This window comes from Macrobrachium rosenbergii, chromosome 21 (assembly GCF_040412425.1).
Source record: "Macrobrachium rosenbergii isolate ZJJX-2024 chromosome 21, ASM4041242v1, whole genome shotgun sequence".
Classification (NCBI taxonomy): Eukaryota; Metazoa; Arthropoda; class Malacostraca; order Decapoda; family Palaemonidae; genus Macrobrachium; species Macrobrachium rosenbergii.
In genome coordinates, this window is record NC_089761.1 from 13102518 (window position 1) to 13169889 (window position 67372).

Sequence of the window (67372 nt, forward strand, 5' to 3'; positions counted from 1 at the left end):
TTCTTGAGTACTCCCGTAGTATAAATGGTAGCTAGCTCTACTGCTCCATCTCTAACAGCTCTATCTGCGCACCCCAAAACACCCAGCCAGTCCGATGCGAAGTTTTCTTGAAGTGACGCACAGTCTTCTATTTTCTTAGTCAAGGCTCCTATAGTCCAGTCTAAGAAACTAAAAATCTCAAATACTTTAAAAATATCTTTGAGAAGGTGGTCCAATTCAGAGGATGAAAAAAGAATTCTTGCTGAAGCGAAGGCCGACGAGCGAAGCATTGATAATACTGGAGAAGTCTCCTTGAGAGGGGCAGCGCCTCCCAGGACGGAGCTTCTCCCGTTGCATAAGCCAGATACTTCTGTCTTACCAAGCGAGAAGGAGGAGAACAAAAACCGCCTTCTTGGCTTTCCTTTTCTCTGCAAGCCAGGCATCCATACGGCCGAAAGCTTTCTTCGAAGACGAAGACAACACCAGGCGCGGATGTCTGGTGGTACCTGGAGGTTGACGCATGCCGAGGTAAGCTGAACCCGGCGATAAAGGAATGACTGGGGAGAAGGACGACGGGTAGCAGACCAGGAAAAACCTGAGTAGAGCCGAGTAATGAGAGGTGGGTTGTTCCTCTTCTACAGGATCTTCGGCGGACAAAACAGGAGATCCTGGAGGTTCTATGGGGTCCTGTGCGGTGTCCTGTACCGCTGGAGTTGGTTTCTCAGGAAGGCTCAACACTTTGTCAAGCCGGAGTTGAAGCGGCGCCAAAGAAGGGTTTATAGGGACTGAAGGAAATTCTTGCTGAGAGGTCACGACCGCATGAGAAGAGGGGTTGATTGAAGATGCGCCACCCACGACTGGGCGCATGGATGATATGCGTCCACCCGCTGTAGAAGCAAAAGTCCTGTCTGTGGACGCTTGGTTCGCCAATGATGGGCGCTCTGAAGACTGCCGTTCCCGCTCCGAGGGGGCCAACACAGGCTCTTCCGGCTTGGAAGCTGGGCGTTCCCGAACAGGTAGGGTTGGAGCAGTGCGCTCAGGTGATGGGCGCTCCGACGATGGTGTGCGCTCAAATGATGATGGGCGCTCGGATCTTGGACGCTCGGACATTGGGCGCTCGGACTTTGGGTGCTCTGATGGAGAAAGGTCGGATCCTGAACCGTCTGTGAACTGGTGTTTACGAACATTGTCTGGGCGTTTTCTTGCGCGAGAAAGAGAGCGAGAATCTCTTGTCGGCGAAGCCCAGAAACTACAAGATGGGAGAGGGCTATGATCTCTCTCAGCTGCTCGCTTACGAGGCGGGGGAGAATCGGAGTCCATAGAAGCACCTAGCCTTTTCAGTGGTCTAGATACATGAGAGAAATGGTCACTGCATCTCTTAGATGTGGGCGAGTCTGATCCACTTGAAGAAAGAGTGTGCGTATCCATCCTAATACCTTTCCAACGGTATTCATCCGTGGCCTGGGATCGGTGGACAACGGGTTCGGATGAGGCGACGACTGCTCGTGGGCAAACCCCACCGACCTCCCTTGGACTGTCAGTTTGCTTCCTCCCATGTTTGCAAGGGGAGTTTAGCAGGGACCTTGGTCTAGGAGCATCGGTGGGACGAACAGCCGCCCCCTCCACTGACACATCACTTGACACAACACTATTAAATTTGTCCATTAGGACTTTCACAGAATTCCCAATTTGGGACACCGTATTAACTAGTAAATTAAATTTCTGGTCTACCCGTGCTTCTAAGCTGGCAATGGCATTGGGTTCAGCAGAATAAGAATTAGGTACAGGAGTGATGGGAAAAGCTGGAGAGCTGGAAATGGGAGAAAAAGCAGTCACAGGCGTCGAAGGGATAGGTAAAACATCAATATCTTCCCTTGAAGAATGGCCCATACTAGTAGAAGCCTTAGCTTCGGCCCTAGCTGTAGCTTTCCTAATTCTGTCCCTTTTCAATTTGTCTAAATGAGACTGCAAAGTTTTCCATTTACCCTGATCCCAGTCTTTACATTCGTCACAAGTCAAATCAGGGGAACAAATTTGTTCCCTACAAGTACAACAAATTGTATGTTGGTCGTATTTTACCGACATGAGTCTAGTTTTGCAGCCTTTGCTGCAGTACCTAAAGCTGGATAAACTAGAGTCAGACATAATGGTCAAGAATTCCAAATGAATAAATACCACTCAAATTGTCCAAAAAACTAGTAAGCTAATAGCTGCGCTACCAACAAAAGAGTACTTCACCAAAGACGATCTCCGACATTTGGTGAAAACGAAAACAAGAGCTGCTAATAACTGGTGTTAAGTCATTAACCGGCAGAAACGAATTGAGCTCCTTAGCTAAGTTGTACCTATTCTTCCCCGAAAGTGGGCGGGGCAACATACCTACACTCAAAACAAAAGAGCGCTACCGCAAATTTCGAATTTTGAGCTGCCGCATAAGTAGAAACTATAGCTATGTAATTATTTGGTAAGTTACATATATAAAACCAAATTTTATCAAAATCTGAGAAATGAGGGTGTTAATTTTAAGAAATTTTGGTTGATTTAACAGAGAATGCCCCAGATGGTTCATTTCCCCTGATACACAGCCACTGAATATTCCACAAGTATCCAGACATCTCCTAGAAGAAGAGATTACAGCAGTCAGAACAACAGTCTAATCTCTGGAAAACACCTGAAGGTGAGCTCTACCTAAGAGACTAGGGTTCCAAGACAGTGCCTAGGTGCTTCCTCAAGAGCACAGCACTCAAAAATAAGTACAATGATCTTTAAAATGTGCTGCTCCAAATTATCCTAAGGAGGTTCTGAAGGACCAGGACCTTCAACTCCTAATAGATATCTCAAGACATAAGCTGGATCATCCCCAAAGAGAAAGAGGCTGACACACCAGCCTGTCCTGGAAAATGCCTAAAGGGGTCACAATCAGAACAACTGGAAATGATCATGTTGAACCATGAACCAAGGTAGACTCACAAATGAAACAAGCATGCTCTGAATCATGGTAAACATTCCTGCAGAATTTCCTATGATCAGCCAAAGCTGTAGCAGAGGCCTCTGGTGAGCACTTGGGTGCAATCACACATATGCACATCGGGAGTTCTGTGCAAACCAGAAACATTACGAAGGATTGCCCAATCATGCCCATGTGGGTTGTCATGATACCCAGCAGTATTATAAAGAGCCACCTGTTGTATGTGAACCCCATCTGCATATGCACCTATCTATGCAACTCTGCAGGTGAGTTACCACTGTTCCCAACCCTTGAAGAGGGGAGGTGCTCACTTGAAGTCCTGCAGGACTTTTTGTAAGACTTCTATAGTAAGTGCATCCTCTTTGATATTGCTGGCCAAGCTCTTCCCAGAGGAGACCACAGATGTGGCCATCTCTTCACAGTAAGGGATGGCCACATCTGCAGATATTTCACTGACAAACAACACACATGTGCAGTGGTCTCATCTGGGAAGAACTTGGCCAGCACTAGCTAAGAGCATGTGTTGCTCACTTACCTTCATGCACTTACAACTCTCAGGCCAAGACAGCAGAAAATGAGCAGAAGAGGTAAGAAAGTGGGAGGGGCAGTCCAGGAGGAAAAGCCTAGAAGATTCAGCGGTGTCAAGGACAGAGTAACCAACCACCCAAGAAGACACCAATGAATGCTTTTTGCCCTTCCGTTTCTGATCAAACTCTTCCACTGCAAAGGAGGCCAGTTAGCACACACTCCTCGGCAAGTGAACCAGGCTTCAATATCTACATCTGCAGAACATTGTCACTTATGGTCACATTCATGATGTAAATACAAACAATTCACCTTACATACTGAACACCAAGGATAAGTTTCAACTTGGCAATTAGCAGGAGTTTGCAGCAACACATTCTCACCTGACAGTGGCCAAAGAAAACAGGCTGGCATACAGCAGGTGGGCCATGGATTCCCAACCCCCAAAAACAAACCCACTGACCTAATATTTATCACCTAGTTACCAATTTTCAATATATATGTTTCCTGCCTGCACTGAGGAATACTTATATGTACCGTGCTGGTTTGTAGCCACACATGAACAAACTGGTTTTTCCTTCTTTAAAATAACCTACAAATTGAGAAATCACTATCAGGTATAAAGTTTATCAGATGAAACAACATAAAGAAAACATGACAGCCTTGGGGAAGGTATTTTATTTTAAATGTTTATTCTTCTCATTATTATTAAATATACAATGCACTTTGACACAGACACAGGGTTAAAGAGAATGCTGATCAAACATTCAAACTAAAAGAAACTAGCCACTCAAATGAATGCAAGACACTAATCAACACAAGTGACCATACGTCTTTCATGACCCCAAGGAAGATTAGTTGCCTCAACAGTTTAACTAAATGAAAAAATTGGCAATGCAATATTGCAGTGGCCTACCAAACTGATTATTTAGTCTTATTCTTTCTCTCCTCAACCACAGTTGCATTAAGTTTTAGAAGCTTCACAGAAAAAAAAGTAAAAATATGAAGTTGTTTACCGAATAAACACTAACTATAAAACTGCTACTTTCAAACCTACGTATTTCCTCAGCTCAGGCATCCTACAAAATCAACAACGCAAGATTACTTTTCACCTATGAGCATAGCTAGGCTAATGCTTTTCTGATATATTCTTAATCACAGGAATGTTGGATTTTCTATACATTCTTTCATCAAAGTCCAGCTTTTATACAGGATATCAATATTGTGTTCTATTTTGTAGGTATTTTTCTTCAAACCAATTACAGCATCATTTGGTCATTGTCAGGATGACACATTCTTTAATTTTCAAAGGGAAATCTCAAGTTTCAAGATGACAGAGTTCTCTGATGGATCTTCATGATATGTGCTAAATGTCAGCATACTTTTATTTTTTGTTGTAACAACAATTTGCTGTTATCCATTACAAGATCATGGCATGGGTCCACCATCTATAAGAGCTCTAAGGGTAAAAATTGGTGACAAAACAAAAAGTCACGATAACGAATAAAATATGGTTAAACTTTTAAGATATGCATTACAGTTAAGGAGGCAACTACTGTAACATAAGGTCAAGCCATGTGAAGCTGTGTTTTGTGAAATTATTTTAAAGAAATTTACTTTCCCATAACTTTAATAATGTACCTGTTGCTTGGGTAACTAACACCACTTTAGATAAAATGACAACTGTATCATCACAAAAATGCAACAATATTTAGCCTAGGTAAATAATGAACCCTAGTGACATGCTACCTAAGTGACACTTTAGTTAGCTAGGTTATGGCAGCCCCATGACAATTTACCTGCAAAGGGCACAGCGCCTAAGCAATTTTTGTATGGTGCGAGATCTACATAATAGCTTGGCTAATTTAAGACATACCAGTCTCATATCAATTTAAGTTATGCCACACCATTATGGCTTGGGTAGATTAAGGTAACCCTGTGACAATTTAAATGCATCAGCAGGTTCAATGAGCAACAAAATCAGGTTCAAAACATCCAATCACAAACTGGTCTGCACATTTCCCCCAACCAACTTTTGCTGGAGGTATCCATGTAAAAGACGAACATGTGTATTCACAAGAGAACAATACTATTTCTGATAGTTCTGTTGTGATTTAGACACATTTTATATCATTGCTAAATGAAATGTTGGTTAAACAAGCTCCAACTTTCCCTATGACTAACATACATGGAGGACTGCTGTGGCAAAACAATTGATCCAATGGACAACCAATCCTTTTGGGTATTGCAATGAAGAGAACAACAAATCCTCAAAGTATTTAAGCAAATATTATTTCTCTATGATATACAGTGCCCTAGGTCACTGTAAAGTGGGAGCAGGAGGGAATCAAAGTTCCCCTGGTCACATAGGACTAAATGCCTTATACTAGGTTAGGTAGAATTAGGTTAGGCTGTATTACTTTACTTATCAGACTGTGATCTACAGCACCCTAGGTTAGGTTAGGGGGGTGTTCAGCAGGATGAAGCTTACCATCTGGTGATTGTCATACACTAGGCTAAATTAAGATACATCCTGTATTTCACTAATTTGTTTGTTTCCTACACCATAAAACCCTGTTCCCCACTATTCTCCCTTTAGTACTACACATGGGGGGGGAGTGAGTAATGGGCTAACAAAGTGTTTCCATCAATAAAGCCTCCTAAAAACTTATTTCACATTTGTAATGCATTAGAATTTTAAAGGTAACCTTTACTCAGTAGGCTAATCCTAGTTTCATATAGCTTAAACAATACAACTCTCAGCTACTATTGCTGGACTATTAGCCTAGTTGTTAACCACATCCATATGGATGAAGAAGAAAAATCTTCAAAAAACCTTTCATGGTAATAGATCAGTGCAGAATATTTGCACATTATTCCAAGGTTATGGGGGGGGGACTTGCTGTCACCATAGGTTAAGTTACAGGAAAGTTAGGTTAGAATGTATCCCTGTTAAAATACATTTGATCTGTGGTAGTTTTACTTTAAGATATCACTTTCCTATGTTTTAATGCATGCTTTCAATATTTCTTATGTCCATTTCTTTAGCAAACAACCTAACCAACCTTACCATACCTAACCTACTCTAGGGTAAGAGGTCCTTACCCTAGTGTTTGATATTAGTTTGAAAACACAGAGACTTACCTTCTTCTAAATGAGAATTCTCAATGGGATTAATATCCTTGTATTTCACTCATTTTGTGTTTTCCCCCACTTAAAAGCCCTACTTTCACACTATGGTCCCCAAAACTGTAGGATATATGGGTGGGGTTCACTATCTCTAAAAATACTCATTTGCTAATGAAATGTTCAAAGCACACATTAAAACACAGGAAAATTATATTTTCAAGTCCAAATAGCAATAATGGGTTAAATTTCAGTGATACCTGATCTGGTTTTCAGCTGCTCATAATACAGCAAAGGTGAGATAATTTGAGAAATTTACAGAGAAATTACTGAGATAATGAGAGATTTACCACCTTTGGCTTATGTTTCTTTTTTCATTCCTGAGGGGCGGATACTAAACATGGCACAAAACTTCTGCAGCAGAAAACCATGTTTAGTACTAGTCCCTCAATGAAGAGAGCCAAAATATAAACCAAAAGACAGCAAAATTTGTTATAACAGTAAATTTCTGAAATATGGGTAGGCCTACCTCACCTCTACTGCATTATATACACCCATTTCTATATTTTTCAATCAAGGAATTATATTAACAGGCCTAGTCGATATCTTCATGTGGCCATCTTTACATTTGTGTTAATATTGGGATTTCTTCAGTAAGCAACACGTGGAAATAGCATAGCCTGAACAACTCTTCTGCCCCCTTAGCCTTTTCACAAATATGCTTGGCCCTATAGGCCTCAAAAATGGGGAATGGTAAAACATCCTAACCTTGGATACTGGCATAGCATAACATTAACCTGGATTATTCTAACTCCTAATTTACTTACCTTAGGCATTAAATTATGTGGACTAACAGGCCTAGCCTATCCTGAGATCAATGTTTAATATAAGGGACGGCCCACCCGTTTTGAAATGATACATACCTAGTTTATGCCCCTAAGGTTTAGCTTTGGCCTAATCAAGTATTCCATAACAAGTTAAACCTTCGCACGATAATCAGCTTAAAAAGAGCCTTCATTTAAAAGTGATTTCTTGTGGCTTGCTTGTCGCTATGGGGCAGCAGGATGCAGGATGTTCACATCAGCTGAGAGCACCTAATGACACCTATTAGTGTTCTGAAGTGTACAAACCTGGAAATATAACATCTGGTCGCTCACATATTTTTAGAGAGCCATATTTAGCTTTGCAGACAGCTACTTAACCAACTACATCAAATAATGTACAGGACGAAGAAAAATAATACTGTAAATTGGCAGACCCGCCCTCGAATGCTTAACCCATTACAATACAAACGTAAACAAAATAACCAAGGAGTTTTCTTAATCTACCTGTCTAGAGTTGAACCCAGTTTGAACAAGCAATTCTTCCTCCCCCCCCCCAAAACAACATCTCTCTCTCTCTCTCTCTCTCTCTCTCTCTCTCTCTCTCTCTCTCTCTCTCTCTCTCTCTCTCTCAACATAAATCTAAATAATACTTATCCATCCACATCCAGTTTTGATTATTTGAAGTTTCTATATATACAACCATTCGGTAACAAAACCACAACAATCAAAACAAACTACTTATTTAGAAAAACTTTTATCGCAAAATATTACAGTACCTTGTAAATACTCCGCTATACTTAATGATAACTGTAGAGCCTACCTGGAAATTGAGAAAAGGATATTCTGAGAACAGTCTTTTTAAGTGAATCATTCTTGCTCTCCTCCAGTTAATGGCCCTGATGCTGTATTTGATAAGGTGACCTAATCGATATTAAATGTAAAGCAAATTCATGCATTATAAGTCAATGTCCCAGTCGTGACGATTCACGTCTAATCTTTCCACTTACCTATTGCTTAAACTATGATATATATATATATATATATATATATATATATATATATATATATATATATATATATATATATGTGTGTGTGTGTGTGTGTGTGTGTGTGTGTGTGTGTGTGTGTGTGTGTGTGTGTGTGTGAAAGTTGCTATCAGATTTTATTTGACATAACTTCTTGGAAAAATGGGAATATCCAGCAATACTAACAATACTAAACACTACACCACAGCATATGAAACGCGCATTAGTTAAGCAGAAAAATTGGTTGGAACTAATAGCTATGGTACATAAGATATCAACCTAGGATATCCTCAGTACAACCATTATAAAGGCTACTGGTTGGTGTTATATTATCGTGTGGAGACGATTACAAAATAAGCCTAATGAAATACATAAATGATAAGAAGAATGATAAAATTTTATAATCAACAGTCTTCGCAAATTACGTAACTACCATTGGCCCTCCTATCAGAATTTGGGGACATGCCTCTTGACAGTGGGTGGCCCCAGAGAAAATTACAAGAACAGTCACTGCATTCTGCCTTTGAAGGTTATATATCTCCATCTATGTGCACTCAAGCGTATGTCTGAACCAATATATATATATATATATATATATATATATATATATATATATATATATATATATATATATATATATATAGAGAGAGAGAGAGAGAGAGAGAGAGAGAGAGAGAGAGAGAGAGAGAGAGAGAGAGGAGTTCTAGAAAATAGAATTTAAACTTTCTAGTAGCCACACTCGTTTGAATCTTGAATTCTTTGCATGATTATTCAACAAAGTGCTGTGCAAACCTTACATCGGCATAAACCCCTACCGAACCTCTTTTACATATGACTTCTCCTCCCATTGTTTTCATAGCTAGCTGAACCACCTGTTCCAACTTCTTCTTCCTCTGAAGAATCAGTCACAAGGACCGCTGATCTGAATAAGATATGAGGATACGTCGTCGTTGGTTTATGCAAAATGTCTTGAAACCTGCCAGTTCTATTCATGAAATGTTCCCCTTGACCCATTAAGATGACAGTAAGATAAACAGCTTCTCATAAAGTTCATGCAGCTCATTCTGATTTAATTTGCTAATCGAGAAACATGAGAACAATTTGCTATCGTTGTCGCTGCAAAATGATATTATGTTATAGTGTAAGGGAGCAATTTGCTATCGTTGTCACTGCAAATGAGAAATCTCTCTCTGGGATAATGCCGTTTTTTATGTAAAATTTAATTTAAAACAATGACGTTTGTCTCAGTAGGGTACTTTTTCGAGAATTTCATATTCGCTCGCTATAGCACAAACCCTGCGCATCGTGACCTTCCTATACTCTTGAGATGTGCTTATTTTTCTTATTGTTCATTTTATGTACCTAGTTGTTTTTAGTGTTATTCTTTATCAGTTGTATACATACATAATTATTTATTGTTTTATATATATATATATATATATATATATATATATATATATATATATATATATATATATATATATATATATATGATGTGCGTGTTATCCTTTTTCTTGTATGATCTTTCATCCATTTTATTTCATATACGGAATGTAAAATGGACGTATATCATGTAAGACAAGACCTTTCATGTGGGTATTCTATTCTTTGAAAACTTGCTATGCAAATGAATAGCCTTGAGGTTTGTTTCTGGAGAATGTATTTTCATGAACTCTGTGCATTAAGCATGTAGGTAATCTTATAAACTCACTGAAGAAAATACCCAGATAGCCCATTGGTTGGTACTGATTAACCAGCTTTGTGCCGGCACAGGTGAGGTGTTGCAGTGACTCAGAGGACAGGTGTGAACCTCTGAACTCGAATAGCCAATTGAGACAACTCAGATTTAGATGAAAATATAACAAGCAAATGAGGAATAACAATTGTTGTGTTTTTCGTTGACACTTTTAATAAACTTTTCCTAAAGAAGTAATAAGTCATATCAAACAGGTATCTCTTAAAAACCCTTTATTATCAGTTTCATAAGAATTAGTCAACTCTATGAAATATTAAAATATGTAAAACATATATAGTTTACGAATAAACTTCCCCCATTACCAAATACATTTAACTTATAAGTTACAGAAACTCAAATGCGTTATATGCTGTTAGTGATTTATGGGTATTTGCTCCACTGTCATCACATTTATTCTAGTCTTATTTCTTTAAAAAAAAAAAAAAAGTCCTTATAGGAGCCAAAGTCAGCCAGGTGGAATCTCCATGTTTTGAAGAGCAATTCTCCGCGGCACACTATCGCCAAGTAAATAAACAAGAGCAATTTGTTTTCTTGTTTCTAGGTGAAAGATAAAAATGTAAAAGTGAAAAATGGTGAGTTAATCACGTATTCCATCACACCATGCTGTGGCTGAAAAGACTGATAAGTGTAAAAAACGTAGAAATAAAAAAAAAACATATAAAAGGCCGATAAATTTGTCCAAATAGAAATTTTTAAAGACCAGATGTTTCGAATCTCAGTAATGGTGATGGTAATATATAATGACAATAATAAATGCAAGATGAAAAATAAAGATGATGCGTAAAGCATTCTCTTCTAGTAAATACTTCAGGAAAAGATCGTCTAAATAACTTGGTCTTGGAACAACTGAAATTTGTCTTGGAATTTTTCAAAAGCTCTGTAGACTCTCTCGGCGACTTCGTACAGATCGACACTAATCTCCGGGGCGTCTGCTCGGCCTTCAGATGTCACTGTGAATGCGCGGGAATATTTCCCAGTGATCAAGTCGTATATGAAGATCCCCGTGAATATCATGGCTAAGGCAAGTAGCGTGCTTTGGATGGTTTGGCCCACATACAGCAAAATCTGAAATAAAATGTAACATAACGTAAGACATTATACGATAGTTACTATTTGAATGATGACTGTATAATTGCTAGCAAGTACTCAAAGACAAGTTCTGGCATAAGGACATTTTAATCTATAGCAACGAAGTCAAGTGAACGAACGAATGTAATAAAAAAAACTCACAAAAGAGAAATAGGCAAAATAACATGGTCACTGGATTACAATTAGAATAATATCAGTATAAATGTTCATAATCCATTGAACACAAGTGCATGAATGCATTTATAATTACTCAAAAATATGAATACCGACCACTGCTTAGTGAGAGAATGTTATAACTTACTTGCGATCCGATGCCTTCGGGATCACTCAAAACCTCGAAGAATCTGGGTGTCAATTTTGTGCAGGGTTTCTCTGCCTGTGGCTGGCTGTGTTGGCTGTGCAGTCTCTGCTGCTGAGCGTAGTACTGCTGCTCTTTAGTATACTGCTGCTGTTGCTGTCCATTGAGCAAGACCTGATGATTGCTTGGCTGCTGATACGCTTGTTGTTCGTATAGCTGTCGGATCTGCTGCTTTTCTCCGGAGCTTTTTTCACTTTCCTTTGCGTATGGATCTTGGTCTAAGTGTTGATTAAGGGACTGGCCTGGATTTGGAGTAGAGCCGGCTGAGATGGCGTAGATGCCCAGTGCAAGAATAAGGATGGCTGTCTTCATCTGTGAAAAACAAAAGCATTCTAAAATGTGCAGGATAAAGAATCTTAAAAATTAAGGTAGAAGTGGACGATTTATACTAATGCACCTACAGTAGGCTACTCTTTTTTTTTTTTATCTATTATCCTGTGATGATAATAATGTTAATAATAACGCAAACTGCTTTCCTAACATAACATAGCAAATTTGAATGAAAAAAATAATCCCTACACAAAATATTAAAGTAAAACTCATTTCAAGCCCTGAGGTCAACACTATAGGCTTCGTTTTTCATTCCCCTGAACACTTCACTATACTTACCACAAGGGTCCGTGGTGGCTAAGGCATACCTAATCTAAATCAACTAACTACTAACTACGCATGATAAACTTTGGTTGGTGACTGTAAAGAGGCTAATTTTCTGAAGATAGGCTGAAAGATAAAAGAAAAAGAAATGCTCAATAACATCAAAGCGTTATATAACGCTTACTTAGTGAATCTGTTCTGAGTGAGTTTAATTTTTTCTGAAACTAGGAATTGCTGTGTTTGATCAGGATCTTTAAATTTACTTCCTCTTAAATTAAGATTACTTTTTCTTTATCGTTTTCAAACATTTCCACGTGTATCTCTCACGAGACTGGAGGTGTAAAAAGCCTTAAATAAAACTTAAATACCCTAAGTTCTTGGTAGTGACCAGTAATCCCCATTACTCTATAACTCCCAACCCCAACCCTGCACCTTCCAGGACCCAATCCCATCACCAACGGATCTCGATTTTGAGATAATTTTGTATGTCACCTTGTGAACATAACTGTAGACACAGCCTTTAATTTTCACTGTGTTATTTCCACTGCATTCGGGATTCATCCATCAAAAGTACAAAATTAATCCAATTATTGGCGTCAACAAGGTACTAATGTTATGTCCAGGCAGCTCTGAATTAATTACATCAAAATTATCATTGACTGAAAACCTGCACTGACATAATACCATGTTTTATCAGTTTTGCATAAATGTCCAGAATTATGTGACTCGGAGGCCTTGGTTAAACTGCATTATGATAATAAAATATCATAACTGCTAATAGAATATAAATAAGCATGTTTTAACATTATATTTATTTTCTCTACATCATAAACCTCGATTCTTAGCGGTAACAGACAAGAGCGTCTTTCCCTCAGCATCAGATGTAGATTCTATAAGAACTTACAGGAAACTCTCCATACAGATATGGTGAAAAAAAAATTATAGATAGATTTTACGACGAACCCATTCTTGCTTCCGAATTAAATTATTCAAATGGAAACATGAAATTATGCTATATTCCCCAACTAAAAACTGTTGAAATGTATGTCTAACAAGAAGCATTGTTTTGTATTTGCTGTATAAAAAATACAAAAATTTCATCTCGATGAACAGCCAGATGCGGCAGTTGTCTCTAATGAATGAAGACACAAAACAATAGATTTAAAATGCACAAAATATCCAACTCGTTGCCTCTGTAATTCGAACTGGTAATCCTTATGCACCATCAAAGTCTCAAATACTTCAGTAAAAAAAGTTTTACATGTCAACAATGAGTTCATCAATACTTACTTTGCTTGTGTGATTTTTTTCAGTGTGCGCCGATGGTCCTTGTTCGCAAATAAAACAAGTCGCGTTCCTTGTCGTGGCTAAAACCCCAGCCTCCCGCCTCCCGGTCACCTTTGATCAAATTAGCTCCTCCCATTGCCGAGAAGACGACCAATCAGCTGCCAAACCTGGAACGACCTGACCCGGTCAGAAGTTACTCGGCGTCTTTCCTTGGCTAGGGATGTTTGCCTTTTGTTTTGCTCTTAATGGTCCTTTCGTTCCGGTGGACATGAATAACAAAAAGGTGTTTTTGGAACTGGATATTAGTCTGTGATCTCTCTCTCTCTCTCTCTCTCTCTCTCTCTCTCTCTCTCTCTCTCTCTCTCTCTCTCTCTCTCTCTCTCTCTCTCTCGTGAATTGAATTCAAAGTTTTGAAATCATCAGTGTTACGTTTACACAAGACTAACATGAACAATTTTTCACGACGAAGAAATTAAAAGATATAAAAAAAGAAATGTACATTGGAAATGTTTCACAGTAAGGCACAAATCTTGAAAACTTAACCTCTCTCTCTCTCTCAGATTAGCACACTTGTGTAAGGTATTCTAATTTGATTCTAATATATAACTGAAAGTGTTGGGAACCATGTAAAATCAAAGTGAATTATTTGCTCAAAAAAGAGAATCTTAATCGAGTTTACGTCAACGAATTCTCGCTCTTTCAAGCAATCGTAAAACAAAGTCAAATACTTTATTCCATTAAAAATGGTTATTGCATTTATTTCAGTGTTAAATTTATACATAACTGTTCTTTCTAAGGAAATGTAAGACCAGACATATTATTATAAAGATTATCCATAACAATTGGCGATATTCATTTGGAAAGTACTTACATACAGTTGCTTTCGGAGATAAAATCCATCGTACACTTCTCACAATGAAACGTTTTAGTTCTTAAACAGAGTCGTAAACGGATGTGGGTAAATCGAGTGAGAAAAAGGTAAGCGGCACACTACTACCCTCGCTAATTGCGATGGTATCAGATTTTTCCCCCGAGGAACCCCGGAGGAAATCGAGGAACCGGGATTTGACAAACAGGTGATAAATTACTTTCCAATATGGTCATTTGACGTTCCGGGATTAGGTCTATAGGTAAGGCAGGTCACGTAGGCACAGATCCTTTTGATCTCTCTCTCTCTCTCTCTCTCTCTCTCTCTCTCTCTCTACTTTTTTGTCATTCTCATTGATTTTATAATAAAAAAAAAAAAATTGGACGGAGATGGAAGCGGGTTAGACTGGATTTACAACAAAAACTTGACCGAGTTAGAATATGTGGATGTTGCTGTCTCAATCAACAAAACTCCCCAAGACTTACAAATTTTGCTTAATAGAATGCATCATATACCGAGAGAGATGGGACCCAAAACCATCCTAAGAAAACAGAAGTCATAAGGACAGAATATACGGACAGGTATGACATAACATTAGACGGAAAAAGGATTGATGAGGTTGAATTTTTCTAATATTTAGAAACAATGATATTCAGTACGGTTTTCTTGCTTTAGAATTCAGTGAAGCACTAAAAGGGGTGACTCAGACAATGGGCAGACTGGATATGCAAAACTGCGTAAAAATTAGGATTTGACATAAATCTGGTACGATCGGTAGTGTTATGTTGACATGAAACATGGCATGACAATAAAACTAAATTTAAAAGATTTTGGCGATTTATAATTAAGCTTTAAGAAGAATATTAAGAATTAGGTGATAGGATACAGTTAGAATTTACACCATTAAAGGAAATTACGATAAGAAGTTAATGATTATAGGGTGGTGGAATCATACGTGATAATGTCAGCTGGTTCGTGTGGGCTCCACCGAGTTAGCAGACCAAAACTTCGCAAGTGAGAGAGAATTATGAATACACATATATGCTTATCTTATATATTTTAAGCGTGTGTGTGAGTGCGCTCGCGAGAGAGAGAGTGAAACATAATGGCGAATGTCGAAGTATGGGCAAGGGATTTGACGCGTTACTGATAGGCCTGAATCTGTGAAGAGGTACGAGGCGACTCATTGAGGAATTTTTCTCTACGAGGGTTATCCACGGCAGTTAGACCCACGGTCTAGGCATGCGGCTTAAGCTGCTTATCGTCAAACGAATCAAGTCATTCGACTGAAGCCAAAGTGGCTCATTACCATTCACATTAAAAGACTGACGAAGATTTACAATTATCAGTAACCTCTGAGATGCCCCGGAAGTTGGGAACATTCCCTCACTGTATTGCATCCTCTGTTATGGATTCGGCTGAGGAGAAAGATCTAGAATTGAGTTTGGGTGCGTGAACTCAACACCAAGAGACCGTCTGTGTTTAACCAATTGTTTTCTGATCTCCGTAACGCATACAAAATCTGCAGCAATTGTTTTCTGATCTCCGTAACGCATAATCTGCAGTTTCTTCAATAAGGCAACAAAGAAACTTCAAGAAGCTGGTCCATGCGATAAATATGTCTACTAAGAAACTTGGAAAGAAACTGGATACTAACTACCGATGCTGCACTGGATCTGAAACTGCCAAAACTTGGATCTTCTAGGGCGGGGCACTCCAGAACAAGGGCTACAAAAAACTATCATCACTGTGTAGCCTACTCTCGTGACTCATGAAGAAAATGAGTCCCGGCCATATTCATGACTCGACTCAGCTTGACTTTGCCTGACTTGACTTCCCTGGGGTGAGAAGAGGGAAAGTCGACCGAGATTGTTTTCTCTTATCGTCAATTTTATCTTCTAAAAACAAAAACAGATTTTTGGGCGTCTAAAATAGTCTACCATTGTGAAAGAATGTCACTCGGAATTAAAGACAAAGAAACAAAAAATAAATCAAATAGAATAGATACGTTGCAACAGAGTAGATAAAGTAAGTAGAACTTAGAGAAAATCAGTGGAATATAGATGGAACAATTAGAAAATAAATATAACCTAATGAAAACAGATACAACAGATAGAACATACATAAAACAAATATGATTAAATAAAAAAATAGATAAATAAGTAGAAAATAGATAGCTGAAGTAGAAAATAAAAAGGTAAAAGATAATCAAGACAATATAGGAAATACATAAACAAACTGAAAATGTATTAAGAACTTAAACAAGGACTCGAAAATATACATCAAATAAACCGACAGTAAAAAATAAAAGTATGAACTGCATAAGAAATGGATGCAATGCATAATAAATATATAGAGTAGATAGAAAATAAGTAGAAGATAGTTGAAGTCAATAGAAAATAAGAACAGTCCAGTTCTCTCTCTCTCTCTCTCTCTCTCTCTCTCTCTCTCTCTCTCTCTCTCTCTCTCTCATTTTTGCTTGAAAGTAGCAATACACGTGTATACTACTAAATTTCATAATTATGTTAATTCCTGTAGTGACCTATGTTATTTGATGTCATTTATATAGAGGGATTATATGTGCATGGCTTGAGCATTGGTTTCTTTTATGTGCACTAAGTACTTGCCCAACGACACACGCGCACACACACACACACACACACACACACACACACACACATATATATATATATATATATATATATATATATATATATATATATATATATATATATATATAAAATGTTCTTTGTAGTTAGAAGCTGACATTGGCTTAAAAAATTACGTAAATTAAAAAGTCGCTCGACTATTTTTTTAATATTTTCTCTAAAATCCATTTGATCATAAGTGTATTAAAGAATGCTGTAGTATTATATGAGAAATTCAACTACAAGTACAACCTAAGTTACAGAAATGCTTTAGCTTTTCTCAGAATGGAATGCTGTCAAGTTGTTTACGCGGAGGATGATAATCCGAGGTCTGTAAATAAGACTGTGACTATAGTGCCACCCGCAGTGCTTTACACTCGCTGATAACCCTCTCTTTCCAGTGAGCTACAGAGGTACCATCTGTCCCTAGACCTTGATCTGTCGTATAGCCTACCGTCCCCACTAGGTCGCTACCCATACCACTTTGCCTCCACGTCTCGTTTCATTCTCAAACCAAAAATAGCGAAAAGGGTGAAATGAAAGCTCACATTCTTTTCTTTGGTCTCCGAAGGCGGGAGGGAATCGTGAGTCGCGTCTGACCTCGTTAGACCTTTCTCTCTGGAACTCGGTTTGGAGCTGAAGTGCAATTCAGCTGCGTGTGTACGGTTTTGCGAGTGCATATTTGTAGTTATAAGAGGTTCTTAAATTAAAGAAAATAGACGGAAATTATAGGAAAAGGTGACTAAACAACAAACGTTGGTCTATGACGCAGTGATAACAATATTATCATAAGTCGGGCGTGGAATCAGTATTATTTTGAGGCAATATATATATCGTGTAAGTATTCGTGTAGATCTTTCACAATAGCTTTGTTGTGGCAGTTATTTATTTCTGTTATTCAGAGAATATTAGTAAAACGTTTTTTATGATGAATGACATGAGATTTCTTATTTGCAAAGGACGGGACTCTGGAGAGAGAGAGAGAGAGAGAGAGAGAGAGAGAGAGAGAGAGAGAGAGAGAGTATGGTTGTAATTAACAGATAGTACATGAGAAATACTTAGTATGAGAGAGAGAGAGAGAGAGAGAGAGAGAGAGAGAGAGAGAGAGAGAGAGACCTCTAGAAACTTTTGTATGAGACTTTTATATTTACTTTATATATTCAATTTTCTATTTTATGTATTTGTGTGAAAGTACCCTAAAAAAAATCCGCTGCTTGCCTCATTCATCTTACTCCCTTAAAACCAGTGTAAGGAATAAGATTGTTTATTTTTCCTCAGCTTCTACAAGCATGGGCCACTTACAAACTATAACGGTATTTGGGATCCTCATATCGCCAATAATCTTACACAAATGTGGCGGAGAATCTGTTGAGATTGCCCAGATCTGGGAGAGAAATGTTCCTTTACAGGTGGGTTGGCTGTACAAATGTGTTATCATTATCTTTATTATTTCTGTTCTAAATGGGAGATGATTTACGTTATTTTTTAAAGTCTGTACTCGGCAAAAGAACATAAACTTCTTACAGTGAATTAAAGTATATAAGAAGGAAATCACAGTCTCCACGTTTTGAAAGCTCTTCCTCAGTAAAGGTAATTCAAAGATATGTTCATTCTTTAGCAGTCCTCTACTGGGGACCTTCGTCAGAACGCCTTTCACCTGCAGAACGAGCATATGAGAGGACGTCCTCTGTTCTTCTCTCTTCCCCACCAAGATCTGGTTAGTCATCTGTTGGATGCTTCAAGTTATATATATATATATATATATATATATATATATATATATATATATATATATATATATATAATATATATATATAGGTAATTAGAATGCTTTATAATTAGGTTCTTTAGGTTTAGTTCATGCATGCTTTGATTTTCTGTTATGTATACAGATCTATATATACTGTATGTTTTTGTCACTATTGCACGCTTGACTTTTTTTTAATATATACAAACATTAGGCTACAAATAACGTTTAATATCTACTGATAGCCGGGCGGTCAAAGTTATTGTCTATTATTGTTTCTAAACTAAGTAACAGTTCGCATCCTGCCGGGTATGAAGCACTTATCAGTGAAAGTTATTCCCAAGGTTTAGTGAATTCGATATTAAAAGGTACTTGTGGCTTAATATTTATGAATATGAAAAGGTTACACGTGTATAAGTGACAATATTAATATATATATATATATATATATATATATATATATATATATATATATATATATATATATATATATATATATATATATATATATATATATATATATATATATATATATATATATATATATAGTGTGCGCGTGTGTACGCGTTTGAAAGTTGATACTACATTGCTGTTAACAGGAAGAACTAGAAGATTTCATAGAGTTCAACAGGCTTCGTCGAAGCGGGAAAGTTCAAGAGGAGAAGAGCAAGAAATTGTTGACCAGAGGAACGAGAACAATCAGGCTTTAGGCGCAACCAAGAATACAACAAACGTTTACCCAGTTACAAAAATTATTAATGACAGGTTTATAGGCAACGCCACAACTTCAGAACCAGGCCCAAAGGTGAAGAGTCACGTGACCAGTGATGAGACATCTCAGTCTGTGATACAGTTGCCTCAGCATTCATCTCAATACCCTTCACCCCTGCTGACCAAATATCCTTCGCCCGCCGGTGTCTACAGAGAGGATCGGCCGCAAATTTACCCAAAGACGTATTCTTTTACGAGGGATTCAAGCAATCCTGTCTATGGTAATCCCGAGTTATGGCGGCATGCGAGTATGTCTAGCAACGCAAAGTCATTCTTTCCTCTTAGTATACCTGTCACTAAAAATTATTGGGGCAATATCCACCAAAGGACTCCAAGAGAATACTCTACTGCATCCAGCATTGCTTACCAGCAGCAGCTACAACCGAACAGCGTCATTGACAAAGGAATCGACCAGAAAGAACCTTCTAATTCTTCGTTTTCAGTAACCTCAAGTTATCAACACCTACAGCGCAGAGAAGATCCTGTTAAAGCAAAGGTAAAAAAAAAAATGATATGGAAAACTATGTACAATGATAATGTTGAGTATCTTTGAAAGAAGGAATTCTTTTTTCTTATCAAGATTAATAAAGTTATTGATCACTGAAATGCAATGAAAGCCATTGAAATATAACTACAATACACTTAGGTCATTTTAAAATACCCTGAAATAGCACCCAAATGCGCTGCAATAGTACGGTAAACGATTAGTCAAGAGGCGGGATATTGTCCCCCAAGTTAACGTGAGATTAAGATATACGGTATGCTTTGAACTGACGTTACTGGGTAGTGTTTTAGTGCACTGCAGTGCATTTCGACAATATGTCACTCTCTTAATCCAACTCACTTCTCAGCAGGTACAGCATCCTTCATTCATGGAAGTCTTAGGAGGAGGCGCAGCCTCTGTTGTCACGGCATTGCTGGTCAACGCAGGAGCTTCTTTCATTTCGGACCGAACCGGGCTGCCGCTTCGAAGACGAAGAAGCGCAGAGAACAGTTCAGCAGAAACAGACCTCGTGGTGGGTGCGATCTTACAACTATAAGAGTATTTCCTTCATGAAATTGTTAGTTCCTCCCTTCTTGCTGTAGGTTACTATTAAAACACCGACCTAGTAATGAGTCCCTTTGTCAGCACTTTCAATCTTCATAATATGCCCTCTCAGAAAATTCATACCTATAACATTTCATGGCAAAAATTTTTACATTTTCGATACATGAATGAAGGTTTATGAGCCGAATATAGGCTACTGCTCAGCAGGCTGGTATTTTAGATGTAAGATTACATTTACAATTTGGTAGCCAGTGAATGAAATAGTAAGAATATCATAGACTGATCTGTGGCTTTAGTATCTCATTTAATGTTCCGAAACGCTGATTTTTTTTTATTTATAGGATTCACTTCGAATTGCAAGATAGGCTACTGACAGTAGTTTTGTTACTAGGATTTCCAGATATCCTTTTTATCATTTCAGCATGGTATTTTTTCTGTTGATTTTATCTATGACTATTTTACGTAGGTTGAAGATCGGGAGAAAAAACTAGACAATACTTAGATTGAGATTTAAACCTTTCGGTTTCATTATCATCATTTTTGGATGGCCCGCTTGGGCCGTCTTTGATCTGTCCGGGTGGCCCCGTTTCTTCGTCAGTTACTGCTTATAGTTTTTTTTTTTTTTCTTGAGTAACTGTTTCCACTTTTTTTTTTGTTTTGTATTTCTTGATGCAGCTTACCGAATAGTCTGTATGCCGTGTATACACGGTTCCCTACTTCAGTATATTTCTTGTATTTTGGATCCATTAACTACAGCTATTCATGCTCCTAAGTAGATTTCTGTACGTGGTCATTTACGTATTTGGTTAATCATTCTTTACTGTACGTGGAAGGGCTAATTTTACTCGGTATTAACCGGGTATATATCCACCTACGCGCTACCTCCGAGGTGCTAGTGCTAAACATTGCGGAAGTTCGATGATCAAAGTATTATATACACCCATTTTTAGTAAACGATATATTTGATCCCGCGGGGATGGCTCTTAACACGGCGTCCCATTGACCGGTGACGCGTAGGTGGATACATACCGGGTTAACGGCGTTTCATTCCAGTAGTTAGTGAAACATTTTATTACTGGATAAGTATTTCACAGCACAATTTGGAACGACAGATTAAAAATACTTTCGAACCTATATTTTCATATTCTCAGTATCCCGACAGATAAACAACTACTAATGAGTTTTCTACTTGACTGAATAAATATTTGGTTATCGAGTAGCGCCTGCAACCGCCCGGTAACGAAACGCGAATCAATCAACAAGACTTCGATCATGTGTAAATTTGCAAACTGCAGAGTGCACTCTATTGCCGACAAGTTCAACATTATTCTTCTTTGGTTGTTCCTTTGTTGTACTCCAAGTTGTGTTACTATTGTCCCTCAAAAAATTTTCAGCAATAATTGAACACCGTAGCTCTTATGTTTATTACATTAGTATTAAGTACAAAATCTGTGGCATATGACGGTTTCTGCAAGACGCATATCAAGTGTAGGATTATCTTGGTCAGTTTGCCTCGCGTTGCGGTAAGTGCTAGCACGTTGTAGTGCGGCTTCTGCGTTTAGCCTAGGCTAACCATTCGCGATCTAGCATTCCAGACAAGAAACATGCCAGTTTAAATTGTTGCCTTCTCCACAATATTGTGTAACTTAACTCTCGATAGACAGAAGGTAAGTAAAACTTTAGTGTCATAATGACATAAGTTGTGTACGTTCATCGTTACTTCCATTCGCGTTGTAGCCTGGCTATGCAGTTGCAATTATGTCAAGTTTTAATCCTAAAATATTACGACACACCATGGGCATATTTTTTCTATCGGTACTACTTGTGTATAGTTATTTTATACATTCCGAGAGAACGATTTCTTCCCTGCCCTAGTTGAGGTTAGGTTAAGATAAAGAAGACTATCATTACTTTTCATTGAATATTAACCCCTGCCGGAAATGACAGCCTTTGCTTGTATGACTGGAAAATTTTGTGAATACTTAAATGGACCGAAATTTGCGCGAGAAGGGTTGATTACAGAACGTTTGTTTATGGACAAAACACCTCGGAACGTTTGGCAGTATTTTAAATAAGCCTATGTTCCTTTTCCAGTTCCGGGAAGATACTTTAGAATTGTTTTTACCAAAGTTAGTGTCCTGTATATGTAGTACTGTAGATTGTATGCTGTAGTGGTCGATCCTAGAATCATAAAATTGTCACTACACTTTATTTACTGGAATATTTTGCGTAAATTTGCTTCATAAATGAAGGACGTTAAGGTGGTCTTCTTTACTTTCTATTGGTTTGTGGTTGGCCCAGTAATAATAAAACCCATTATCAGGTGGGACCTGAATCAGTTCCCCGAGAAGGCTGGGCGACAAGGGTCTGTAATTCAAGCAACCGGTGATTGGTTGCATATTAGTTAGTCAAATGGGGTAGGTTGAATATAGGTTGGGGAGGAAGGTTTTTAATAACCTGATATCAAAGACTTCGTATCAGAAACTGGAAGGTTACCTATAGCTACCTTCGCCACAAGGCATAGGGGAAAATAATTGAATCGTATATATCTCAGTATCTCCAAGGCCGTGTTACGCAAAGGACATCTGAGAAATTCCGTCACTCGTGTCTCTCTTCCACATTATTTCCAACAACCTCCAATCTCCCGTCGCTTATTAAGTAGATCGGAGTCTCCCGACACTTGTGGTGCCGACAGGAACCCAGCAGCTGTCACCATCAGGTGTTATTCTTCCCAGATTATACCAAAACACACACACACACACACACACACACACACACACACACACATATATATATATATATATATATATATATATATATATATATATATATATATATATATATAAATTATATGTGTGTGTGTGTGTGAATCGCTTTTGCGTGAATCAAGTGATTAAGAATATAAACCAAGTACGAGATCAGTGAAACAACTGAGTGGAAGATCTGCTTTTATGCCATAAATTAAAGCCAAAAGATCATGTGCTCTTTTGATCTACTTTTCTCGCAGCTATATACTAATATATATATATATATATATATATATATATATATATATATATATATATATATATATATATATATATATATACATATATATTATATTTATATTTATAAATTTTTCTATTTATATTTATATATAAGTATATATATATATATATTATATATATAATATATATTGTCATATTTTATATCATTTAGGTTAATTTTACAAAACCTATTTAAATCCGGATCATGTTATTACAAACCTGTCAAGTGGATGGTCTGTTAGAGAACATTCTATGTCTTTCAGATTGGATCATTGTTTAACTCTTGAAGTGTCATCATTCAGTTTTAAAGAATCTATGTTTGTTCCGACACGACATATAAACCATCAGTCCTTTACATTAGGAATTACTCACAGCGCAGCTGGAAACGGCCGTTGAACTTTCAGACTAGGTGGTTGGGCAGTTAACTACCGTCCAGGAGGCGAGAGACCCGCCTGCCCGGATGTAAACATCCAATTTGCTTTCGGCCGTGGTGCGATGCGGGTGGGTTTCTTCCTTCACTGCCCTGTCGACTTCCTTTGAGTTGTTTTTCCCAGTGGGATCTTTCTCTTTTTTTCCTTGTATGGTTGCTTTTTGTGTGTGAAATGCAAGCTCATGAAGGTAATAAATCTCGTAAGCCTGCTTTCCCACGTGTGTGTGTCCTGGGGTTGGCGGAAGAAGTGCAGTAGCTTTAGATCTAATGTTGATGTAGACCCAAATGCCTTTTGCTCCTTTTGCAAGGGGCATGTGTGTTCTGGAGGTTCTACTTGTGCCGAGTGTTGCTCCTGGTCGGCTGAGCAGTGGGCAAAGTTTTAGGGGAAGAAACAGTGTTGGAGGAAGCTTTCAAAGGCGTCATCTGAGGGATATACACCCCTGATGACTCCCTTGGTGGCTAACCCTTTGGGATTACTTCTCTCTCCCGGCAAACTTCCCATTCTGGCTGCCTCTCATTCGGGAGAGGACTCCCCTTCATCTTCTTTGCTCGCTTTGTCGGGTGTGGAACGAGAGGGGCCAGGGTGGATGATCAGGACGACCTCTTCTCAGGCGCCTCCTCTCGCTTGGGGGAGGGAACTTTTCCCCCAGAGCAAGAGGAGACTCCCTCCACTAACCCAACTTTTTCCACTTTAGGTCTGGCAGTAGAGGCTTCCCTTGCAAAGCAGGCTAGAGATTTGACTGCAGCCTGGCTCCACCTTGGTTTTTCCGGCGTTCCACCCCTGGATGGCCTCTTGTCCCATCTGACTGGCGCTCTGGTGGTAATCCATGCTGTGGCTACCTCTACCACCATAGCTGTGACCATGACAGCCTTCGCTAAGATGCCGGTAACAGTCTCGTCTCATCTGGGGACCCAGGTGACTGACATGCCAGCATCCCAGCACGTAGTGCCCCTGCCTCCTGGCTTCAACGTGGCCCTGCTGTCCCAGCCTGGACCTTCTATGATGGTGACCTCCTCCATGCCTCACACAATGGTTCCCTCTCCTGCTGTTCCTGGCTTCGCTAACTCCCAGGCTATCTTGGCTGCTCTACATGCCCCGGCTATCCCGGTTGCGGCTCCTGGCTTCCCTGGCTCCTCCATCTGCCCAGGCTATTCCAGTCGCCTCCTGGCTCCCGAGCTGTACTGGCTACCCTGGCTGCCCCAGTCATAGTTCCCATAGATGACGTTCCTGCTGCCCGGGTCGCTCCCACTACTCTGGCCACCCTGGCTGCTCCTGTGACATCTGTTGCTCCCTCTTGGATGGGGGATTTGACCGCCATCCTGAAGAAGATGACAAAGAAGTTGAAGAAGAGATCTAGGAAGGTGTCGTCGTCTTTGTCTTCATCGTTTTCATCATTATTGTCATCATCTGGTATCTTCTCCTCCTCTTCTTCCAAAGCTCATCAGTGAAAAAAGAAGGCTGTCTCCTCCCCACCAAAGAAATCCCATCCTGGGACTTCTAAATGACTGCCTCCCTCCACAAGGGAAGCAGTGGGATCTCTCATTGGCTGTCTTGACCTTCGGGTCAGGGGACCGAATCACTAACCCCTGGATCTAGCGTTTTAGGAGCTGCAGCCATGCAAGCCTCGGTTTACACACCCATTGCCATGCCTAAGAAATCCGCTTCGAAGGCTGGCACTGCGTCAGGCGCTCGTTCGTGAGCTGCTCTGAGTACCCAGGTCTCTAAGGAGACTCAGGTATCCCGAACCAGTATTGGAGAGTTTGCTCACCGTACCAATTCAGGCACAGGACAGGGTAATGAGCCAAGACATGCAGGTGGCTCGGCTCTGCCCGCTGGCACTGTTTCTAGTGCCAAGCCAGGTTCCCAGGTTGGTGCTTCGGTCTCTCATGTCCGAGAATCTGGAGAGACAGAGAGGAGGTCCCCTTTACAGTCTTCTTGCATTGTTCCAGACTCAAAGAAGACTGGGGCCCGTCAGGAAGACAGCGCAAGTTCTTGCCAGCCAGCCGCTCATTTGACTCCACCCAGTCCTGAACACGATCAGCCTGGCTCAGTGAAGTTGAGCTCTCAGCTCAGCTCAAGCAAACCACTACGCTCTCCTCAGGACAGCGTTTCACCGAGGCGAAAACGCTCTCCTGGACCTGGGTTGCCATCATCACCACGGACTGATGAACTCTCTCATCCCCCTCCTCCTGCTGGTTCCGCCAGCAGAACCAGCGAGGGTGCCCGATCCTCCTCACCTGTCCCCTCAGCCTCCTGGGGTTTCCCTGGGAAGTGTGGGTTGGACAGTACGAACTCTGGAGAGTCCTCTCCCAGGAGTTCGACTACAAAGGCATATGTTTCTGGCCTGGTCCTCGGATTGACTAGGTCGTTATGCCTGCATATTGCAAGAAGGATCCAAGATGTCTGCCGAGGTTCTCCCTCTTGCCAGAAGAGTAGATCAAGAGGACCTCACCCTGGAAGGACTCGAGGGTCCTCTCCCCCAGGATGCAGAGACCTCCGAAATACAGAGGACTTTTGCAGAGGTCATTACACTGATCAGTCAGCACAACGATCTTGGGGAAGGGATCATGGCCTCGTCTGTGGATCATCCTTCGTGCCTCAAATCCTTGTGGGGTCTGAAAAAGGAACCCAAGGTTTCTGTGGGGCTGCAGTGGTCCATGCTTGCTGAGGGAGTCCTCAGTCAAGTTAATAATCTTGTTTCTGGGCAGGAGAATTCACTTTGTTCGAACCACTTGGACAATCTACTTCCTCCTCCTCTGCCTCGACAGATATGCCCTTGGAGAGGGCATTACCGACCAAGCAGGTTGGCCCAGACCCAGTGCGTGTAGGCCCAGGTCTCTCACTGCATCAGCTTACTGCAGAAGGAGTCTCCCTTTCGCAGCAAGAAACAGCGACCCTGGAAGCCACTGCTATAGCCGGTCTCCAGGCAGTCTCCTGGCTGGATCTATGGTCATTCACAATATCCAAGGTAACTGCCTCCTCAGGTGCAATCATGGCTGGGGAAGGCTCAGCTTTCGGGAGGTTTTGCCAGCCTGGAGGTAGAGCCATCTCTTATCTCGCCCACCAGATGGCAAACCTGTTGTTAAAGAGAAGAGGCGCATCCTTTCCCGTTTTGCCAGGTCTGTAGGTCCTGAACGGGCAATGACCCTTTGGAATGGACCGTTGCTGGGTTCTGCCTCTCTCTCTCCTAGAGAGCTGGTAGATGCTGCAGTGGACAAGTGTTGGGCCAAAGACAGTGACCGCCTTGTCCACCAGGCAGTGGCCAAGACCTCTGGGTCTTCGCGCTCCACTGCGGCCCGGCCTTCAGGTCAGGCTAGCACTTCCTTGGCCCCCAAGAAGTCCCAGACTCCAAAGTGTTCCCACAGGAACACCCAGCCCTCTTTTTCCACCAGGAAGGGCGGGCAACCGCTCCGCTTTCAGATCCCCTTTCCAGTCTGGTAAAGGGGGGCAAGGAGAAGAAGAAGGGGAAACACTAGGGGCAGCTCTCCCCTCCAGGTGCTGCCAGTGTTTGGGGGGGGTTGCATATCGAGCCATTGGGGAGCATGGCAATGATATGGAGCCGAGACCTGGGTAGTGGATGTTCTCCAGGAGGGATATCTACTCCCCTTCAAGTCTCGGCTACCCCTCACTAACTCTCCAGTCCGTCTCCTTACTTATGTCCCTGGTTTGATGAAGAATCTTGCACTAAAGCAAGTGGTGGAAGCCATACTGAGCATAGACCTCTCTTCCTGAATTTATTCGTTCGCCAGACTGTTCACGATGGAGACGGCTTATTCCGTGCTTGCCTCCATCAGAGAGAACAACTTCGTCCTTACAGTGGACCTGAAGGATGCACATTTCCAGATACCCATCCATCTGTCCTCCCTCAAATACCTTTGCTTTATCCCCGAGGAGACGTTGTTCCAGTTCAGGGCATTCTGTTTCAGACTCTCAACTGCTCCCCAGGTGTTCATGCGAGTGTTCACCCTGTGTCAGCTTGGGCCCGTTCGCACAGGATACGTCTGTTGAGGTACGTTGACAATTGGCTGGTCCTGGCAAGCTCTCACTTGCAGTTGCTTCAAGACAGGGATCAGCTCCTCAAGTTTGGCCACAATCTAGGGATTGTAGTAAATCTTGAGAAGTCAGATCTCACCCCCCAACCAGAGAATAAAGTACGTGGGCATGCTGATAGATATGGTAGCAGCAATAGTCTTCCCTTCAGACTCTTGTATCAGCAGGTTCAGGAAGGCAGCACAGCTGTTCCTGTCTCGACAGGAACAGCCAGCTCGGCAATGGCAAGTCGTCATTGGTCACCTGTCGTTGTTGGAGAAGCTGGTCCCTCATGGGCATCTACACCTTTGGTCCCTGCAGTGGCAACTGAAGGAGTACTGGTCCCAGTCTCAAGACCCCCAGTCCTTTCTCATCCCTCTTTCGGGGAGGTGTGAGAGGACCTAGATTGGTGGATGGACGACAGGAACCTCTTACTAGGAGTATACCTGCATACCCCCCCTCCAGACATGCATCTGCCTGCATACTCCCCTCCAGACATGCATCTGCTCTCAGACGCATCAACCGAGGAATGGGGCACACACCTGGAGGAGTTGCTGACTTCGGGAGTGTCAACATCCTGGAACTCAAGGTGGCCTTCCTGGCTCTCCAAGAGTTTCAGGATGAGTGATGGGACTATCTGTGGTTTTGATGAGCGACAACACCAAGGTAGTGGTATACGTCAACAAGCTGGAGGTATGGTGTCCCTTCCACTTCCTCAGTTAACAATGCAGGTGCACGAATGGCCTCTGGCCCACTCGGTAGAGCTGTCAGCCAGGTACATTCCAGGAAAGAGGAGTATAGTGGTAGACAAGCTCAGCCACCAGAATCAGGTAATAGGGACAGAGTGGTCCCTTCACCCAGATATCGCGGAGAGGTTGTTCGATCTGTGGGGGCGTCCAGGCATAGATCTGTTCACCACCCAGCACAACAGGAAACTTCAGGTCTTCTGTTCAGTCATGCCGGACCCATGGGCAGCTGCAGAGGATGCGTTCCACCTCCCATGGGACAACCTTGATGTCTATGCCATTCCTCTGTTTTGTCTGATTTGCAGAGTGATCAGCTAAGTGATGATCACCCCAAATCTGAGGATGATTTTGGTGGCTCCCAAATGAGCACAGGCTGTTTGGTATCCCAACCTGCCAGCTCTTCTTCCCGAGGCACCAAGAGAGATTCCTTCCTGGCCCAAGCTGCTGTGTCAACCCCACGTAGAGCAGTACCACCAGGCAGTGCAGTCCCTTTATCTTCATGGCTGGTGGTTATCCACCATCTCCTGCAAGTGGGATGCTTTTTGCATCGCGCAGCAACGGAGATGGCTAGACACCTAAGGCAGTCCTCTGTAGTGGTATACCAGGGAAAGTGGGCTGTCTTTTGTGGTGGGTGTCATAGATGGGGTATCTCTCCGGTCGGAGCTACTGTTCAGCAGGTCACGAACTTCTTCATCTTTCTTCACCAAGAGAAGCTTCTCTCTGTTTCAGCCGTAAAAGGCTACAAAGCTGCACTCGGCCTAGTCTTGCAGCTGAAAGGAGTAGATATCTCCTCTTCTTTTGAGATTTCTCTACTGATGAAAACTTTCCTCAGGCCCCTTGCGTGGGATGTGAATTTCGTTCTAAGGAGCCTGACTCATGCGCCATACGAGCCTTTACAAGAGTCGTCAGACAGGGATCTGACCCTCAAGACCATCTTCCTGCTTGCCCTGGCATCCTCTAAGAGAGTAGGAGAACTTCACATACTTTCCTTTGATGTTAAACACTTGAGGGGACTTTGTAGGTAATGACCCAGACAAGATGCTACTGTGTCCTGTTAGAGTGCTGTGGCACTATCTAAAGAGAACTCATCATCTCTTGCCTGTGTTGACAACTCTTTGTTAGTGCTGGCTCAACCAAGAAAGAGGTGTCCAAGAACACTTTCTTTCTGGCTTTGTGAGTGTACTCTGCTGCTGGAGATGACACTGGTACCTTCCGCCGGAGAGTTCACAAAGTCTGGGGCATTGGTCCGACCCCTGCATTCTCAAGGAACCTGTCAGTTCCTCAGGTATTGAAGGCGTGGGTGTGGTCTCAACAGACCACCTTCACTTCTTTCCACCTTCAGGATATTGTCCACAGGTCCTTGGGCACCTTTTCCTTGGGACCTGTGGTGGCTGCTCAACAAGTTGTGTAGCTTACCTGGCTCCTCTAACAGGACAGGGTTGCATCTCGCCTAAGATGTGTGGTTGTGGATGCGAGAATGAGTGTGGGAGTGACTGGCCTCTCCTTCTCTTCATCCTGGCTGTCTTCCTACTGGCAGAAAGCTCTTCATTTGGCAAGTCGATAGAGCTGTGTACTAGCACTCACTAGGCCTGAGTTTGAGTCTCCGGCCGGCTGATGAAGAGTTAGAGGAATTTATTTCTGGTGATAGAAATTCATTTCTTGCTATAATGTGGTTTGGATTCCACAAAAAGCTGTAGGTCCCGTTGCTAAGTAACCAATTGGTTCTTAGCCACATAAAATAAGTCTAATCCTTCGGGCCAGCCCTAGGAGAGCTGTTAATCAGCTCAGTGGTCTGGTAAAACTAAGGTATACTTAACTCCTACTGGCAGAGAGTGGATCCGAGCCATTACATGTTGGCTCTGGTGGTTGATGTTGGCAAGCATACACATCAAGCTTCCGTTCTATTTCCTTTCAGAATCATAGAAGCAATCCCGCTCCTTCCTCTAGGAAGGAGATCATGACAATAAGACAAACCCGATACATGTATTTGCCTTACTGTCGCTGACTTTTTAAGGTTCGTCCTAGCCTACTTTTTTATGAAATAATGCCTTCCTCATTCATACAAAAAGGCCCAGAAGACTGGCAGTTGATCTCACGCTTACTATAACCTCATCGATTTGTCAGAGGCAGGTTTCCCTTACTCGCTCTATCGACCAGGAAGGGGATCCCAGGTGTGGTGAACTCCAGTCAGTTTATAGAGACTCACTCAGATTTCTCCCTCCAACCAGTGAGTCTTCCTAATGTAAAGGGCTGATATTTTGTTTGTCGTGTTGGAACAAATAAAACCTTTTTAAAGTAAATTGTATTTTTCCTAACTATACAAACCTGAGGTCCTTTACATTACATTTTCATGCCCACCTCATGCCACCCCTCACTCTGACACCTGAGCCGAATGGCAAATTGGAATGTTTGCGTCCAGGCAGGTGGGTCTCCCACCTCCCGGACAGTAGTTAACTGTCTAACCATGTTTGAAAGTTCAACGGCCATTTCCAGCTACACTGTAAGTAATTCCTAATGTAAAGGACCTCAGGTTTGTATAGTTAGGAAAAATACAATTTACTTTAAAAATTTTTATTTCATTAACTTGTGAAATACCCTTTAGCGGACAAATTAAATTGCGGCGACCTTTTAATGGATTTGAAAACTCCAATGTTTAAAACCATGAGATAATGCAAACAATCTGAGGAGGCGAGCTTTAGTCTGTTTATGGATTTCAGACCTTGATATTCCCAAAAAGACTTTATATATATATATATATATATATATATATATATATATATATATATATATATATATATATATATATATATATATATATATATATATATATATATATATATGTATGTATGTATGTATGTATGTATGTATGTATGTAAACTAGCTGACCAACCCTGTGCTGCCTGGGAAAACACTGAATGACAGCCAATAAACTCTCTCTCTCTCACTTCCTCTCCCTCTCCCTTTCCGGTTAAGATAGTTGCTTCAATTACATTGTCAGTATTCTTGGCATTTTGTATTTCACCCCCTCTCACCCCAGGATAATTCTGAATGACAACCGATAAATTCTCTCTCTCTCTCTCTCTCTCTCTCTCTCTCTCTCTCTCTCTCTCTCTCTCTCTCTCTCTCTCTCTCTCTTCACTGTTAAGAAAGTTGCTTCAATTACATTACCCAGCATTTTTAACATTTTATATTTCACCCCATCTCACCTCCCATTCTTATCAGGGCTGACCTTGGACTTAAAGAGCATCAGGAGGGTCAATATGGATTAGTCACTAATATCTGTCATTTTTAACATTTTATTTTTCACCCCTTCTCACCCCACCTTCCTATCGGGGCTGAACTTGGACTTAAAGGGCATCAGGAATGAGACTATTCATCTCAGCTACCTCAAAAACTATGGATTGACACTAATATATGTTGTTTTTGGTTATTTTTACATATCATCCCCTTCCCACCCCCAACCCCTTTGGTGCCAGTGATGTCTTACCCCGACAGTATTCTTTTCCAGATAGTAATTCATACGTATACCAAAATGAGGTATGATAAACCTGTAGAGTTCATTTAGTTACTAAGTATACGGGCAGAACCATCCCTGTTTCAGGGAAGCCCTTCTCACCCCACCCCTGTTTGTTGCCCTTTGGTGCTAGTGATGTCTCACCCCCATAGTGTTCTTTCCAGATAGGAAGTCTTATGTATACCAAGTTTGGTTGAAATTGCTCACATGTAAAATTAACTGAAAACAACAGACATTAGTGTTTAATCCATAATTTTCGAGGTAGATGAATAGTCACATTCCTGATGCCCTTTAAATCCAAGTTCAGTCCCAGTAGGAAGGGGGGTTGTGAGAAGGGGTGAAAAATAAAATGTCAAAAATGACTGATATTAGTGTCTAATCCATAGTTTTCGAGGTCATTGAAGGGAATAGTGACACTCCTGATGCCCTTTGAGTCCATGTTCAGCCCAAATGGGAAGTGGGGTGAGAAGGGGTGAAATATAAAATGTCAAAAATGCTGGGCAATGTAATTGAAGCAACTATCTTGTTAGAGGGGGTGTTAGGGAGGAGAAAGAGGGAAAGAGTGAGAGAGAAAGAGAGTTTATCGGTTGCCATTCAGAATTTTCCCCGGAGTGAGAAGGGGTGAAATATGAAATGGCAAAAATACTGGACAACGTAATTGAAGCAACTACCTTAACAGGAAAGGGTAAGAGTGAGAGGGAGAGGAAGTGAGAGAGATTAGAGGGGGTGTTAGGGAGGAGAAAGAGGGAAAGAATGAGAAAGAAGAGAGAGAGAGAGAGAGTTTATCGAGTTATGAGTGAAGTAGTAACTGTTAAGCAAGAAATATACTAGAGGGGAAGGGCATCACTCCATCAAACAACTATATATATATATATATATATATATATATATATATATATATATATATATATATATATATATATATATATATATATATATATAAACTTTGCTGTGTTTAGTACTAGTCCCTGGGGGATCTAATGTCTGGTATCGAAATGTTCATGTCTAGAACAGCGAACCTGATTGTTCCCATGTAAAGAATAACGAACCCAATAATCTTCATGTAAAGAATAGCGAATCCTGCTGAGAGCGGGTTAGCTAATCTTGACATGATCATATATATATATATATATATATATATATATATATATATATATATATATATATATATATATGACTCTTTTTATCACATCACCGTGATTCATATTCAATCAGTAAGCTACAAACGTCCTTTAATATCCAATTCGCTCTACCTCGGAAATAATATATTTTCATATATGTTACCGAAGGAGAATTTTTTAGTTGATATTAAGTTCGTCGTCTCGTGGGCTCGAACTAGCGAAGACAAGAACTCAGGACTACAGTGGACGCATTTTAACCCACGCGGCCAGCAAGTGAGGTATAAGTGGATCTCGTCTTCCCATATATAAATCGCCCGTCGAACTCAGGTGTTTGTATTTGGGGACGATATTCACCCACCTCTGCCATGCTAACCACGTAGTGCGTTTGTCGCACGCAGCCATATTATGACTTTTTTTATCACTTCACCGTGATTCATATTCAATCAGGTCAGAAATCCGTAAACAGACCTAAGCTCGCCTCCTCAGATCGTTTGTATTATCTAATGGTTTTAAACACTGGAGTTTTCAAATTTGTTTAAAGGTCGCCTCGATTTAATTTGTCCGCTAAAGGGTATTTCACAAGTTAACGAAGCATAGATTATTCAAAACTGAATGTTGACATTTCAAGAGTTAAACAACGATCCAATATGAAAGACATCAATTATTCTCTAATAGATCATCCACTTGACAGGTTTGTAATAACATGTTCCGGATTTAAAGTGTTTTGTAAAATTAGCCTAAATGATATCATTCAGCGCTTAAACAATGAATATTTGATACTTATGCTTACCGGCGTTTTAGTGAATTTAATATAATTAAAATCAATGAAAAACAAAATGCCGTCAGCATTATCACAAATCACATTAATTTTCTCCGGAATCTTTCGTTTAGACTCCACTAGGGGTTGTGTGATTAAAAATTTTATGCCTTTACCCGACGGCATAAACTTGACAGCTAAAAAAAAAATGTAACGTATAGCTTTTCCTTTCCCATGTCTTCAGTTAGGCCTCCCATTGTCGTACTTGGGTAGAGACTTTCTTCTTATGCCGGCGAACGATATTAACCGGTACTGAGCGGTTAGAAAGACACTCAAGTTTAATGTGAAACCGAAGAGTTCCGACAACGCCATACGTTTTCATATGCAGTATATTTCCATCACCAAAACCGTTACAGACTTCTGAGTTCATAATGTAGTTTCTTATTAAAAGAAAGGTTAACAGTGAAGAACGTGATGCATATTGATATTGTAAAATAAACCAATAGACAAGTTTTGTGTACTGTACCACTTTCAGAGGAAAGCTGGTATTATTATTATTATTATTATTATTATTATTATTATTATTATTATTATTATTATTTTAACGTTAACACTGATGAGGAACACCGTTCAGGTGTTCGAAAGTCTTTGGTTCATTTTACATAGTAATATATTTACTATATAATTGTGGATTTTTATTTCTCATTGTTTTCACGAAATTGTGAATCTATTAGTTATTATTATTATTATATTATTATTATTGAAGGGAAATGATACCGAGTCTCTGGAAAGTTGTCTTTCCATAAAGAACAAAAAGATTTAGATGAGAGTATTGATCCTCAAATAAATTTTAGTTATTGCTATGTGGGAAAAGAACATTGAAGCATATTTGTTAGTTGTAGTGATTATAGTTTTCATGTCTTTTAGACAGTGGCGTAGCTGGCATTCCACCAGTCGGGGGGGCGGCATAGGTGGGGCCAAGATATTTTTGGGGGCCAAAGAAAATACACAAAACTAATGTACGTACCAGTTCTGTAATTAGTACAATACACGATTCTCGAATGTATATAGCCATGTGAATGAAGGAAAATAATAGTATTAGTAATTAGTAAACCTGTATTTGAAATTACAGAGCTCAGTTTTCAGTTAATTTTCAACTCTTACTATATGCAAATGTATCAAATACTGTAAGGGTTAAGTTTAGCCACAAAGGGAAACTCAACTTGGGGGACCGGTGGGGGGGGGGCAATCATCCGACTGGGGTTGCCCCCCCCCCATAGCGACACCATTGCTTTCAGATCAGTCCTCAGTCCTATTGACAAGCTGTCAATGGTCTTTCGTGTTAAGCTCTTTTAAGACTACATTCTAGAATTCAGTGTCCTTTGGCGATGATAAGGGGCAGAAAATCCCAAGAAGTTTGTTCCAAAAATAAACTGTAGAAATTAACCTTACAGGAACCTTTCTCTTCGTTTCTTCTACCAGAGAGGTTTCATTTTCTCCTAGGAGGGATCTCGACGTCTCCTCTGTTCTTGATGCATTTTGTCAAAATGGGTAATTTATTAATTCAATTAGCCTTGTTGTTTTATATCTGGCGACGCATGCTGTTCTGTTATAATTTAAGTTGTTAAAAGGTGTTATAGGGCAATATTGCAGTTTTCGAGACTATAAACTGCAGACAGTGGGCTACTTTGACAGCGTAAAGCAAAATAACGGGAAATATGCTTTCACACAACCCTCCCTACCCACGCCCCCCATAGTCTATTTTTCTCTGCCTCACCAGAGAACTCAGTTACAGATCAGCATTTTGAAAAACTGTGTTTGACCTTAGTTTTGAAGAACACATTTCGTTTTTTTTTTTTTTTTACATTTCAGGTGGAGGAGGCCGTCAAGCTCTGGGCGGCGATAGAAGACAGAGATTCTTGCCGCGCTCGGTCTTGGTGTCGCTTGGGTCGGGTGGTCGGTAGTTTTGAAGGTGGTCCCTCAGCGACACTGCTTGCCAATTACCTTTTTGGATCCTGGTGGGAGGAAGAGCTCGATCATATTATGAGTGGTGCCTTCGCTTCTGACTGCTCTGGGTGGGAGTGTGGAATGGATGTAGACCGTTACGATTTAGCTTGAACGTTTTCGGATGGAAAATTACCATTCAGTCTTGAGATTTCGTGATAAAACGTCATTATCCATTCAAAAGCTTCAAAGGGACAAAGTTCACGGTTCATCCCAGAGTTTTGTCTATACATTCAAGATGAAACCTGAAGTTTTGTTCGCGCATCGAACTTTTTTTAATAAGAGGATAGTGTGTGGTGTAGTTTGAAGTTAAGACATTATTCAGCTGATTGTATTTATATCAAATATCAAAGCATCGAAGTGAGAGGCCGTGCCTTCGGCGTGATTAAGTAAATAAGGAACTTATATTTTTAACAGGATACGTTTTTATTTATATGTATGGATGAATAATGTATCTGTCATATCTATCTGTGTAAAAGAACAATCCAGGTATGTATCTAAAGTTTGGAAAGCTATCTTCTGTGAAACTGAAGTGCTGGGGTTTCTCTCTCTCTCTCTCTCTCTCTCTCTCTCTGGATGGATGTATCCAGTGATGCCCTTTTAAAGAGAAGAAGCTCTTAATGACCAAGGCTTATCTTAACTTGATCTTCATCGCATTGTTGGAAGTTATTTACCTTTCCCAATTATGAACGATGACCTGTCCCCCAAAAATACCTCTTATGTAAAACCGTTGGTTTAAGTCAGAGAAAGAAATGTTATTAATGACAGCAAGAATGTATTTTTTATCCTTACTATTCCAAGAAGTATTTGGTCTTTCCTTAGTGAGTTTGTTTATTTAACCAGAACATACAGTATGGATGATTGTGTAACAGAATACGGATCTTTAGTGGCTGACAGAGTGATCAGCGTCAAATTGGAGTTTTCGAATTACCTAATTAATAAAAAAAATCAGGTAAGTACTTTTAGTGGCCACGTAAGAAGAATTGTCTTAACACCTTAGTGCAAGTTTCAGACAAATAAAACCATTAGGAGATAATACAGCTTAGAACCTTCGCTTTTGAAGACCCCATCATAAGCTCTTCGTTGGGAGAGTCGGTAGAGCTGCGGACTGGCACTCGCTGGGCCGGAGTTCGATTCCCCGGCCGGCTGATGAAGAGTTAGAGGGATTTATTTCTGGTGATAGAAATTCATTTCTCGCTATAATGTGGTTCGGATTCCACAATAAGCTGTAGGTCCCGTTGCTAAGTAACCAATTGGTTCTTAGCCACGTAAAATAAGTCTAATCCTTCGGGCCAGCCCTAGGAGAGCTGTTAATCAGCTCAGTGGTCTGGTCAAACTAAGGTATACTTAACTTTGGAACTGCCTCAGAATGACTAAAAGTTCAAAGAACTCTGAGGTAATGTCTTGCTTAAATTTTAAACATTTAAACATGCAGTTATCGGTAATGCAGCCGGTTTTGATGTACTGTATGCAAAGAATGCACAGTTTGCATTTTAAGTGAAGGGTTACTCATTGCGCTGCTCTATAGCTGGGCTGTTAGATTGAAGAGGATGTGATAGTAATGGAATGGGAGATTCTTGGTGAAGGCTTTCAAGTTTTGTTTGAAGACTAGTTAAGATACCCAACAGTAGGGTGTCGAAAAATTGGAGAAGCCCCACCAGAACCCTGGCTTTACCTTGGATGCAGACCAGAAGTGCGACGTGGTTGTGCAATATATATATATATATATATATATATATATATATATATATATATATATATATATATATATATATATATATATATATATATATATATATATATATACATCAACATGATAACAAGAAGAATAATTACAATTCTTCTGGATTTATTGGTCTATATAGAATCGTTGAATCCCTACATATCGAATCGTAAACATTCTTTGTCATCGGGATCTGATTTAGTGGTTAGGAAACAACTGACTTTGGTTAGTGTACATCCATTCAGATTTCTCAAGTATAGAGGATATTCCCGTTACACGTGTGCGCCGATGCCTTTGTATGATTGCAGTTTTCTTTCTCGGATGTGATAATATTTATAGTCTACAACCATTCTGATTTCCTCCTTGTGTATGCCTTTGTCTAACAAATCTAGAAACTAGAACGATTGCTTGTAAGATAAGTGATGTAAAGGAAAAGGAAGGATGAAAATTATAATAAAATAAACAATTTGTATAAAGAAAAGTAATAAGGAAAATGATAGTAACGAAGGAATAAAATAGCAAGCAGATGCAAACAGTTAGTTATACTGTTTGCATATATAGTTTTTTTTCTCAGCCAAATATACGTATCACTTAGAGGTAGGTGGCTTAGGAAGGTGTTCATAGGCCATCATGTTATGACTCTAAGCTGGTTTTGCTACCCATGTGCAGGTGGGTCGACTCATGGGCGGCAGGCAGATACGAACCTTTTGAAACTACCAGTCAACTATGTGATCATTTTGAATGGAATGCCCAGCTTTGCTCAGAAAATTTTTACCTTTATAAGAAATCGTCCTCAGAGTAGCAACATTGTTTATAAGATTCCACGTATGGACTGATTCATTCCATTTGAGCCATACAAGTAAAGAATTAAATGTCAAAATAAATTGACATGAATATACAGTTAGAACTGGCAGGAAAAAACGCTTTATTTGTACATGCAAGTGAATAATAAAAAGTTGTTTGGTCCCACATTAGTATAATTATGAGATGTAAAATGATTGTGTCCCGAAAATCTTATGAAGTTCGCACTGATATAGCCAGCAAAGGAAAATAACATTGCCATAACCTCAGTTCTTTATTGGTCCCATTCTGCACAAAATGTTCGAAGGAGATTTGAAAGAGAATCAATAATATCGGTAATCCTGGCTGATATCAGGGATGATTTAGACAGCTGTTTCAGACCAAAAGACCTTCCCCAAAACTAATGACCTTTATATCAAATAGAGTGGTTAAATAACCCCTTTTAGCTTTCTATACAGGAAAACTATTGTGCCGATTTGTCTGTCCTTCCGCACTTTTCTGGCCGCCCTCAGATCTTAAAAACTACTGAGGCTAGGGGGCTGCAAATTGGTACTTGATCATCCACCCTCCAATCATCAAATATACCAAATTGCAACCCTCTAGCCTCAGTAGTATTGATTTTATTTATGGTTAAAGGTAGCCATAATCGTGCGTCTGGCAACGCTATAGGACAAGCCATCACCGAGCCGTAGTTGAGAGCTTCATGGGCCGCGACTCATGCAGAAAACTCGATTGCACCGAAGAAACTTCGGCGCGTTTTTTTATTTGTTTAATTCCAGTCTCCAGCCCTCTGGTGCTACCCTCTGTTATAGGCTAATGTTATTAAAAAAAATCTGTTGTACGTGGTTCGAGATTCATTGAGCAAGACTAATCGCGAGGCGAACAGTCCATCCTAAATGATTAATCTCTCAGAAGACTCGATGTAATGGATGATGAAATCGAGCGTGTTGCCGGCACCTCGAATGTTGACGATATCCTCCGGGGTTAAGACTGATTTCAGGGCCACGTCGGCGATGCGCGATGCCCCTGCTGTGCCCAGCAAGAACAAGAGACCTCGGAGGACGACCGTCAGCGTCTTCAGAGCCGTTCTTACCAAAACCAGGAACAGGTCCTCTATGTTTTCCCAGAACTGACCTGAAATGAAGAGATTCGTTTGTTATCAGGGCATGGCTCAGCTAAGTAAGACTGACAAAGTCTGTTACCTTGTGAGAGACGATATTTTTGTTTGTAAAAAGCTTCAGAGCTCTAATGTGAAATACCTAAAAAAAGAGTAGACTCACTCTCTCTCTCTCTCTCTCTCTCTCTCTCTCTCTCTCTCTCTCTCTCTCTCTCTCTCTCTCTCTCTCGTTCCCGTGATAATTTGAGTCAGTCGTAAGAGTGGTTTTGGCTTGAATAGATTTTTTTCAGAGCTATGTAGTTATCAACAGGAAGATCAACTAAGTATTCGAGAAAAAAGATTATAGGTTTCAGAAGGTACCTCTTACCTGGAAGCTTCAATAATTTGTTAGTGCTGAAAAATATACGAGAAGTTTATTGTGTACAATTTTCTTATACGTGTCCAGTTTCTAATATCAGGAGCTGAAGTGATATGTAGGATAGGCACCAAGGTCTATGTTACTATGCCTTTTTCTTAAAGAAGTACAATACACAAAGGAAAAAGTATACTAGGAAAGCTACGGTTTCTCAGAGAGAGAAAAAATGGCATAATTTCCATTGAAAGGAATTTTTTCACACTATTGTCAGGAAACCCAAATGAAAATTAGTTTGTCCCCGTTAGAAAGCTCTAGAAAACAGTAGAAAGAAGTTTAACGGCAATTCTTACTTGAAAAAGGAAGGCGATTCGTAGCTGGACCGATGGGGTTCGCTCCCAGGTTGAATCCATCATTTGGTCCGGCAGCCGGTTGCCTCGTTAACGGATCGTCGAAGTACTGATTGTTCATGAACTCGTTCATTCTCGATAGAGGGACAAGTGCGTAAATTTCGTCTGGGCGCAGATGATCTGTGAAATCACTTTGGTTGAACAATTGCACAGCAACTAATGGACATATACACCTTATACTTGGAGAAACTGAATTTTCCCAAGCGTCAGCTGAAAATTTTTCAATAAAGTGCGAATGGAATAAATTAATGGCTCTGTCGAGCATTTCTGCTCATGGTTGCCTCAGCAGGATTGAATCATTGTTAGACACATGACTATATATGTGTTCTGGATACAAATTAAAAAGATTTAGGAATTGGAAAGAGTCCACCATGTAGACAGGAAGAAACTGTATTTGTTCTTATGTAAACTTTAAATGGTCATATATTAATTCAAAATCCCCCCAGTTTAAACAAAAGAAAATTGTTTCTCCACATGTGAAGCATGAATGTTCTGAAGATACTATATATATATATATATATATATATATATATATATATATATATATATATATATATATATATATATATATATATATATATATATATATATATATATATATATATATATATATAATCACCAAGTTACAAATGTCGCTTAATATCAAATTCACGCTACCTCAGGAATATCTCCGATGGAGAATTATCACTGAAAGGGAATTTTATAAGTGATAAATGGATTGGTAATTACCCTTCGATGATGATTCTCCATCGGAGATATTCCCGAGGTAGCGTGAATTTGATATTAAGCGACATTTGTAGCTTCATGATTGTGTATAAATCACGGTGTGATATAAAATTTAATATATATATACAGTATATATATATATATATATATATATATATATATATATATATATATATATATGTATATAAAAGCCATTCTTATGGCTATATATTAAGTGCAGATGTTCTGAAGATGTTGAATATCTAAACATAAATATATAAAAAAGACCTGCACATTGGTCACACATTAATTTACTAGAGAGAGATATTTCATGGTATGTTCCAAGCATACGTACCATTAAAGTGTCCTTGCGTTCCCATCGTGACAATAGGGTACATCGGGTATTCAGCTGATGGTGACTGAGTGTTGAAAAGAGGTTCATTCTGAAGAGCCGTCGGAGCGATGTCATTGGTGGGAGCATTCGACATATGCGCTGGAAAGACTGGTTTCATCGACATGGTCGGCGTGGAAAAATAATCTAGCGTTTGCCCATCGAACTCATAGGGTTCTTCTTGGTACTGAAAGAGCTTTCTGTGGATCTTGCGAGAGAACTCATTAAGAGTCAGTGATGCGGATGTACTTGGTCGCGCATTTTTAGACCGAACTGGGGTCGGGACAGAGAGCCTGTCCGTAAAAACTTGTCTGAAGCGTGAATTAGACTTTACATCTGAATCCACAGGTACGGCATTCGAACTATTCGTGGACTGTGATGAGAAATGAGAAGTTTTTGAGGGAGAAAACGATGATACGGAGATGGAGAGCATCACTGTTCTGTTATGGAGTACCCACACAAGGATTTGCGCTATCGCGAGGAGGGTGAGAAACTGGCACAGGACTCTGAAAGAACGAAACAGAGTCAGATACGTAGATGAACTTGGTATTAATAAAACAACAGGAGCGCCCACGCGCCCGCACACAGTATGTATATATATATATATATATATATATATATATATATATATATATATATATATATATATATATAGTTAGTGTCTCTGTGCTTGTTACGAATATGTACACATACGTAACAGGCACGCACGACATGTCACCAGTTTATTTTAGCATGTTATATATATATATATATATATTATATATATATATATATATATATATATATATATATATATATATATATATATATATATATATATATATATATATATATATATATATATATATATATATATATATACATATACATGTATGAAGATAAAAAGCCCATAAAACAATATTTGAATGTTGCAACCATATATTTTGAGCACTTCCTTCTGTGTCCCTGTTCACTGGTAAAATATTTTACCAGTGAACAGGGGCACAGAGGAAGAAATATAATTGCAACGTTCAAAATATATGCCTTTTATCTTCATATTATACTGTATTACAGTAAAAACATTCAAACAGTGATTTATATATATATATATATATATATTATACTGTGGTATTACAGTATAAAGTATATTATATATATGTATATATATATATATATATATATATATATATATATATATATATATATATATATATATATATATATATATATATATATATATATATATATATATATATATATATATATATATATATATATATATATATATATATTATATATATATATATATATAGTATATATATATATATATATATATATATATATATATAATATATATATATATATATATATATATATATATATATATATATATATATATATATATATATATATAACCTGCTGCTGAAATAAACTGGTGACACGGACAGACAATGTCATTGGAGATATAGTTTGGTAAGTACTCTACAATGCCTGTGTAGAGGAATAAAACTTTTATGAGTAACCTGAAAGGCAGGAAAAGAGATGACAGGTGCAAACCCACTTACTTTATCCTAGTCGCTTAAGAGCTCCAAGTTCTTATCCATCTTTACGTATTTTCAACCCACCGTCTGTATGGCCACACTATTTCTACTTTGGAAAAATTTTTAGGATAAAATTTTTAGCAATATTTTCACAGATTAGTACAGAAATCAGCTTGGGTACAGTATGGATGTAACGGTATAAAAAAAGACAGAGAACAGATGGGATATGTATGTGGATGCCTCCCTTAAAAGATTTAGTTTGTGTTGAAGTTCAGCCATTCTCTCTCTTTAGAATATAATTATATATATATATATATATATATATATATATATATATCTCTCTCTATATATCTATATACATATATATATATATATATATATATATATATATAATATATATATATATATATTTTATATATATATATATATATATATATATATATATATATATATATATATATATATATATATATATATATTTATATATATATATATATATATATATATATATATATATATATATATATATATATGTATGTATGTATGTATATAAATGTGTATGTATGAATGTACACGAATTTTTTGTCCCTTGCACACACGCGACTTTTATATTCCCAAATACTGAGCCACAACTATCGTTTAATATCGAATTCACTATACCTTGGGAGCAACTCACACCTAAAGGGAATTATAACTGACTATTGGTTAAATTCGACAGTTTATTATTGTCTAAATCACAGGCTCAGGTTCGAATCCTTGCTGGGGCAGAAGCACTTGGCTTATCTGTTATATTGCGTTTTGGCTGTAAGCTATTCCCGGGTATAATGAATGTAATATTAAACTATATATATATATATATATATATATATATATATATATATATATATATATATATATATATATATATATATATATATATACATACAAACACACACGATATATATATATATATATATATATATATATATATATATATATAGTATATATATATATACATACATACATACATACATGAGGGTTTCGTATGAATAACATTTAAAGAAAAGAGCGGAGTAAACACGCCTACCTGTATACTGCGACATTCACTTGTGAGTTTTTTCGAAGCATTCTAAAGAAGCAAACTTCGCTCGTAGGAAATTTTACGGCACTACGACTACGATCTCCACCTGTCCAACCTTGACTGAGTGGCTAATAAAGAGTCGCCACTCTTAATGGTCAGGTAAACTTGGCTGGCAGACGTCCACGTTAGGGATCTTTTCAGGGGAGATAATGAGTTAGGTGCTTTTCAGGACGCACCAAGAGCAGCCTGAAAACGTTACCAAGTTCTCTTTCTAGACAGGAGCGTTTGCCATTGTGCACAGGTCCAAATCATTCATATTCGAGAGCTTGGAATCGAAAGCATATTTTGACGCTGCGTGGGGCGAGTGAACAAAAACCGTATGATTTTTAACTGGCAACCCTACGTCTCCCTTGTTTACCGTGTTCTGTCCCAAAATGGTGGACTGATTTTGATCTTGGGGTGGGAGCCCTATTATGCCCCCTGAGAGAAAGCTTTCTATTTTGTTTGTGCATGTGGTTTTAAACTACATGATAGCCGGTATGCGCAAGTAAACATTATCTCTCTCTCTCTCTCTCTCTCTCTCTCTCTCTCTCTCTCTCTCTCTCTCTCTCTCTCTCTCTCTGAGGGCAGCAATTTGATATTTGGGCTTCAAGCAAATATGATTTTCATTTGCACCTTCATAATTTCCTTGTTTATATTTTCCAGTTTACTGAAGAAAAATGGTTTGAAAGCCGAGGTGTTTACTGTAACATGGCAGTTGCAGTTGTCAGTAAAAGTAATAAAAGAAAACTCAGTAAAAGTAATAAAAGAAGAATTCAGTAAAAGTAATAAAAGAAAAATTCAGTAAAAGTAATAAAAGAAGAATTCAGTAAAAGTAATAAAAGAAAAATTCAAAGGAAAGTGACCGTCGTATGGCTGGGAGGGAGATATATACAGTAGATAAGAAGCAGGTCCTTGGGTATTGGCTTAGAAAGAGATGCGGGATCGTGTTCAGTTAAAGGATCAAGAAAAATTGGGTTGTCTGTTATGCCTTTCTTGTTTGGTTGCCTTACAAACTTAGGAATTCTCCCCATGTCGCTTGTTTTCCCAAATTCCAATGATCTCCATATTACCAGCTTATATATACCGTATTTTCATCCCTTTCTTTCTAATAATCCATCAAGCATGAATAGATTGTTTGCGTTATCACATTTTAAATAGAAAACTAGTTCTTCATTGGATGGGTGGGTAGAGCTCTCAGCTAGCACGCTGTTGGCCCAGCGTTCGACTCTCCGACCGACCAATGAAGAATTGGAAGAATTTATTTCTGGTGATAGAAATTCATTTCTCGTCATAATGTGGTTCGGATTCCACAATAAACTGTAGGTCCCGTTGCTAGGTAACCAGTTGGTTCTTAGCCACGTTAAATAAATCTAATCCTTCGGGCCAGCCCTGGGAGAGCTGTTAATCAGCTCAGTGGTCTGGTTAAACTAAGATATACTTAAATAGAAAACTTATTTTACGGAGAGCTAAAATGCTTTGCCTTTAATATTAGAGTTCAATGTTGAGTTGTTTTGGATGTCCGGGTCAGAGCCCCTCGACTAGGTAAGGTTACTGAGACAAGTTAGATTAGGATGGGCTGTAAAATCTAAGGAAGGTAACCCAAGGACTTCATGATACCCCCTAAAACCAGTAACTCCATCGATTTGCGAAATTACCTCAACGACTTTTCTTCTGAGTGAAAGCTATTGCTCATATTTACTTCATTAATCCTGCCAGATCTCGTCCACTGATATGAAGTAGGCTATGCGTGTCCTTCTCCCCTAATAGATTAGGAACCAAGGATCGCTGGTCCAAACACCGTAAAGGGATAGTGCCCTCAGTGCACCGTGTGAGTGCACTGTAGGTATCACTTAAGTCTCCTTGCATCGTCCCTTCGGCCCCTAGCCGCATTCATTTTATTCCTTTTACTGTACCTCCGTTCATATTCTCTTGCTTCCCATCTGTCTTTTCGCCCTCTCCTAACGAGCGTTTCATAGTGCAACAGTGAGGTCTTCCTCCTGTTACAACTTTAAAACCATTTTAATCTCAATTTCTTGTCTAGCGCTGAATGACCTCATAGGTCCCAGTGCTTGAACTTTGGCCTAAAATTTATATTCCATTCTATTGTCGGTCCAGATTCTAATGCCACAGATTGTTTACTCTTGCACCTCTTTGGAAGTCGAGTTCGTCAATCTCCAGAACAGATGTTTGTATTGCATCCACTGGTAGGCTATCACAGACCAACTGTAACTATTTCATCTCTTCTCAGTGAGATAAACAGGAATGCTGCTGAGAAACCATCTGATCAAGAGATGGGACAGCTGCATCCAAATCACCAGCCACTTTAGAAGTCACTATTGAAGAGACTGATTTTTGGGTCTCTAAACTGTTAAAATTTTCGGTTTAACTTAAATAACAATGTAGTGTGCCTCAGAGACTGCAAACCTTTGTTGAAAAACTGAAAATACTGATGTGTGACAAACCTCTCATTTTTAATGTGCCATTGAAGAAATAGGGCAACTCTTAGGATTCATCCCCTGAGATTATTTGTCATACCACTCAGTATACAATTAAAACGGAAATGATCGACCATCACTACATGACACACTAAAGTATACAGATTTACTTGCAAGAATTGAGAGTGGAAGCCTTGCTTGTAAGGAAGTATACAATTTGCCTTTGCTGGCCACCTGGAAATGACCTTATTTTGGTTATTTCAAGTCTCTGGCTTAGATACTGAATGTTGTGCACTACCTATGTTTTTGAAACAGGATTGAACCCGACTCATTAAGACGTTGTCAACAACCAGCGAGGAATCTACCGGTACTCTGTCACTGAAAATTAAAGTACTGAAGTATTCTTCCATACTCCCCAGCAAGGTTGCTTCTCTTGCCCTTTTTCTGTCGGTGCTGTGTAGACTGTGTTCTGCTGAGTTCACGGGAAGCAAGTCCCTCTTCATTGCCTTGTGACACCAGTCATTTTCGGATTGTAAGTTTCAGTGACCATTTGTTGCAGAGCTTTGGAAATGTCCTTCTCCGGTCTTCATTACTCTTGTAGTTTTCATTTATCAAAAGGAAATCCTGAGATACCTATGGACATTAGTGTTCAATTACCGTTGGCCTCTCAAAAGTTACAGATATAACCCCTGACAGAAACTTCTTATTATATCAGTTTTTAGTAGGCAGTATAAAACTTCATCTGTTTGGTACAGAAGTTCACTTTTATGAAATGATGATTTGCCAACCTGGCTATATAATTATATTACATGGTCTCACGGACTCGACAGTACTTGCTGGTTGGGGGATTTGAAGAGTACCTTTCCTCGCTGAGTACTGGGACAAGGGTTAGTCAAGTCAAGCAGTCGTGTTAAGTTTGAGGTACCTACTAGTAGCCTTCTTTATTTTCCAAAGTATTTTTTAAAATTTATTTTTAATGCCGTTTTTATTTATGATCATGTATTATCGGGGCGGTGTTTTATTTATGTGCATGTATGTTTGTACATAAGTAAGCACCTAGATGTTATGACACCAGTTTTAATAGCCACATAAGAAAACATTTATCGAGTATTCGTTATTATTGATGTCTTTTAATTAATAACCATATTACCTTAAAATAGTTACCTCTATATCAATAGGGAATCACAGTACTTTTATACAAATGGTATAGGACACCAACATATTATCCGTCAGTAAAATGCTGGTCATTTGAGTGACACGTAAAACATTTCGACGAACAGCACTACATAAGAACCTGTGATGAAGTTTTGTAGTAGTGACGTAGGTCTTTTCACTTTAAGAAAACGTTAAGGTGGTGGTGGTGGTGGTGAGATATGAACCTTCCCCTTATTTTGGGGGCAATGAAATTCGTTGTAAATAAGAAGAGTTACAAGTAACTTTATAAATTAAGTCAGCTGGAGACGAAACTCGTCTTGACAGTTTCAACCACGATAGCGTTCGTAGTATCTTCCTCCAAACATGTCGCAATGAAATTGGTTCGAACTAGTTGAACTGAGATTTTATACATAATAACTAACTTCAGAATAAACAAAATTTAACTTTGCCAGGATTATATATTTGTTATGCAATATACCGCTGAAGTGATCTTCATTCACACCCAAATACTGAATTGCACTGAAAATAGTTAAACAAAAAATAATTACGTTGCACGTGAGCGTGTGTGGCACCAGAGCAGCAACGCTTTTCAGCAGGTGCCAAGTCGCTGTTTTATTGACTATCACTTTCTTTTACTTTGGCGTTCTTTCGGTTACATTTTTATTAATAGTGAAAGGATACACCTCAAAAGTGTCCTTTCAAGTGCAACCCACGTTCTTCAAATTTTCTTTATTATACTGTATATATGCCGTTGCAGATATTGCTAACTGACGCCTCAGTCTCGGATGTTTACAGTCGCTCCGCAGTTGAACATTTTAGTGAGTGTCGACCGCAAATAAATCGTCAGATTCGTACGGCCAATGGAGTTTTGCGTTAGATTTGGTGGCTTTCCAGCCTGCTCCTAATCAGGTTGTCTTAGTCTTTTTTTCCTCTTAGTTCTACATGACACATGGAGTCGTTTCACAGGGACAGCAAACACAGATATCTTCAGTTTAAGGTGAGTTCCTTAAAGTTACCAGTGATGTGAACGTGGCGAAACATTACGAAACTTACACCGGCTGTGGGTTCCCCACTGTTATCCCGAGTCGTTACTCTATTCAGGGGAGAGCTATTTTGATATTGTAACTATAGCATTCATTACATTGGTCTTCAGGTAGTGTGAATAGTTATTTATTGCTTCTTTAGGTTTCTGATAGGCCTGTATGGTACAGATTTCGTCTCTCTCTCTCTCTCTCTCTCTCTCTCTCTCTGTGTGTGTGTGTGTGTGCGCGCGCGCGCGCGCGTCTCTCTCCCGAACGGCAGACAACGTATTTTAGATAAATATGAAGTGGTGCCACTTATGCCAGACTGAATGATCCCTAATGCCACTTGACCGTGTGTAATGTGCAGTTTGTATATATATATATATATATATATATATATGTGTGTGTGTGTGTGTGTGTGTGTGTGTGTGTGTGTGTGTGTGTGTATACAAAAGTTAAGTATACCTTAGTTTTACCAGACCACTGAGCTGATTAACAGCTCTCCTAGGGATGCATATATGTATATATATACTGTATATAGGCTATATATATATATACAGTATATATATATATATATATATATATATATATATATATATATATATATATATATATATGTTTAATGTCAGCGTTAATGAGAGATTTTGGTAGGTAAGTGATTGTCAAGTACAGTTAATCGAGAAAAATTCTTACATTTTTTTTAGTTCTTACTTATATTTGGATGCCAGAACAACTTTCTGTTTCTCATCTTTTTAAGAGGCTCCATAATGATACATAACCACATCCAAAAAATTGTACAAAGGTCGAGAGCGTATGTATTAACGAATGTACTGCACGCTAAAGATTTTGATTAATTTGGGAACAACGGACCGAGAAAGACTAGATAGGCCTCGAGTGCCTTCTAATGTGAACGTTTCAACGTAGCATCTTAAAATTCTTGAAAACTGGCCTGTATTCGTCTAAATGTAGTGCTATGTGAGCAGTTATACAGTATTGTTTAACTTAAAAACTTTTCGAGGAAGGCCTGTACATAAAGATCAAAGGGTCTGTTTTTTTGCGCAAAGTCTGTGTTAAACAATGGGCTCCTTTAGATCTATAACTAAAATGGTTAACTTGTGTGAGAATATCAGCCCTCTGTCTATCACTGCACTGTCATTGTCTCATTATGAATACTAATGCGGGGATTCTGAAAATTTTTGCTCTCTCTGTCGCAGCAGTAGTATTAATGCTGAGATTCGGACGAACATCAGGTAATCTTATCAACATACAGTATGCTGATAGCGTAACTTACAGTGGTTGCGACGACATCCCAGCCAGTGTTGTAGCTTATGCGCTCTTGAACAGTAACGGTAAATTGTGTAGCCGTGAACGATTTCGATTTCTGCGGAGTGGCTTTGAAAAGTGCGGATTTAATGATTCGTACGAGATATGAGTTACTGTCCGAACGGCTGCTTATGGGTATACTGCATGTTTCAAGCTAGTTCACTTCAGTTAATAGGCCTAAGCTAGGAAGTTTACCGTTGATTTGGGTTTTCACGTAGTGTGGGTGAGTCTACTTAGTCAAGTGGTGTGTAATTACATTGATTTCGAAGCAGTAGTTTTTCTCGTCCATTACATTGACAGTTACAATGCCAGATTTATGTTAGAAATTAATCGGTTGTCATTCATCCTTGGTTACAGTGTGATGGTGTCTATACCACGGAATGTTCCACAAGCAGATACGGGGTTGTGTTGTGTGTCTTTAGTATATTCGCTATTACCGATGACTTGTTATTTTTTCTGTTGGCAAAAGATTTTTCAACTTATATTTCCCTAACCTGAATGAGAGAAACCAGGTTTTAAGAAACCCATCCTGCTGTCGCTTAGGAAGGCATAGCTATAACGAAAAAATTAACTGATGACATTACTTTTTTTCTTTTTTTGTCCAACTTGTCATGAGCGTTCACGGTGAAAAAGTATGAAGGATAAAATATACCCTTTTAACAATAAATGTTCAAGTTTTATTTGTAAATAATAAGACAAACTGTCACTTTTTCGGAACTTCTCTCCAATGAGGAAACAGCAGTTTCCGGAAACCCCCTAGGCTTATATTTGATGTTTATCCTTAGTATTAGTTTTATTATTAACAATCTTCCACGGAATAGAATTTGCGTAATCAGCAAAGGACAGAATAGCAATGAAGGAATTGAATCGTTTTGTAAGAAAGGGCAAAATATATTTTTATTAATGTTTATATATATTTCTAACTGTTAAAGGGAAATGAAGTAATTCATTTATTTATTTGGCCGAAAGCGATTGCAGCCTGATGTAGGAGACATTGATAGTGACGTAAGAGGTAATACACCCCATTAATTTTTGTTTTAATTGACCGTTATTGATCAGGTTCAGGAAATAGAAAAAAACATTTGGATCTTGGCAGTGGATGTTGGGAAGAAAAAACGGAAGTTCGAAGAGAAAAAATACCTAAGTATAATTGGAAGTTCAGTAGTCTTTCCTAGCGTAGAAATTCCTGCCCTTCATTTGTTCCGCTATTTTAACAACTGTAGACGGACACGAAAAAGTATTTTATCCTAATTTATCTAGTTTTAGAAGATCTTGACGTGTAAAGCAAAATAACACTTCGAAATCTATTGACTTATGTAGTCTGGTTCCATTAGCGGCTTTGTGTTCGTGAAGAACTGAATGGGTGTTAAGTGGCTTTCTGTTTGAGCTGAAATTAATTAAACCATGGTAGGTAAGTCATTCGTGATAGCTAGTGCATTTTTTCATTTAAATAGGAGTTTTACTTAGTCATTTGAACTCGTGTTTGCGTGGTACTTTTTAAAGGAGTTTCAAAGTTACTTTCTGTTTACTGATTACTTTGTTATTGGATAGAGATAACTATCAGTAATCAAGCTTAGATATTTTCCAGTTGTTGTGGCAGCTTTGTGTGAAGGAAATATTTTTAACACTAATTTTCCTTGCAACTATAGATTATATAATGTTTTTTGGGGGGAAATGAATACCAGATCGTGATTGCTTCCGCTAGTGAAATTTGGGAGGTCGTGCTTTTACCCTTGTCAATTAGTATGATATCTTGAGAACGGATGAACATAATTTGACGAAACCTGTCAGATGTATTCTCTAGATGCTCTTCATGAGATACTGAAGTATTGACATAAATCAGGTTATAGTAAGAATAGTTGCTATGCGGTTTCTCCCGAAACTTAATGGTCTCAAGAAGGTCACCCAATGAATGTATCTGCCAGGTTTATTCAGTCTGTTAGCATAGAAAAGGAGGGATACTCGGTATTTTAAATGTTCCATAGCCGGGGTCTTTTTTCTTAATATCTGACTTTGTGCTGATAAAGTACAAAGTGTTACCTGTATTTAAGTTGTGCACACTAGATGGATAGCACTCTTAATTTTGACATTCATTCTGACTCCCTCATATCCATGAGAACACTTGGTTGCATTTACGCTTGCTTCGGTGTCCTATTAGAGAAGCCTATGCTGCTGGATGAGGGTATATATATATATATATATATATATATATATATATATATATATATATATATATATATAGAGAGAGAGAGAGAGAGAGAGAGAGAGAGAGAGAGAGAGAGAGAGAGAGAGAGAAGTTTAGCTCAAAAAAATAAAACCATGCTTAAATGTTAATGTCCAGGTCATTAGTTAAGCAATCAAAAATTATTCGGACATTTATGAGAGTAATCGATTTGACGAAATGCCTAATTTATTTTAGATAATTGAAAAATAACTGTAATGAAGATTCGGGGAGCTAGTAATTTTAGGGGATTTGAATTTTTTATTATTTAGGAAGGTGTGTGTGTACTCATATTTATTGAAAAACACCAGTTCACCAGTATGATTAAAGTATATTGTTCTTGAGTAATGCACAGGAAAGCCAAGAATGAGATTTAACAGTAATTTTTCCTGTTTGTAAGGAGATAATTTCTTGTTTTCATCATAGATATGTACATTATTTAAATCCATCTAACGAAGGTTGTTCTCTTTCAGAATATGAAGAAACGGGAATTTTCTCACAACGAAGAATGCTACTAACTGCTACACTTGCTAAGCACCACAGGATTCATTTCATTAAGGAAACCTGCGAGTACATTAACAGGCAGGAACAATGACTTCGCAGCCTTTGATGTTGTCCTTTTGTTACTTCGTGCTGATATTGGTTATTCTGCCCATTTTTTGCAGTGATAAAGTATATTCTGTTTTCTATCAAGGTGACAGGATAAGAAATGAGGAGACTGACAAAATGAAGATGGATTACAGAAAAAGCGGGGTTTTAGAATACCTTAGGAACCTGAACCCACAGGAGTCCAACGGATACCATGATACAAAACTGACTGATTCCGTCGACAATTTGGTTATAGTCATCGCTAAACATCCTTCCAGGAAAGATGATCTTGTCCTTTCCCAGCTTGTGACCGAACTAGACAGAAACATCAGGATCTGAAAGGTTTCACAGAAATGCCATGATTATCTGCAATGCCTCTAGGATCGCTTTTGGAGAACTAAGAACCTTGTCGATGTTTTACCCTGTCAGACAAGCTAAGAATACAACCAGTTGGAAGTTGTTCAACAAAGAGGAGATCATCAAGCATGATTTTGTCGACTGTATCTCAATGGGAGTTAATCACACCGAAGCCAAGTACATCACATTGATCAGGGATAAAATGGTACCTTATTCCGGCTTTCTAGAATCTCTAAACAGTGTGATATCGTCGCAGGTTAGCTGTACCTTTCGAAGAGGAGAGTTGCACAGAAGAGAGACCTCATGGTTACTCCTCCACCTCCATGAACCCATCCATTTGAGGCACTACAGATTTTCCCTCAACTGTTTGAAGGAACTCTTCCTTATTGCAAGCGTTGGCTCTGTTACTTTTTACCTGGTCTTCCGTTGGTTAGAGGGAAAGCAGCCCAGTCACTCTTTCCCCACAGCTTCCTTCATCTTCTTTGGCGCTCTTTACTTTTTTACCTTCGCCATGATCATAGGCAGGCCTTACGTCAGTGAGCTGAGGAGGACTGTCAGTGCTTTGCACAGGGTCTACGATCCTGCAGAGGCTGTCCCGTTCTCGGCTTTATCAATGCCCATCAGCAGTGTAAACGAACTCTTACTGAAACTGAACTCGATTCATTGTTCTAATTACGTGCCCTTCCATGCAGTGCTCGATCACATGGTGAACACCATGGAAAAGCCATCTTTTGTGATATCGCCCAGCCTCTTCAGATATGTGGCCAGTACCTGAGAATGGGATGTGTCTTCGCATCTTTTTACAAGTCTTCCATATTTACTCAGGAAAGGCAGTTACCAGTAGACTTGTCACCTTGCCACCTTAAATAAGTGACCACCATGTTTACCCAAAACTTTCTGATATTCTTGAAGGGAAAGAACATTCTTACTGTTTGTCTAACTTTCATGAATATCATACCCAGAAAGACTAATTCGTTTGTGTATATGTTTTATCTTTTTGTTTTCAATTCATGTGTATTAAGGCGCTCCGTTGATATAGCGTATAAATGTTACAAGAACATTTCAGTGATCCGTACACACACTTTTTGAAATGAAAAAGGTGGAAGATAATGTATTCGAATTGAAGTGCAGTAAGAAAATAGGAAATTATTAAACTTAAGAGAATTTTTTCTTTTCGCCGTATACAAATGTTGTTTAGCATTAATATCCTGAGTTGCCAAACGTTATTTATGTATATTTTCATAGTTTTCGTAACAGCTAGTATTCTAATGAAACAAATATGTGAATATAACCCAATAGAGCAAGAAGTCTTATAATATTGTATAATATGTAATGTAGTCTTCCTTTGATTTTTTCCTTTCTGATATTTCGATGTGAATATTTAAGCCTATAATTACCAAAGTAATTATGTAACCTGTCGTCGTAATGGCGATGGTCCACGATGCCTTGTGGCTGCTAGACGTACGCTTAACTGTGCCTTCAAAAACTTCTTGATGTGATTAGTGTAACTACAATTGTTATATCATTAAAATACTGTTAACTTATAGTGTTTGAATTATTTCACATGTAAATTTACATAAACTTTAGGACCTTAGTTTACATAATTATTGGCTGAAGTACAGTAGATGTCAACATAATAGTAATGAAATAGGACAGAAGAGGAACAATTTCCACTTTTCCTTGTAAAGTTTAATCTTGGGAATAAAAGGTACAGGAAGTTGGAAAAGCGTTGTTTTTAAAATACTGGAAGACAAGGGCATCAGCATTTAATTATGTATATGTATATGTATGTATGTATATATATATATATATATATATATATATATATATATATATATATATATATATATATATATATATATATATATATATATATATATATATAATATATATATATACATATATATTGTATATATATAATTAAATGCTAATGCACTTGTGTCAGCCAGTATTATAAAATTAACACTTTTCTAACTTCCTATACCGTTTATTCCCAAGACTGAACTTTTCAAGGAGAAATGGAAATTGTTCCTCTTCTGTTCTATTTCATTACTATTATGGTGACATCTATTTCAGCCAATAATTTGTGGCCAAACGAACTGCAATGAAAGATGCCCCAAATGCATCAACATGTACTAGGTACTGCCTACAAGAAAACTGTGCACATGTTCATCGGAAGAGTTGGCAGACCGGGACCTACTTGGATGAGAACTTCTGAGATGGAAAATCGTGTGTTGATTATTTGTAAATATATATATATATATATATATATATATATATATATATATATATATATATATATATAAATATATATATGAAAATATATATGAAATATATAAATATATATATTAGTATATATACATATATATGCATACATATACAGATATATATGCATACATAAACAGATATTTATGTATATATATATACATATGTATAAATTGGGAGAGAGAGAGAAAGAGAATAAGGATATTTTTTGCTAGGTGATTTAATTGCAAAGATAGGTGGCAGAGAAAGTAATGGCATTGTAGGCTGATGTGGAGTCTCTGGGGTGAATGAGAATGGAGGAATTGTTTTGCATTGGCGTTTGGAAAGAGGCTTTATTGTTTGAAAAAGATGGTTTTCAAGGGAGAATATTTATTATTGGAAGAGCAAGTTGGCCGACACAATGGTGAGGAGAGGAGTGGCAAATGTAAAATACTGCAGCTCTATCAGTAAAGGACTAGTGAATTTGGTAAGGAAGACGAGAACACTTCAAATGAAAATGACCCGTTTAGTCTAGATGAGATAAGGTTCAGTGTAGTAGCCTGCTGTTTAAGTTACATTTATGTTTAAAGTCACAATAGCTATTTGTTCTCGCAAGGATACAGACCTTTGTGTTTTATAGAAGAGTATTCCCAATCCCAGTCACTACCCGTTAAGGTGTTAGGGAAGTCAATGTATCTCACGTGGTGCAAGGTAGGCATTACTTAAGGGTGTCTGTAGCATCTCTTCAGCCCCTAGCTGCACTCACTTCGTGGCCTTGTACTTTTCTTCAATCTTGCTGTCCATTCTCTCTAACTTACTTCTTAGTGCAACTGTGGGGCTTTTCCCCAATACCACCTATAGATCACTGTAATTCATCGTTACTTTCTGTTTTTTTTTTTTTTTTTATCTCGGTGTCCAACCACTCCAACTCCCCTTTTCACTGTGTTAAGCTCAGAATGGCCGAAAGTGCCCCAGTTATTGTCTTGAAAGCCTTAATTTCATAAATCAGATTATAATAGGTTAAAAACTGGCCAGAGTTAAAGACAGAAGTTAAGAGTTTATGATAACTGTTAAAATTCCAAGATGGAATCTTCGAGATATTAGGGAGTGTTTTGTTGTCAGAGGAAGATAGGAAGATGAAATGAGAAGTTTAGCAAAAACTTAAGTGATGATCAAGAAACAATAATAAATTGTGGAAGGGTAAGCGAGGAAGTAAATAGAGAAAAAATACCAATGGGCAATAGGGTTTCAGAATTAGTGTCATTTTTCACTGTACCTCCACTTACATTATCTTTCTTCCATCTTGCTATCCACCCAATCCTAACAATTATTTCATAGTGCAACTGCTAGGTTTTCCTCCTGTTACACCCTTCAAACCTACCTACTCTCATTTTCCTTTCCATCGCTGAATGACCTTATAGGTTTCAGTGCTTGGCCTTTGGCCTAGACTCTATATTCTATTCCATTCCATACAGAATTAAAGGTGCAAATGGAGAGATGAAGTATGAAGAGAATGCGTCTTTGGTCGTTGGAGTCGCCGTTTTGGGATTTCGTTGAATGTAGAGGACAGAAGATTGGCAGTACTGAAAGGTACAAGAGTGCAAAGGGTTAGTGGACGTTTGAGACTGCTTGTGGAAATTCCAGTTCGGACCATCGGGGTAATTGAGACACCGGGAGTTGCTATCACAATTGAAATACTGCTATAGGTAGATAGTGTTAGTGAGTGACTGGCAAAGGTGTGTACGCTAAATTTATATCCAAATGAGGGAAAAGTTGTCAAGGAATGGACGAGAAAAACAATTGTTTCTTTGTTGAAGGATAAAGGTGATAGAGGAGACTAAGAATAAACTAGTATACCATGGAAGATGTGGGTTAGGATTTCAGTTGAGAAAGTAAGACATGAAAGAAGGATCGGTAGGGGAGGAACAATTTGGATTTAAACAAGGAAGGAGGTATAGGGACCAAATGTTTTAAATGAAACAGTTATATCAGAAGTTTGCAAGTAAAGGGAAAATCTGAGTGGCTTCCATGGATTAAATGAAAGCTTACGGTACAACTGATAGAGAGGCAAAATGAAAGCAACGAAAGCTAGCCATTGGTCATGTATGGCATAGGTGATAAGTTTCTGGGAGAGATAGACAATTTTTGTGTTAACAGCAAAGTATGTTTGAGTTTGAAGGTAGGGTAGTAGGTTGTTTGATGTTAAACATGAGGATGAGACAGTGATGTGTTGTGTATCCATGGTTATTCGATATTTTTATGGTTGTAGTGATGTGACAAGTCAGAGAAATAAAAGTATATTAATGCAGATGGAAAGTTGCTTGATGAGATGGGTTGCAAACGGAGTGGGGAATGACACTTTAGCTCAAGAGTGAATCGCAAGAGGAGAAAGCTGTGAGTAAATGTGAGATTGAGGAAGGCTACGAGAGTAAAGGAGAGCCAGGGAGGTGAATAATGTGCGTAATTGTGGATGGTTGAAGAAAAGAAACCGTATACTGTATTTATATAAGTATATTTATATAAGTGTTGAGAAGTAAAAATAATCAGTGATGGTAAGATGGCAGAAGAGGTAAGTCGCAGTAGAGGAAGCTTTGAATATCTATGGCAGCCAAGGTTGGAATACAATAAGGGGATGTTGCTCTAACTCTCTTTTCTGGAAGTAAAGCATGTTTATGTAGCATATGTGGAATATAAGGAATTGAAAAGGTGAAAAATGTAGTAGGAGTGGAAAAATGTGTAAGTGAAAGGATGGATTATAGCGTTTTGAAATGATCTGGTCAAGTGAAAAGGATGGAGGAGGATAGGTTAGGGAAAAGAGTATACAGTTCAAAAGCGTTAGGAGTATCTCTCTCTCTCTCTCTCTCTCTCTCTCTCTCTCTCTCTCTCTCTCTCTCTCTCTCTCTCTCTCTCTCTCTCAATGGGGCAATGAAAGCAGTGGTATCAGAAAAGAGAAGTAGAGAGCACTAATATCGGAATGATAATTTCCAAAACTAATGATCCTCATAATTAAACGATTAAAATTGACATCATTGTAGTTCCCTTTTATCTTGTACATTTAGAATTTTGCTCATTAGAATTTCTCAGATACTCAGTTCGTTTCATATTGCTCTCACCACTTCTTTTGACTTGGTTTCCGATAGATCAAGCACAGAAAATTCAAAAAGAAACCAAACCTATCTGAAGCTTTCAACATCATAATTAATTTCAGGTTACTGTCAAAGATTTTGTTTTATATTTAGAATACACATGCATATTCTCTTGATATTTCCATGTCATATTGGACCAAATATGATATCAGCTTTAACGTTTATTGAAAATTATCAGATTTCTTGCATTATTTTCTGTAAGTATGGAACTTGAACAATTTATTAAAAACCGGTCGGAATTTTTGTTACAGTAATTTTTGCCTGATTTGTTGTCATGTCTACAATTTTTACTAAATTAAATCACGTATCTTGCGATCGTAACGTCTTGGTCTTCCTACATTTATATTTGGCAATGCAACTGCTTATTTTCATCATATTTCTCTACCATGCATTCATGTTTGTAACCAGCTGTTTCTGTTTTATATATATAGTTTTTTACAATAATCAAGAGGCTTTCGGTTTTTGTGCCTGCAATTGATTCATTAACCGTAACTATTTTCCCTAGTGTGTAGGTTAAAAACAGTTTCCTTCGACCGTGACAGGATTCGAACCTGCAATCTTCGGATCCGAAGTCCGACGCCTTATCCGTTAGGCCACACGGTCGCTTAGCAGTGATGTGCATTTGCTTGTCTTTATATTTTGTCGAAATGTGAGTATTTTTTCGTTTTTTCCTTTATTGTAGGGTTGAAATGCATTTAAAACATAAAAGAATATCATAGTTCGTAGAATTTGATTATTTATTTCCTTATTAGTTGGGGTTCTTTGTTCCTTTGAAAAAAGATGAATTAGTAGCCTATTCTGTAGGACATGAATGACTTTATGGCTGCATTGCATTCGACGAATGGGTGGAAGTTAGTATATTTATTCACCCAGGTCGGAATTTTCGCATATGTTAAGAGGCCCTATGAAATGGGCGTGGACTGTAGTAGATACCATACAGACACAAAGCATCTTGAAGATCTCGATTTAGTAGAGTTTGTTCCAGCGCATGACTTACGAATATGTCACTGTCTCAACTACACTGTAAAAAGACTGTAAACATCTACGTTTCATGGGAATTGCATCACTTCAGAGCGATGGAAACGCATAGTTTCCCTTATCTAATCTTTTGAACTTACGTAAATCTCCGTTTTCTATTCAGCTTTAACTGGGAGACTGCCGCCCACACATACAACCCGCTTTTTTCATACGTTCATACGTATAGTACTTTTAGGCGTTGACAGAAGTATCCTTAACTGCAGCTTTTAACATACTTTGATTTTAAGGTATTGCTTTAATGTTTATTATTAATATATGCAGGTTTTTATATAAAAGATACGGCTATTGTGACGAAGGTTATTGATATTGCTGTAGTACTTTGTTATGTTTTCTGCAGCGAATAGAAGCTGCATGCACACCGTGTAGCTAAGAATAGTCGTCCATAAAGTGAATCATTCATACAACGTAAATTTAAGCATTGACAGAAGTATCCTTAACTGCAGCTTTTAACACACTTTGATTTTAAGGTATTACTTTAAACGTTTATTATTACCATATGCAGATTTATACATAAAAGGTGACGAAAGTTATCGATATTGCTGTAGTACTTGTAGTTATGGTTTCTACAACGTATAGAAGCTGCATGCACACCGTGTAGCTAAGAATAGTCATTCATAAAGTGAATCATCCATATTAAGTAAATATGCCCACTATTACAGGATTACACTACAGCAGGCATGACGTATTCCGAACGCCTGAAGTGTTGATGGAAGAAAAAACCTTAATTATTGTAGGCTACATGTGCTGATATCAAACACACACGCACAAATGGATGACAATTTTAGAAATAATGCGTAAAAATCTTTGTCTTATGGACGCTGAAGCTAAGTAGACTAAGTTTTCCATTCGAATATGCTCCGCAGAGCATGGATGGTAGGTGATGAATCAAATATTCGAGATGGAGATCTTGAATAAGGTTTTCACACGGAAAATGTCTTTCTGTTCAACTGTTTTTGTTATTTAGTGGTTATGTCTGACGACTGAGTATTGATGACATCTTCATTTAATTAAGATAATTTCAGACTGTTTTATTTTTTCATTCTTGTTTTTTCCAATCTCCATATTCGCCATATTTTGTTGTCCAGGGACGGGCTGGGCCTAAAATTTCTATTGGGAAAAGATATCAAAACCCATACTCAAAGAGATCCGAAAAAAAGCCCGTTTCATCTAAAATGTAGCCAAAGGAATCTAATAAAGGGTATGAAGGCAGTATGATATTCTGATAATTAAGTATCAGAATATTTAAATTATTTAAATTATCTAAATAATTTAAAAAGGACAATGTGAAACTGTTTCCAAAGTAAAATTAAAACTGGGATACGTGCATTTTATTGTATATATATATATATATATATATATATATATATATATATATATATATATATATATATATATATATATATATATGTGTGTGTGTATGTATATATATATATATATATATATATATATATATATATATATATATATATATATATATATATATATATATATATATATATATATGTGTGTGTGTGTGTATGTATGTATGTATATATATATATATATATATATATATATATATATATATATATATATATATATATATATATATATATAGGGGCTTTATCTTCAGGATAAACTACCTTCTCTCAATTCACAAGGTTGTCATAGGGAAAGGAATTTTGATCATCACAGATTTTTCCTTAAGTTAAACTTGTTTGATGCTGCAGTACGGCTTCAGATGGCTCATTCAGTAATAGAGCGAAATGAAGTTCTTATAATTTCCATCTTAATCAGTGTGCGTTTGCAATTGCCTTGCGTGCGCATCAGTGTCATCTGATTTTTGTAAGCTGGAAAGAAGTCCAGTAAGCAGATGCGTGCACAGAATATTGAATAAAATCTGCGTCCCTTGTACTTAAATCAGTGATAGAATCATTGTTTTGTGCATCCACATTCCTATAGCTAATGTATTACTGTTTGAGTGATCAGATTGTACCTTCAGTTTCTGGTATTAAGGTTGGAAATGGCATGAAGTACCTCTAGTCTCTGCGACGCTTGTTTCATGATTCTCAAGCACGTTTTAGACATCCTCCAATATAACGAGAATACTATTTTATCTCTCATACACTTAGTTATTCCGAATAGAATGTTTGTTTTAACATACCTTTTGGATGTAAATACACTTTAAACAGACCCTTGATGTAAACATCTCGCCTGTTACCTCATAGTCTGCCATACTGGTTAAAGAATTTCTTTTAGATACTTTACCTTCTCCAGTTTATATTCTCTGATGGATATAGATGTGAACAGAGTACTTCAGTCTTCTAATTTAACGTTACACGGTTACCTCTTTTTTTGTGGAACTTATTACTTTTCTCCCAGAAACTGCAAAACATTCGAGTCGTCAACGCTAACACCATCCATTCTCACTGAATAATACGGCTTCTATTTCTGCAAGAGTTGATGTCAAGTTGAGAACGTTAAACCAAAAGATTTTTTCACCATAGCGCATGTGTTATTTTTTCAAACGCCATCTTTGATAACATTAATGTTGATATTGTTGATGAGTTATTTTCCCCTTCGATCATAAAGTTTTACGTTCACAACTCATGGTCGAACCCTGCGACGTAGCCTCTGGTATCATGATTGGGATTTTAACTGTAAATGGCTTGGTAGCCTACTTACCGTAGCTATATCAACTTTTGCTATCTATGTTTAGTCTGCCATTGTGTATTCCATCTTCAGCCTTATTTCTGGTGTGCATTTAATGACTTGTTGTTACCCATTGTTAGTCTTTGATTTCAATTTTGTAACTTTCTTTAAGTATCTGATGATACCTTGGAAACAATAAAGAGCAGACAGAAGCAAAAGGTACACCGAGGAAATAAGAGAATATTTGGACAAACAGGCTGTTGTTGACAAAACCATTTATTCAAGGAGTGGTATTGGTGTTGTGGTAGCCTACGGAATACATAAGGAAATATTTTTGGGTGACAGGAGATACAGAAAAATACGTTAAAATTAGGGATGGTTCATTAGTGACATCAAGGGCAGAAGAAAGACAACGCTTGGCAGAACAATTTTATGAGGTAATAAATAAAAGCTATGAGGGGAATATTTAACTGCTATGCCAGAAGCTGAAGGAGACCTAATTATACTTATGCATAAATTAACGGTTTCTGAAGTGGAATCAATAGTCAAAAACTTCGGAGAGGGAACTTACCAGGTTATATTGGAATCAGTGCAGAGATGGTTTAACTGAAAATGAAATGAAACCTATTTTTTTCAGAATATGGAATTAGGAAGTAAAACAAGTATAAAAGAATGGTAATCTGACTATATGGTAACTATAGGGCATTGCACTTGTTCAGGTTTTAATGAAAATGCTCAGTATACTTTTTCTCATTAGGCTGGAGAAAGACATTGGTAAAATGCTTAGAGATAAACAAACTGGTGCCAGAAGAGGCGTGCGTTACACAGATTTGTGTTGACTCGTGGCTAGCCAGGTTTTTGTAGTCACTACTTACATCAAGTAGAACTTTTTCTTTCTTTAGTCGCAATATTCCGGCTAAATTGTCATGGATTTGGGGGGATTTTTCTCTACGTTAAACATTTTATTGTAATGTATTTTCTTAGTTTTCATTTCATAGTCAAGTCGTTGTAGTGATTTCTAGCTGTTTTATACAGTGACGAATTTTCACTATACTTCTTGATTCTTTCTATCTTTTCCATATAGATCTTCCATTTTTCTTTTCTTTTTCTTAGCTTCGCGTAATTCGCTGTTAAACCATTTGGTATTTTCTTTAACTATTATTTGCCTTGTTACTTCTGGACATTTATCGTTGTAGCTTGGCGCCAATATACTTTTGCTATAGACTGTAAAACAGCTTACACATACTTGGTCGCCTGTCAAGGTATTCCTCAAAATACACCTGCGCTCCTGGCTTGGTCCTCTTATTTTCTTTGTGCTCTCAAAAATAAATTCATCAGCTTTAAAGCTGCTTTTGTTTCTGTAAGTGATAGTTTTTTCAATGTATAGCCTTTCCAGATATTTATACTAAATGTAACTAGTTTATGTATTGGAGATGCCATGCATCCAAGCTCAAATTGTTCACAGGAAAACACAATTCATGAAAATCATGGCGGTATTAAAACCTTAATACCACATAATAAGCCAAAGAGAAGTAGATATCGTCATGACCCAACCTTGATTCACTTTGATTCTCTTTTTGGAGAGTCAAACTGGTCAAGGTTTTTGAATATGAAAGCAGACCAAGACATATCGTTATTTAGAATTAGAAAATCACTTATTGAATTGATGCCCATCACAAGAGATGAGCATAAGGCAAATTAAAAAAAAACTTAATGGTTGGTTGAAGAAACAACCAGAAACCAAACAGAGTATTACCAGGACATTAAAAATATAGATAACAAATATAAATGTTACAAGGCATGATGCCATGAACAGTGAACAAGGCACAGTAGTAGTGCCAAAATCTTGATGATGAAATTTTAGACAAATTAATGTTATTAGATTCCTTAAAGAAAAGATACAACAACGTTGAAGACTGCGAAATGTTATAGGTCCCAAGCAGGAAACAACAAAAGTAAAACAATCAAAATAGCAAAGATAAAGTTTAGTGACCAAACCCTGCCCTTGATAAATAAAATACTGGGATTAAATAGGGAACAGAGACCTCATGTTCCCAAACCCATACAATGAAAGAACTGTTGCAAATATGGTCATACAGCCATTAAATGCAGAAATTTCCCCATATGTGCCTTTTGCAGTTCGCAGGATAAAAAAAACACGCTGGGACTGTGGCCAACCAAAATGCATAAATTGTGTACTAGAACATCATGCTCGGTCTAAAGTATGTGCGTTCTATATCTACAACTCTGAACTTAAATTACTACAAGAACGAACTGGAATGTCGATCAGGGAAGCAAAGTTAGAACAAAAAGTGAGAGGACTGAATGACCCAGCGAAGAAATTTAGGTATGCAGATACTTCAAAATCGAACAATACCAGAACTGAAATGAATGATAACAGAAATAAAGAAATACCGCCACAAAAAAAAAAAAAAAAAAATACAAGATGAAAAGAGCACTTCTAAGGAAATTTCAGACATCAATGACATTATCACAGTGGACAATCGATTACCTCTTTACGAGAAATAGAAACGAATAATGACATAGAGGAAGACGAGGAAGAATTAAAAACACACGAATGTGTTAAAACAGATAAAACAGCTTGGAAGAGGCAACTATAGATAAGACACCACCTAATTCCATCAAACCAAACTCTAAAAAGATAAACAACCCACCAGTCTCACCAAAAGCCAAAATTCAGAAACGGAACACTGAATCAAACATTCCACTGCCTCCCAAAGTAACAACAGTATATACCTCTAGAAGCTGAATCATAAAATTCAGAAAAAATGAAAACCAAAACGTAGATAACTACAATGAAAGCAAAGAAATTCACCCATCACCAGCTACTGTACAGGAGCCACAAGAAAAATCAAGAAAACTCAACGAACTTATGAACACGAAGATTTGTGTGGTTGCAGTAAATGCTTTATAGTAATGTGCCACAAAAATAAAACTATAACTAAAGAAAGCCTAACCAACACTATAAGAAATTTCATGAGATACAGGAATAAAGAAAAAACAAACATCAAATTTCATGAAGAAGGTTGATGTGTATTGAGCACTTAGAATATTACAAAGAAAAACTTATCAATGTTGTAGATAATATTCTAAAGAAAATCAAAATGGAAAAATTAAATCAAGATAGCAAAAATGTAACAGTTAATTAAAGTCAGATTCAAACTGTATCAAAAAAATGAATCAAGACCTACAAAAATACAAGTGAATTTATAGCAAACTTCAGAAAACATCAGCTTATATTATTTAGAATAATCTGACCACCCACATATTGCGCCATTCAGCCGGTATATAATTCAGTGGAATATAAATGGATTATTGCCGAGAATGCACTTAGGAGAAGTCCAACGACTTATTAGCGAACACGAACCAATGATTATGTATGCAACACGTAGGAAAGCTTGTTCCAAATATAGATAAATATCTACTAGCCACAAGGTCAAAGGAAAGTTAAAATAATTTAGGAACAGCATACATGTCCATAATAAAATAATACACGACAAAGTAGCTATAGATTACACTGAATTACAAATTTCAGCAATAACAGTGAAAACAGAAAACAGCATGTTTGATATTATTAACTTATATATACGACCAGCCTAACAAAAATATGTTTTAAGCATATTACAAAAAAATAATAGAACAATTTAAGACTCCCATATTAATTGTAGGTGATTTCAATGTACATAATGCAATATGGGACTATAACAATATTACACCAAATAAAAATGGAGAAAAAAAATAGAAAACTTAATGAACACTAATAATCTCTGTTCCCCGTAGGGGGTTAGTGCAGCCAGTGCACCTCATGCGGTGCAATGTAGGCATTACTTAAGGGTCTTTGCAGCGTCCCTTCGACCCCTAGCTGCAACTGTTTTCATTCCTTTTACTGTACCTCCGTTCTTATTCTCTTTCCTCCATCTTACTTTCCACCCTCTCCTAACAATTGATTCATAGTGCAACTGCGAGGTTTTCCTCCTGTTACGCCTTTCAGACTTTTACTGTCAATTTCCGTTTCAGCGCTGAATGGCCTCATAGGCCCCAGTGCTTGGCATATATGCCAAAAATTCATATAAATCAAAACTAATAATTTCTGTTGTCTGAATGACAATGAAGTAAATACATACTGTTCCAAAACCCATGGAGCATTTTCCTCAATAAATGTCACCCTTTGCTCAACAAATATAGTTGACAAACTAAACTGGAATACATGTGACGACTCCTACTCAAGTGATCATATCCCCATAATAATATCCCTATTAAGTAACAAACCAAAACCATACTCTCCACATTATAACGTGCAAAAAGCAGATTGGGAAATATTTAACGTGCCTACCAGAAATATTCCGCCATGTAATGTTTTGAAAAATCATAATGAGACAAATGAATTCTTTGTGTCCATTAAAAAGGCCGAAGAAAAAGCTATTCCTCATTCAGAACCACATAATAAAAACCATAAAGTCCCCTGGTGGTCAGATGATCTATCTGAATTAGTACGAGAAAAACACTCTATAGCAAGAGGGTTAGATACTCTAAACAGAAGATTCAATAAAATAAATAAATCAAAACCATTCCTAGAAGAAAACATATTAAAAATTACTATTACGTTATTAGAAATAGATGCATTAAAACCTTTATATAATAAAATATCAGCCAAATTTAGAAAAGCAGTCGTAAAAGGTAAAATAATATCTTGGACGTCGAGTGTATCAGAAATAACAAGCGAAACATCACTTCAAAAAGTATGGGAAAAATTCCGAAAAATAAATGGAACAGACAAGCTATATTAGATAATGACAAAAAAATTTAGATCCCTTCGAAATTAGTAACAT

The 67372-nt window shown here is 38.1% G+C and overlaps 4 protein-coding genes, 1 non-coding gene and 1 pseudogene across 5 annotated transcripts in view; 2 read left to right on the forward strand and 4 right to left on the reverse strand.

Annotated features, from left to right (window-relative positions):
* LOC136849680 (TBC1 domain family member 2B-like) overlaps positions 1-7914 on the reverse strand; it is a 546715-nt gene extending 538801 nt beyond the window's left edge. The window contains 1 exon segment of the mRNA XM_067123026.1: positions 7729-7914. The gene's annotated coding sequence lies outside the window, so the exon portion shown is untranslated.
* A 2486-nt stretch (positions 7915-10400) lies between these two features.
* Positions 10401-13691, reverse strand: LOC136849681 (uncharacterized). The gene is made up of 3 exons (XM_067123027.1): positions 13535-13691; positions 11594-11962; positions 10401-11268 (listed from the first exon to the last, which is right to left on the reverse strand). The coding sequence occupies exons 2-3, from the start codon at positions 11960-11962 to the stop codon at positions 11026-11028; spliced, it is 612 nt and encodes a 203-aa protein (XP_066979128.1). The 5' UTR covers positions 13535-13691; the 3' UTR covers positions 10401-11025.
* Positions 13692-18420: 4729 nt separating this feature from the next.
* On the forward strand, positions 18421-37008 carry LOC136849685 (uncharacterized). Its single transcript, XM_067123029.1, has 5 exons — positions 18421-18456; positions 18669-18764; positions 19394-20061; positions 20417-20581; positions 36110-37008. Exons 3-5 carry the CDS (start codon positions 19816-19818, stop codon positions 36353-36355), a joined length of 657 nt encoding a protein of 218 aa, XP_066979130.1. The 5' UTR covers positions 18421-18456; positions 18669-18764; positions 19394-19815; the 3' UTR covers positions 36356-37008.
* A 2018-nt stretch (positions 37009-39026) lies between these two features.
* On the reverse strand, positions 39027-44693 carry LOC136849682 (uncharacterized). Its single transcript, XM_067123028.1, has 4 exons — positions 44327-44693; positions 41705-42246; positions 40588-40764; positions 39027-39899 (listed from the first exon to the last, which is right to left on the reverse strand). The coding sequence occupies exons 1-4, from the start codon at positions 44365-44367 to the stop codon at positions 39658-39660; spliced, it is 1002 nt and encodes a 333-aa protein (XP_066979129.1). The 5' UTR covers positions 44368-44693; the 3' UTR covers positions 39027-39657.
* Positions 44694-51377: 6684 nt separating this feature from the next.
* Positions 51378-55009, forward strand: LOC136849683 (uncharacterized; annotated as a pseudogene).
* A 4374-nt stretch (positions 55010-59383) lies between these two features.
* Positions 59384-59456, reverse strand: TRNAR-UCG (transfer RNA arginine (anticodon UCG)). Its single transcript has one exon. It is a non-coding gene; the product is annotated as a tRNA-Arg (tRNA).
* Between the last annotated feature and the right edge of the window lie 7916 nt (positions 59457-67372).

What these genes read in the sequence shown, in the direction of transcription:
- LOC136849681 (XM_067123027.1), bottom strand. Translation starts at nt 11,962, where the DNA reads ATGAAGACAGCCATCCTTATTCTTGCACTGGGCATCTACGCCATCTCA. An exon ending in CCGAAGGCATCGGATCGCAA is followed by an intron (nt 11,269 to 11,593) that starts GTAAGTTATAAC and finishes ATTTTATTTCAG; the next exon opens with ATTTTGCTGTATGTGGGCCA.
- LOC136849685 (XM_067123029.1), top strand. Translation starts at nt 19,816, where the DNA reads ATGTCTAGCAACGCAAAGTCATTCTTTCCTCTTAGTATACCTGTCACT. An exon ending in AAGATCCTGTTAAAGCAAAG is followed by an intron (nt 20,062 to 20,416) that starts GTAAAAAAAAAA and finishes CTCACTTCTCAG; the next exon opens with CAGGTACAGCATCCTTCATT. An exon ending in CAGCAGAAACAGACCTCGTG is followed by an intron (nt 20,582 to 36,109) that starts GTGGGTGCGATC and finishes TTTACATTTCAG; the next exon opens with GTGGAGGAGGCCGTCAAGCT.
- LOC136849682 (XM_067123028.1), bottom strand. Translation starts at nt 44,367, where the DNA reads ATGCTTCGAAAAAACTCACAAGTGAATGTCGCAGTATACAG. An exon ending in AACGCAAGGACACTTTAATG is followed by an intron (nt 40,765 to 41,704) that starts GTACGTATGCTT and finishes GTGATTTCACAG; the next exon opens with ATCATCTGCGCCCAGACGAA. An exon ending in GAATCGCCTTCCTTTTTCAA is followed by an intron (nt 39,900 to 40,587) that starts GTAAGAATTGCC and finishes TCTTCATTTCAG; the next exon opens with GTCAGTTCTGGGAAAACATA.